General features: G+C 32.0%; 4 protein-coding genes across 6 annotated transcripts; 1 reads left to right on the plus strand and 3 right to left on the minus strand.

The window, feature by feature from the left end:
• Positions 1 to 18,968: 18,968 nt before the first annotated feature.
• On the plus strand, positions 18,969 to 20,479 carry LOC114168781. Its single transcript, XM_028053727.1, has 2 exons — positions 18,969 to 19,318; positions 19,458 to 20,479. Exons 1-2 carry the CDS (start codon positions 19,079 to 19,081, stop codon positions 19,959 to 19,961), a joined length of 744 nt encoding a protein of 247 aa, XP_027909528.1. The 5' UTR covers positions 18,969 to 19,078; the 3' UTR covers positions 19,962 to 20,479.
• Positions 20,480 to 32,255: 11,776 nt separating this feature from the next.
• LOC114169294 (G-type lectin S-receptor-like serine/threonine-protein kinase At2g19130) lies at positions 32,256 to 35,237 on the minus strand. Its single transcript, XM_028054379.1, has one exon. It carries the CDS (start codon positions 35,103 to 35,105, stop codon positions 32,613 to 32,615), a length of 2,493 nt encoding a protein of 830 aa, XP_027910180.1. The 5' UTR covers positions 35,106 to 35,237; the 3' UTR covers positions 32,256 to 32,612.
• Positions 35,238 to 40,547: 5,310 nt separating this feature from the next.
• On the minus strand, positions 40,548 to 42,865 carry LOC114170519 (5' exonuclease Apollo-like). Its single transcript, XM_028056013.1, is given in 5 exon segments — positions 40,548 to 41,437; positions 41,439 to 41,633; positions 42,073 to 42,180; positions 42,265 to 42,476; positions 42,557 to 42,865. Coding segments are annotated over 5 exon segments (1,311 nt in total). The 5' UTR covers positions 42,831 to 42,865; the 3' UTR covers positions 40,548 to 40,915.
• Positions 42,866 to 53,602: 10,737 nt separating this feature from the next.
• On the minus strand, positions 53,603 to 57,704 carry LOC114168625. 3 transcript variants are annotated; one of them, XM_028053512.1, is made up of 6 exons: positions 57,446 to 57,703; positions 56,859 to 56,953; positions 56,211 to 56,664; positions 54,882 to 56,118; positions 54,643 to 54,789; positions 53,603 to 54,531 (listed from the first exon to the last, which is right to left on the minus strand). In XM_028053512.1, the coding sequence occupies exons 3-6, from the start codon at positions 56,259 to 56,261 to the stop codon at positions 53,906 to 53,908; spliced, it is 2,061 nt and encodes a 686-aa protein (XP_027909313.1). In that variant the 5' UTR covers positions 56,262 to 56,664; positions 56,859 to 56,953; positions 57,446 to 57,703; the 3' UTR covers positions 53,603 to 53,905. The 3 variants fall into 3 exon arrangements, with proteins under 3 accessions (XP_027909313.1, XP_027909314.1, XP_027909312.1); XM_028053513.1 differs by lacking the exon at positions 56,859 to 56,953 and having other exon boundaries at positions 56,343 to 56,664; positions 57,446 to 57,704; XM_028053511.1 differs by lacking the exon at positions 56,859 to 56,953 and having other exon boundaries at positions 57,446 to 57,704.
• Positions 57,705 to 72,089: the final 14,385 nt, after the last annotated feature.

A 72,089-nucleotide genomic window follows, 5' to 3' on the forward strand; every position in this document is an offset into this window, starting at 1 on the left:
TAGTTATTATTTAGGTTGGTTGAGATTTAGGAAGATATTGATGATTATCTTTAAGATTATTATGTATATCTGTAATATTTGTAACTGATTCATCTACTATAAATAAGAATATTACTGGTCAAGGGATATATTGTTTTTGACCTAAGCAAGTCTTAAGCTATGGTTAAAAATATTTCTTTCTTTTTGTTTTTGGTTAAGAATTATCTGACACTTTCTTGACCAGAACAATAATATATATATATATATATATATATGTATATATAATATACATATATAATATATATGCATATTGAATATAATATCTATATATATATATATATATATATATTATTTTAATATTTAAAATTTATTGATGGGTTGGTGAGCCAACCCGGCTCATCACATGTTCAACCCGAATGAGCTGGGTTCTTAACGGGTTGGGTTCAATTTTAACTTGTACTGAAATTTGTAATTTTTTTCAACCCAACCCGACCCGAATGTGTGATGAGTCAGGTTGTCTCGCGGGTTATAACCCATTTTGACGGCTCTAGTTTGAACGTCAAAAAAATTTACAAAATATGATTGAAAGGACTAAATTTACATATATTTAAAGTTGGAGGACTATATTAGACTAAAATTTCAAAAATGGACTAATTTAAATTTTTAGTGAAAGTTAATGGATTAAAAATATATTTAACCCTAAAAATTGTAATGTAATTTAATAGAATGGTAGAATAGGAATATAAAGGAAGAAAAATTGGAAGGTGCAGAAAGAAACACCATTTTTACCGTGGCCATGTGTCTGTCTGGTTGATTTATAGTATAGGTTATGTGTATTCACTTTTTTAAATTTTAAAAATAAATATAAATAAGCTTTTAAATTTAATTGTAAATATTTTTTATTTATTTTGTAGATAAATTATTTTTATTAAAGATACTCATTTTAGTTAAAAATATTAATTTAAAAAAATAAATAAATTAAACAGTTAAATCTAACAAAACAGTTATTTAAAATATCAAATAATTATTTTAATTTAAAAATAATAATATATTAAAGTAAAAAATTAAAAATAGAAATGTGGACACTAAAATGGAATATACCTTGTAAGTATAGATTTGGGTAAAAAAAAAAGTTAACAAAACACAAATACTTTAGAAGTAAAAATCTAATGACCAAATAAAACAGTCGAAGAATTTTCAGGTTTGAGAAGTGTAAGGTCCACTTACTTTACTATCTTTATTTTAAAGGGCTGCCCCAAATAAGTTGGGCTTAGGACTGACCCATAAGGAACCAAAGCCCCTAAACCAGCTGAAACACTTTCATTCTTCTCACTTTCAAAAAAATAGCCTCCTTTCTCTTAGAACAATAACGTTCCTATGCTAGGGTTTGTAGTTCATCCAAGTTCAACTGAGTTCAACCTATTTCTTTCACTCACGTAAGTTACTTCCGATGCATACTCTTCCCTTTTAGTTAAATCTTCGTGCTTGCCGTTAGGGTTCCTTGGGTTCCTCATAATAATCTCGTGCTTCCTCTTTATTGAGATTTTCAGCTCTTAAATATGCTCTTGGAGTTGTCTTGCTCATTTGTTTAAGGGTCGGGGTCGTTTTGACTAGCTCTTTCCAGGTAAGGAAAGCTAGGGTTTATGTTTTTAAAGTTATTTTGCCGATTTTTGGTCTGTTGTATGGTTGTGATGCTTGAATGAGGTTGTTGGTCGAATAAAAATGTATGGTGTGCAAGTATGTTTGATTGATGTGACGCTACTCTTTTTTTACACTGCACACTTTTCGTAAAATGAAGATTTCTGCTATGTTAACCGTTGGATCGAGCTGAAATTTTAACAATTAATCCTTAACACATAATTCTTGACTTTGACCAATCAGATCTTTAATCTGAGCTCTTTAGTGAGAGCAACTTTTATCGCAAGGCCACTGAATTTGTGTTGTTGACAACACTGCACACTTTTCGTAAAATGAATGTTACTACTTCGTTAACCGTTGGATCGAGCTGATATTTTAACAGCTGATCCTTAACACATAGCTTTTGACTTTGACCAGTCCGATCTTAAATCAGAGCTCTGTAGTGAGAGCAGTTTTTATCACAAGATCGTTGTAGTTTGGTTGTTTCTCTGATCTTGAATGGTTATTACTGACTTGAATCTAATTCTTTATTAAAAGCATGTGATAAATGATTATGCATGAGTGATGTGATTCATGGATTGTGGATGATGGGTTTGGTATAAAATTGACATGTGATTTAAATGAGATGGTTGGTATCAAGGAGACATGGTATTGATATGAAATACAAATATATATTCACTGTTTGGGAATGATGAGTTGGTATGGATTCAACATTTGGTTATGAATGATAATGGGTTGTAAAGGTTGGCATGAGATATTGTGTATGGTAAACATTACTTGATTGATTGAACATGATTGGTCTATGGTCAGTGCGTAATTCCTTGAAATCTCTAGGTGGGATTTCAAGGTCGTGCTTCAGTGGTCGGGACGTAATTCCATGGCCTCTGTTAGTGGGTGTCCATGGTGGTGCCCCATCTATATAATTTGGTAAGGATTCAAGGTAAGGATTGCATCCTGACACTCTAAGGAGTCAGTTAGTCTCACTTAGAGCGGACTGACTCCTGTGGTGAGAGTAGCAGGAGGCTTGAAATTCATTAAGGGTTAACCTTGTGTGTAGGGAATTGATCCATTATAACACTTGTAACACTTGTAACACATAGCTCGGGGGTGAACAGAGATATCCACCACAAGTGCGAGCATCCGCTGAATCTGACCAGATTATATGTATCCGGATGAGTCAAGTCGAGTCTTAGTGTATTGATTGGGAGGTCATAACATGCTTGGATGATGTATGTATATTAGACTGTGAAAGTATATCTGATTGCATGATAAAATCTTTTTGGCTCTAGCTTACCCTTTTGCTTGTTTGATTGCCTTGTATGTTGTTCTTCTACCGTTGCGATGATCATCAATTTATTGATGGAAGCAGATGCGAGAGGTACTCGAGGTCAACAGAGAAGGGATGGTTCCGCTGCACAGTCTACCCGTGCTGGACTTCATGTCTCTTTGGGCTTTTCTTTATGGCGAAGGCCCATGTATTGTATTGCCCCTAAGGCTTTATTTCGAATACTGACTATCTCTTACTCCTTTTGGGTTGTTGGCATTGTAGTGAGCTTTAGTATTTCCTTTTAAGTACCTTGAATAACTGTAAGGAGTGACTTTATACTCCGCAACTTGCTCTCTATATTATCCGGTGTAAGATTTCATTTAATTATGTTATTATTTAAATGGGATTTTACATTAATGGTATCAGAGCAGTTCGTCCTTAGGATGACCTTAGGTTGTGGGTTTGTCATGCCTCACAGGCGTGAGTAGTCATGTCTAGTCAAGTGTGTCAGTAAAACCAAAAGTTTTAAGAACAGAAAAACGCCTTGATAAAGTAATGAGGGTGCACACTCATGACTAGATTAAAGGTTGTTTTTCCTTTCTTAATTCTACTGGCTGGGGAAAGAAGAGTGATAGACAAAAAGGTCTTGTTGTCTATAGATGATGGAGTGTTGCTTCGTATGTTCTAGTTTGTCTTGTTATGCCTCTATACTTTGTGTCTGGTGTCTATAGAAATGAGGGAATGCAGATCCAATGTCAACTTGGTCTGTCTTCCTTTACAAGTGCTGGATGAGGTCTTTGAGACAACTTTTCACCTCAAAGATAGGAAGTTGATGTGTGATGTATACCGTTGAGCAAGGAAAGCTAAGTTGGGTTAATAGTTTGAGAAAAGATGTTGGAGTTTAGCAACGATTGGACTAAGGGAGCTTCAAGGACAAGTTTGGGATCAAATACCGCAAGTTTTCCAATTGAGTTGAATCTAGAGGTTAGAACATATGGGAGAATATCAGTGCATGCAAGTGTAACAACGTTTGAGGAAATCAACCTGATTCTACATCCTGTCAATGTTGAAGTTCAGAGTCATGCAAATGCATACAGTGTTAGGAGAAGTGTCATTGAATATAGTCATATGGTCACATCTAGTGCTTCTTGGAGTGGTGGAAGAGGAACAATTGGCAGATTCTAAGTTGCAGAAAGTGGAGAGATTGCTTGGCAACGAGAAAGCTAAGAAAGGAGGAGACCGTGAAGTGCGAAAAGATGAAAAACCTCTAGTGAGAGACTGAATTGGATAAGGGTTTAGTGATCAATCAGGAAAGATGAGGTTCCTAAGTAGAGGAAAGAACAATTCATGGTTAGGGAAGGAGTGGCATAAAGGATTCATACTAGGATTAATAGTCAGCAGGTGAGGATGGATCTTTTCAAATTGTTGGTGGAATGTTTCCAATAAAAGTAGTTCCCATGAGCAGAGCATCTGACCTTGGGTATAAAGTGGAAGGTTTCACGTACCAGACGGAGGAGCACACCTTTAAAGGTCATTCTCGTATGGAAGGACGATCTAACTGATGTCGGAGCACAATGATGGGGAGAATGAAAAGAAAAGTTTTGAGTGGTTGACATGGTGTCTACGATGGTTGATGCTAAAGTGGTTAACACGAATAAATCTCATCCAGAGATACACCTTCCGAAGTGATGCTTGGATTAAGAGCCGATTTTCTGAGGATCGTGTACTCCTTGATGTTGCCAGTATGGTAAAAAAGTCATGATTGCCTTTAAAAAAAGGGATTGAGGTTGAGATGATGGTTTTGCTACAATTGCAACCAAGTGGAGACTCGCTCAGGTGTGTGGTGCCTTCGCGGTGATCAAAGTATTTAAATTCAAAGTCGATTTGAATTGTTTCCTTTACAAGGTTGGGACATAATCTCAAGGGTGAATTGGTTGTTCGCTTAATCTCATCCTTAGGAGATATGATCTCCAACGAAGTAGTATCCTTTGATTTAAAGAGATATGTCAATAGTGGTGTAACAAGTGTGGATCAAGCTGAAAGGTGAGGGCAGGATGTCATGTGAATCAGAGTTATACGACAAAGGTAAGCGAAAAATAGACGCAAGGAATCTCAGTGGTAGAAGAGTTATAAATTTGTTCTGAAGTAAATATTAAAATTTTCGCTTTAGAGTGGTAAAGTTCCCTTTTGTATTTGGGTCTGAAGTCGAACTTGTGCTGATAGTTTCTAATTGGAAGCTTTATGCTAGGATTGTGAGGTAAGAGGAACAAGTGAAAGATTTTTTGGAGACATAATGGTATAAACTCAGTATAATCACTAGGATGACTACAAGTTTGGTGAATCTTTGAAAAGAAGTCGTGATGTGTCAAGCCGTTTAAGAAGAGTATTGACTAAGGTTGGAGTGGCTAATAAGGAATATGGTTTTAAAAAGGATAGATACATGGTTGAGAAAATGGAGTGCTAAGGCTATCAAACAAGGAGCTTAAAGGGTTCTGCAAGTTTTACAGGGGTCTCGAGGAAGGTTTCTCAACGACGATTGCTTCCTTGTCATGGCGGACATGAAAGGATCATTATTTTGAGCAGGCAAACAAGTGAGCTTGTGTATGGATCAGAGAAGCGCAGCGAGATGGTGGTAGATGATGCTTAGAAATGATAAGAGGTGCGCGAGAAGAACTATCTTACTCCTGACCTAGAGATTTCTACAAAGACCAGTTCTTTAGAAACATCAAAGGTTTCGTTCTTGTGAGTATCGGGTAAAAGTGTGCAATGATCATTCCGAGGTGGAAGTATAGGGTTGCACAGAGGAAGTTGGACCAAGGAAATGAGAGGTGGTTGAATTATGTTTTCAAGTTAGGGTACCAACCTTGAAGTAAGGAAGCAAGGGTAGGTGTTTATTTCTAGAAGAGAATTCAAGATCTGGGCTTGACAGGGTAAGGGTAAGGGTTGTCGGAGAAGTAAGTGTCTAAGTTGAGAGGAGGAGATGTGAAGAGACTCCCTTGGTCTAGTTATTCGACTAGGACAAGTAAGTTTCTCAAAGAGGTTGGAAAAAGGCCAAATCGGGCAATCTTAGTTTGAGGTGTATCATAGAGTTGCTTGGTGCAAAATAGCCTAGAGATTTGGAGTCAATGGAAGTTATGGTTATGTGATTTGGTGGAATGATGGTTACAAGTTAAGGGATAAAAAAATTGAGGATAGGATGCCAAAACGATATGGCGATGGAATCAGTTGAAAGTTTTAAATTGGAAATGGAATAACTCGGTAGGGAACTTTGTTGCCTTGGATGAAGCCAACAAAGGAAGTAAGATGTTATGGGTGTCGTTATACGTAAAAGTGGGGAAGAGTGTTGATGGTGGAGCAGTGGGCAAGAACCCAAGAGTGATCAAGACAGTGAAGTGATGCATCAAGGAGTGAACAAGGAGATGGGAAGTGATAACGAACATGCTTCATTTTGAGACATAAAGTCATCTGAGACTTTGATACAACCTACAAGAGGTAATGGGGAGCATATGGGAGGTGAGTCAGTATATCAGATACAAGTTAGTTGGACAAGTATGAAGGAGCATTCAAGTTTTAAGGTTGCAAGTTGGAAGTCATTTCAAGTGTAGTGACTAAACCAATCTACATTGTTGAACATATATCGCTTAGCACAAAGGCAAAGTTTCCAGTGACTATAGGTGTTGGAGTCGTTATATCAGTCGTGTTTGAGTGGTGGTTCTCAGAGGAGATAAGGAGAACATAGCTCCTTCCTATCGCATCGATGAATTTTCGAGGACAAAAATTTTTGTTGTTGGGGAGAATGTAAGGCCCACTTACTTTACTACCTTTATTTTAAAGGACTGTCCCAAATAAGTTGGGCCTAGGACTGGCCCATAAGGAACCAAAGCCCCTAAACCAGCTGAAACACTTTCATTCTTCTCACTTTCAGAAAAATAGCCTCCTTTCTCTTAGAACAGTAACGTTCCTCTGCTAGGATTTGGGGTTCATCCAAGTTCAACCGAGTTCAACCCATTTCTTTCACTCACGTAAGTTACTTCCGATGTATACTCTTCCCTTTTAGTTAAATCTTCGTGCTTGCCGTTAGGGTTCCTCGAGTTCCTCATAATAATCTACGTTACCCGTTGGATCGAGCTGAAATTTTAACAGCTGATCCTTAACACATAATTCTTGACTTTGACCGGTCAGATCTTTAATCTGAGCTCTTTAGTGAGAACAGTTTTTATCGCAAGGCCACTGAATTTGTGTTGTTAACAACACTGCACACTTTTCGTAAAATGAACGTTACTACTTCGCTAACCGTTGGATCGAGCTGAAATTTTAACAGCTGATCCTTAACACATAATTCTTGACTTTGACCAGTCAGATCTTAAATCAGAGCTCTGTAGTGAGAGTAGTTTTTATCACAAGATCGTTGTAGTTTGGTTGTTTCTCTGATCTTGAATGGTTATTACTGACTTGAATCTAATTGTTATATTAAAAGCATGTGATAAATGATTATGCATGAGTGATGTGATTCATGGATTGTGGATGATGGGTTTGGTATGAACTTGGCATGTGATTTAAATGAGATGGTTGGTATCAAGGAGACATGGTATTGATATGAAATACAAATATATATTCACTATTTGGGAATGATGAGTTGGTATGGATTCAACATTTGGTTATGAATGATAATGGGTTGTAAAGGTTGGCATGAGATATTGTGTATGGTAAACATTACTTGATTGATTGAACATGATTGGTCTATGGTCAGTGCGTAATTCCTTGAAATCTCTAGGTGGAATTTCAAGGTCGTGCTTCAGTGGTCGGGACGTAATTCCATGGCCCCTGTTAGTGGGTGTCCATGGTGGTGCCCCATCTATATAATTTGGTAAGGATTCAAGGTAAGGATTGCATCCTGACACTTTAAGAAGTCAGTTAGTCTCATTTAGAGCGGACTGACTCCTGTGGTGAGAGTAGCAGGAGGCCTAAAATTCATTAAGGGTTAACCTTGTGTGTGAGGGAATTGATTCATTATAACACTTATAACACTTGTAACACATAGCTCGAGGATGAGTAGCTCGAGGGTGAGCAGAGGTATCCACCACAAGTGCGAGCATCCGCTGAATCCGACCAGATTATATGTATCCGAATGAGTCAAGTCGAGTCTTAGTGTATTGATTGGGAGGTCATAACATGCTTGGATGATGTATGTATATTGGACTGTGAAAGTATATCTGATTGCATGATAAAATCTTTTTGGCTCTAGCTTACCCTTTTGCTTGTTTGATTGCCTTGTATGTTGTTCTTCTACCGTTGCGATGATCATCAATTTATTGATGGAAGCAGATGCGAGAGGTACTCGAGGTCAACAGAGAAGGGATGGTTCTGCTGCACAGTCTACCCGTGCTGGACTTCATGTCTCTTTGGGCTTTTCTTTATGGCGAAGGCCCATGTATTGTATTGCCCCTAAGGCTTTATTTCGAATACTGACTATCTCTTACTCCTTTTGGGTTGTAGGCATTGTAGTGAGTTTTAGTATTTCCTTTTAAGTACCTTGGATATAAGGAGTGACTTTATACTCCGCAACTTGCTCTTTATATTATCCGGTGTAAGATTTCATTTAATTATGTTATTATTTAAATGGAATGTTACAAGAAGCTCTACAAATCTAATTTTACTTGAATTCTTGAATGCAATAGTTTTTCATTAATAGAAGAAGAAAATAAATAGTCACACAACTTTAGGTCATTCATTTATCAAAATGGTCGTATGTAACATTTGTAAACTTAAAGATTCTTGGTACAATGGATAAGAAAGGTAAAAGCATAAAAGAAGGATTATGTTTAATGAATAAAAGCATTTTTTTTTTATCTTACAGCATAATTGAGTGAAAAAAAAAATAATGCAATATGTTTTGTGTGAAATATAAAAAAAAAATTATTAATCTTAAAAAAGCATATATTTGTCTCTTATCGACATATTCATATGATATTCCACAAAAAGACATTAATCCTGGGAGTTCGTAATAAACTCCTCAACATTAGGATGACAAACTCCTAATTTATTGTATCTTTTTATCATGGGAAATCAATTTGAACTCGCCTTAATATTAGACAAAAGATTTACACATCAAATCATATCAATTTAAAACACACATCATTAAAAAAATAAACAAACTTTAGGGACAATATTAACCTCACCCTGCCACATTAAGAATGCTATGTGATCTGAATAACTAGTAAGGAGGTATCACATAGATAGGGATGTCAAAAAAATCTAGACTCGTGGGCATCTGCAGATAAGACCTTCAACGAGTACGAAATGAATATTGAAAATGGATACCCGCGGGTAACAGGTATGAATATTTTGTATACCCGCATGTCAACATGGCAGGTACGAGTATCATAGTATCTCTACCTGTGAATACATGTACATGCTATACTCTAATTTAATTTTTTTTAAAGAAAATGATTAAAATATTAACACATTGATTTGAGTTATTTTTTATCAATTGATTTTAAAAAATCTCCATTTATTTGTAAATTGTCATTCAACACTATTTAAATGGATTATTTGCACATTGTTTGAAATTTTTTAGAAATGTTATACATTGTATTTTTATTTGAATTTATAGTTAAATTTTGTTGTTAAATATTAAAATTTTCTTTTCGTAAATACCTATGGGTACTCATGGATATCTATGAATTTTAAAAAATATGCGGGTACCCGCATAACGGATACTTGCACAAATATGGATACAGGTACGAGGCAGATATTTATCCAGCAAGTAAAATACGGAAAACAATTATCCATACCTTACCCGCCCCGTTGACATCCCTATATATAGACCTCTAGGATATACAAATCCTTCTTGGTGCTCCTATTGCACTTCTCCATATTTTGTGGCTCATCAACAACGGTATCCTCAATGACGAGGTCGTTAGCAATGACATCGACCCTTGGTGCACACCAACATCATCTTCAGAGGCTCATCTGCGAACATACACAATAGGTCTTCTTCTCTCACACCTTGTTGAGAGCTCTCTCCGCGGATTGTATGAGCACTGCGAGTTCTTGCCATATCTAAAAGAAATGAATTCAAATATACCAACAAAGATAAACAAAAAAAAAAAACATAAACCGTTTTCGAAATTTGCATAACCAAACGACTTTCGAAAGCCGCTGAAACCACATATAAAAACCAGTAACACCAAACTGAATTACAGAAATCGGTAGTCCCACATTCTAAAAACCAACGAATACAAACCGACTTACAACAACTGATATTAACGCGTCCTACAAATTGATGAATACAATTCAATTTATGAAAGTCGATGTTACCGGTTTCTACAAGCCAAACCATATCGACTTACGAAAACCGGTGTTACCGGTTCTTAAAAACTAGTGAAAACGGATTTCAACTCCAAAAACACTAAAATATAGCAGCTCAAAAACCATATCTTACCATCACTTAATGCATCTCAAACCCCGAATAACCCCTTAACAAAGAAAAACTTGCCTTCCCCAAAATGGAACCACTGACAACGGTAACAATCATATAAGGTTTTTATCTTAATCAACAGTCAAACTTTCAGTCAAATTTTAAGATTAATATGAGAAATATGAAAAACTTGAAGGTACAGGAAGAAAAATCGGAGGTGCAGGAAGGAAAACCCTTGAAATAAGGCTCAGACTATCTATCAAATGAGGCTTTTTCTTCCAGCACCACCCCATTATTACTAACTGCACATATTTCTTTCTCAGTGCATCACTTGTCGTCGTTGTTACTGTAGTAATCACCGGTGCACCTCCATTTTTCACTACAGATCAATAAAACTGAGATAGAGCTTCTTCTGAAAAAGAAAGAAAGAAAGAAAAAACTAGTTTTCGGAAAGCTTATTTTTGAACGGTTGTTTTAGATATTTCACTTCAGAAAGCTTATTCCGAAAATTCCATTCCAAAAAACTCATTTCATAATGTATTATGTAAAGTTTGTTTTAAACATTATATTTTGAAAATCCTATTTTAAAATTCTCTTTCAGAAATTTGTTCTGAAAATTTTGAAAAATTTATTTGGAAATATGTTCAGAACAGTCCGAAAATCATTTTACAAAAAGATAAGATCATCTTTTTGAAAAAAAAAATGTGGTTAGAAATTAAGAAAATGCAGGAAGAAGAAAAGACGTCGATTGAATACTGGGACATTAATTTATCCAAATTGGTAATTCGACCAACTTACAAATATTTTCATAATGACATGCTCAGTTTTGCCATTAAAAAAATGGATTAAATATTTTTTTTCCTCATGTTCTAAGAAATTTTGGAATTAATTTTTTTTCGAATATATTAATTTGGTCCTTTATTTTAGAAATATATAAATTTAGTCATTTTTATCAAATTTTATTAAGTTTATTTAAAATTTTAAACGCATTTTATAATAATATTTGAGTTAACATTGAAGTGAAAATATGTTAAACGGTGTAAACAATTCAAATATTATCATGAAATACACTTGAAATATTAGATAAACTTAACAAAATTTGGTTAAAAGAACTAAATTTACACATTTTTAGAAATAAATGACTAAATTAGTCAAAAATTTTAAAAAATGACTAATTCTAAATTTTACTTAACTTGAAGACTAAAAATGTATTTTTATTTTAAAAAATGGGTAACCGAAGTCTTGTGATCGACGGAAGAACTGATTTTGCTCGGTTTTTGTTCTTACTTCAATTTTTACAATTTAAAAAGTTAATTTAATTGTACAACTAAATATTTATTTATTTTAAAACTCAGAGTACCCATATTTTAAATTTAAGAATTTCCTAATGTGATACTAATAAAAAATTTATAGTTACTAATAATAACGAAGATGTCTTAGCTCATAAGTTTCCTTTATACTAGTGAATTAAAAAATAAATAAAAGAAGTTACTAACACGGAAGTGGTTTCCATTGAACACATATTTTACTCATTAAACATGTGCCACACCATTTAACTTAAAGAAAAACAGTTTAAGGAACAGAAACACCCAGGTACAAATAATACCACTGTCAAATATTTTAAGAAGTCATTCCAAAAGCACTTTGAACATTTTTTGACAAAAAAAAATACAATACAGTGACAACTTGTGAATCATGTGGGGGAAAGAAGAAACAACGAAAGGAATAACAAAAACTTTAATTTGTGCCTTATATATGCCATTCATCACAATGCGAAACCAACAAAAGTTTCAGCATCTATATACTCAACAAATTCATTACATTAAACAAAAAACAATTTTAGACTTAACTATTTCTCGCAATTTTTTCATTTTAAATGCATAAAAAGAAAAAGTGAGACTTAACTATTGCTCTGCAGGAAGCAAAACATATAAAATACCATTGAATAAACTTCATACACTTAACAAATTATATAAACTAAAATTAGTTCATAGTTAACCTAAAATTTATTAAATATATAAACTAATATAAAAAGGTTTCTTTACTCCTAAAGTAATTTTAATTTTGGACTGCTATGTTTTTTTTTTCTAAACAGCAAGCGATTTTAGTTTTAATGTTAGATATTTTAAAAAAGTATTACTAAGAAGAAACTCACACATAAATAATTTATATCATCTTTAACACAAAATTTTAAAATAGTAAGTTTATGTGTATTTATTTTTATTTAACTTTTTTACTTTTAATTAATGCAAAATTTAGATTCGCACTTAAATTTTTAACATATTTACCAAATTCGTATTTTTGGATAAAAACATAGTTAATTCTTTAATTTATATTATGTTTATACCTTTTCAGAAAATATTTATCCTACCAAATCTAAGGAACGTGTAATTTTTCAGGACGCGTTTATTCTTTAAAACACCTTCTAGAAACATTATTCCTTCAACTCAAGCATAAAACACTTGTTGCACTTATATTAGCTGGTAAAAGTAGGGTAAGGAAATTTGTGTCATGTTTAAACCCTTTGTCTAGTTTTCTTTATTCCTTCTACATGTGTATTCAATCATTTTTTTTTCTAGAGTTAGTAATTATTAAATGTTTCTGTTAAAGAAACCTACGTGCATGCATAATAAAGTTGGAGCATGATTTTGATTTTGATTTTGAATATTTGCTTCAAATATTTGACTACTTTAAGTTGTTATATCTGTATTTGGGTATGTTTATATCATTTGGATGAGAATCTATAAAACAATTTACAAAAAAAAAAAAAAAACAAAATTAAATTAATTTATCAATAAGTTATTTTTTGAAAATGTTTTCATATATAATATATCTAAAATATTGATTTTAATCTATAGCGAGCGAAAGTTTGTTTTAGAAGTTCATCCATAAATAAATCGCTTAGCAATTAAATCTGGTGTATAATTAAAAGCTACTAATTAATGATAGAAAATACGCATTTTTTTAAAGAAGAAAATAAAATTATTCACTTTTACTCCTTCGTTCTTATCGGGTTTTCTAATAAAAAGGAAATACTTCTTATATTATTTTTTAAATTTCAAGTTAACATATTTAAATTATTTAATTTTAATTTTAATTTAATTAAAAACAATCTTAAATCGATAGATTAAACAACAGTAAAATGGATTAAAATAAAAATTAATATCTATAAAAAATATATATTTAATGTCTAGAAATATAATGGAATAAAATAAAATAAAAATGTCTATAAAGTTTAGAATATTTTTTAACTCAAATAAAGTATACATAACCTATAATAATTTTTTATTTTTTTAGAATTTATTGTCACATTTTTTTTTTGTGAAATAGTGGATTGGTTTTAAACTGCTATATAAAAAAAACTAAAAGGCATTTTCATAATCAAAGCTTTATGGAAAAAACATAAAAATGTTTCAGAATTTTTGTAAAGTTATTTCAAAATAAAAATATTTTAATAATTTTATTAAATAATAACAAAGCATGATGTATTGATTTAATGATGTCTTCAAATCATATATATATTACTCTATTACTCATTATTTATTATGACAATAATATATATATATATATATATATATATATATATATATATATATATATATATATATATGATAAAAATATATATAATGATGAATCAATATTTAAGATAATCTTGAATATTTTTATATTTAACAAAATATTTAATATATATAATAATTAATTATGTTAAGTTTATAATCAATTATCTTAGATTAAAATCTAGATGTTATCAATTTTGTAAATAAGTAATTATGTTTGTTAAATCTAAAAAGTGATTATTTTTGTAGATAATTGATTAGGTGTGTAGTGAATAATTGATTACTTGATTCATAATATTTTATGAATCGATCATGTTTAATTATAATATGTTATATGAATAAGTAATGATAAGACTTTCTTAAAACCAAATTTCTCTCTCATTTATCGTAATCATTTCATACTTCATAAAAAATAGTCTTGTTATTTTCTTAAAAAGATATTATGAGATACTTTACATTTTGTTTGAGGATAAGTGTATATTTATCAAGAAGGTGATCATGCTATAAGTGTTTCATTATAACTATGCCACGCTTTTCTTTTGCTTTTCTAATTGATATTTGTAAATATGTACACTTACACATTACATATTGAGTTTTGTTCATTACTTTTCTAAATTTTCACGAAGATATTCCAAAAAATATGTTCTTTTTCTTGTTTTAATTACATAGATATTTTTCTTATAATTAGATTATTTAAAATTTTAATGAAAATTTGAGTTCGAATTATCTAAATTAACTTAATGTAAATTTGAAAATAATCGAATCAAAATAAAACTTATTTTGTTTGAGTTCTTATTTTTGTTCATTATCTTAAATTAAAAACAATCTTATATCAATAGATTAAACCTTAGCTTCTACGATAAACTTTATTTATATATATATATATATATATATATATTAAATATATTAAATATATTAAATATATTATGATATAATTAATAATTAATAATTTAATATCTTCAAGATATTAAATATAATAATTTATTATCTAATATTTTTTACGATAAAATACTTTATTATTTTTAAGTAATCAAATTTGTTTAATATATTTGTTTATTTATAGTTTAGGGTGTAAGCCCCATTTTTAACTTATAAGTGTTTGGGCCTGACCTTTTTCTTAGGCTCAAAACCAACCCAGTAGGGGATCCCTAATATCTCCTTTCCAGCTCACTCACTCTCACTTGTCTCATTTTTAGAAACTGTTCCCCTCCCTCACACTTTCTTGTCTCCAGAAAAGGACTCTGCTAGGGCATAAGCTCTTCTCCTTACCAGCTAGCTAAATTGTTTCGTCCTCTCGGGTAAGTTGAACTCCAACTTTGTTCTTTCTCTTTTCCGGTTCAGAGGCTTTAGTTCTGTCTTGGATTCTCCCTGGTGTCTCATTTTTAACTTTGTATGTGTGTTTCAGCTACGTAGCTTGCTCTAGTGCTTATTGCTCTTTCTTGGGTTACCACTCTATTTGCTAGCATCTAAAAAGGTAAGGGAAGCTAGATCCTTTTCGTGTCTTGAAGTATGTGGTTGTTTATGCTTATGTTGTATGCTTAAAGTGATTTAAAAATGCTTGTGCCTATTTATGAATGAATTGTATGGATTGTACTTGGCTATTTTTGGGTGCTGAATGCGTGAAGCAGTGGGAGAGAACTGATATTCTCGCCCAAGCGAGCTCATCTCGCCTAGGCGAGAATAGTAGAAGCTTGCCCTGGTTCTGCTCGAGCGTCTCGCTCAAGCGGAAGGTTCTTGTTTTGAGCGACGTATTATCTCGCTCAGGTGAGAACGGCTCGCCCAAGTGAGCCCTCGAGGAAACCTGGTGTTCTCTGGTTGAGTCCTCGTCTAGGCGAGGGATTTTTGGTTTGGGCGAAGAGTGATCTCGCTCAGGCGAGGCGGTCTCGCCTAAGCGAGAGCTCGTAGAGTGCCACTGTAACGCACTTGCTCAGGCGAGATAGCCTAGCTTAAGCGAGGCAACCTAAGTCGCTTGGGCGAAGGCTTATAGCCTAAGCGAAGAGTAGGACAATTTTTTCTTTTATTGTTCTGATTTTTGTTGTGATTGGTGGTTTATCTTGGAAAGGATGAAGTAAGTGATACTGCAGATGCTGTTTAATTTGTATGAATTGAAATTGGTATGTTTGGATTGATTTATGGCATGATATTGTTGGTTGATGGTGTGGTAATGTGAGAATTGGATGTTTGGGATAAAAGTGGTGGTTATGGTATGAGGAACATGATTTCAGTGTGATAGACGTAATTCCATGAGTCTCGTGGGGAGATCTCATGGTGGTGTGTAGTTGTATATAATTAAGATAAGGATTCAAGTAAGGATTGCATCCGGAAACTCTAAAGGGTCAGTTAGTCTCATGTAGAGCAAACTGACCCAAGTGGTGAGAGTAGCGAAAGACCCTAGTCTTTGGTAGGATAATGGCCTTAGATGCTTGAAGGCTAACCTTGTGTGTGGTAGGGTGAAACCCATTGGCAATGGCTTTGCAGAGCAGTAGAGGCCACCACAAGTGCAAGCGTCCAGTGAATCCGATCTTATTATATGTATCCGAATAATTGAATCATAGTGTCCTACTTGTTGGCTATAACTTGATTTGTGCCTACTTTGTTGCATGCTTGAGAACTGTTTTAAGTACTTACTTGCGGTAATATGTTAAAATTATTTTATACTAGCTTACCCTTTCATTTTGTGTCTGTTCTTGTCCTGCTTTCTCTTTTGCGATGATCACCTTATTGCTTCCTCTTTAAGATTTTGTGTTAGTTATGACATTATGGTATGCCTAAGTGTCAGGTTTTACAGAGGGGGTTTCACTGGGGAGAACAACACCAATGAGATATGAGCCTAACCACATAAGATACTGACACCACTCTCAACCCAAAACCTTAAGGCAATGGGTTTATGGGCCTTGATCCTTATATGGTGCTCTACTTTCTCAATACTGGTCAATGTGGGACTTAGACTCACACTTGGATTCCTAACATTCTCCCCCTCAAGGGTGAGTCCCTTCAACCACATTGGTACACTCCCCCTCCAGCGGAAGCATTCCCAACCACGAGTACCCCTTCTCGTACCGCCGTTCATCTTAACGGGACACGCTTACCTGGAACTCTTTGCCAGGAAGACTTTCGATACAGGGACCTTACTGCACTCGTCTGAACCGATTTTAACCATCGGCTCTGATACCACTTTGTCAGGTTTTACAGAGGGGGTTTCACTGGGGAGAACAACACCAATGAGATATGAGCCTAACCACATAAGATACTGACACCACTCTCAACCCAAAACCTTAAGGCAATGGGTTTATGGGCCTTGATCCTTATATGGTGCTCTACTTTCTCAATACTGGTCAATGTGGGACTTAGACTCACACTTGGATTCCTAACACTAAGTTTTCTTTCAAAGTACTTTCATGGATAACTCTAATAGTGGATCCTCATCTGTATTATTGTTCATGTGATTGCTCCTTAAATGCTATAATTATACAATATTTTTATTTAGTAGATTTAATATATTTAAATGGAATGTCATATAAGGAGATTATAAATATATAGAATTATTATATATAGTTCTCTTATTCGATGTAAAAGAGTCTTTTGCATAGAATATTTATTTGTTTCTCTTCAAAATTTGAAATCCTGTTATCTGAAATCAATTTAGTTTTTGAAGATCTCATGATCCAACTCAAATACATATTGTCCAAATCTGATAAAAACTATAATAATTTTTAATTAATAATAAATAATAAAAATTTTAACTTTCAAAAGCACTCGTCCTTCCCCTTGCTTATTATTTAAAACTTTCTTTCTTTGGTCTCTCTCCCTCTCTCTTTCTATCTTTTTTTTTTTCAAATATAATTGATAGGGATTGTAATAAAATGGTGTAAGCTGAATTATGTTTAACTGATTAAAAAGGAGATATAAACTATGCACAATAATTTATCTGGCTTGAAGTAGTTCGATTTGTCAGTAAATTTTAAAATAACTTCACTTGATCAAACATGGGTCTAATCGGTATCAAACACGGGGTAATATATGTATTTATAATTTTAGTTTTTTAAAAGGAAATATTTATGAAAAATAGTTTAAAAACTAAGATTAAACATCGTATTATTATAGTAAAAAGGAAAAAAACAAAGGTGGGTTGTGTTGATTTAGATTCATCCAATTTGAAAGTATTCAATATCTCTAAATAGTTAAACAACTACAATAAAGTTACATTTGTATCTTTTGATTAATTAATTCAAAATCTTGAATCAATCCACATTTCTAAAATTAAAGGTTGATTATGTTTACATATGGATGCCCAATCCAACCATACATCTAAATTCATTTTATCTTAAATAAGTTCGATATTCATGATTTTTTTTTCTTTTGACAGAAGAAAAATCTTAGTGAGTCTAAACATTGTACAAATTTGTCTAGGCCAATCATATTTTGTAATCAATAGTTAAATAGTATTTTAATAAGATCTAAACCTAATATAAAGAAAGCTTAATGGCATGTCAAGCGATGAACTCCAAACTAGAAATTGGATAACACGAGGCTTCTAGTATCAATAAAGTGTGTTTAGAAATACATTAAATAGGCATGTTGTCCTTTCAAATCGCATCAAATAATGGAAATCATGAGAAAAGTTATATATAATTGCAAATCCTAAATGAAAAATTAACTGTTTCTGTGTCATGATCTCAATCCGAATCCAAATTAAACCATCTTAAATGAGGCAAAATCCTTCGTACCATAAAATTTAATGCACGACAAAGCAAAACCCTTCGTTTAGACGACACAGCAACAGTTCATATATTCTCCACGCTACCTGACTCACTATCCATAACCATTAAAGACGCTCTTTTTCTCTCTCACCTTTATGCTATTGCAAAATTAATATCTTTAAATTAAACTCTCTCTATCTCTCTTTCCCAAAAGAAAAATATATTTTTATATGTCACATCCTTCAACATCTTCCTCACACACACCCCAAAGTGCTTCTTCCTTTTCTTCCCCCACTTTCTACCCTTTCACTCAAACAAAATAAAAAAAACAATAAAAAAAACATAATAATGAACGGTAACCAAACCCATGTCCATGACCATACCAACGTTATATAATGTCCTCTAACCACAGCTTCGTCTTGCTGTAGAACCAACGAACCAAAGAAAATCACAAGTCATCTTCGTCTTCATCTTCCCTTTTGGAGTTTACACACAAATATCTTCATCCAGCAAAATCATGAGGAGCTTCTCAAAGAACAAGTTCCTATGTTTTCGCCCTGTCGTTGACATAGATTGCATGTTAAACTCCGAAGTTGCTCCTCATCGTTCTTCTCCCATTCATTTCTCACGCCACCCCACTTCAGAGAAACAACAAATGGTGAAGAATTCACAACCCAAATCTGTGTACTTCCACCACGTTTCACCTAAACGAACCATTTCTCGGGTGATCAAAGCTGTGTTCTACGAAACCATACTGGTTAGTCTTCGATTCATTCCTTCATTACAAAAAGTTCTTCATCGTTTTTTCAGTTTAATTTCTCCAATCACTCACACAAACCACGATCGCTTGATAATTTTTATTTTCCTATTTTAACTTAGATGTTTTTCTCTTGCAGAATAAAAGAGATCACCATAAAAACCGTTACATCCACGATTCCTTTGGGTACAAACACAAGAATTTGAAGTATGGGGAAACAAAAACCCTTCAATCGCCTCTGTCAACTTCATCTTCAGCTTCACACGCGTCATCAGAATCAACGACCGTTTCAACTCAGTACTCCACCATGGAAAAAGGGAAAGAGGGTGGTCATGGAAGCCCACTAGAGAAGCAAAAAAGATTCGAGTGCTATGGAATATACTTGGTTCTACTAAGCTTAGCGTTTACGGTATTTTGGGGAAAGCTTTTTGGTATTCTTTTGACTTCAACATTGCTCTACTTTTTCGCCGTTTGGGACTCGAGTTCTCCGTGCAAAAAAAGGTCACCTAAAATCCCAAGGCTCAGAGAAAATCCACAAGACAAAGATACCAGAAATTATCATGATATAGTTCAAGATTATCGAATGGCCATAGTCCCGTTTAGCTTTCACGATCGAGACTTACAGATTTTAAGAAAAAATTAATGAAAGTTGATCATGAGTCAGATGACAATTAACAATGACTGTACTAATCAAGAACTTTGCGATAGTTTCTGGTTCATCATCGGAAGCATTTTCGCAGGGAAGTATTAGAAAGTACCATTATGAGGCATTAATTTTTGACGTGAGAAGGGTCGTTTTGGTGGTTGGTGCATGGTTCTACATTCTCTGCTCTGCTATCTCTATGCTTAGTGTCGAAGGTTTCTTGGGCACAACACAACACAAAAGACAGTGACATGAGTGCTGTATTCCAGTGGCTAAGCTTGGAAAGGATTGTAGGGTGGGAGAGACAGAAGAAACAGTTCTACATTTATTTCCCTTTGCCATGCTTTTGTTTGGGTTTCTGACATGACAATACATATCTAACCGATGCAAACTAGGAAAAGTAGTTAATGAAATTTTATAGCGAAAGATGTTGGTTGTTGTATTGAAATTAAGTTTCATTTGTACAGAATTTACTTCTGAAATAATACGAGTGCATTCATGATTTGTAAATTATTAAATTATCTTGCCGATCAGATTCTATAATATGGTTTTGAAATAATTTGTACATATTTTCAGCAAGTGAAATTATAAATTTAGATTATTGTTTAAATGATGGATATTGTGTGTACTGCATAGTACATATATGTAATTTAAATTTGGTTATTTATCAACAATGACCACAGGACAGGTCTGTGAGACAAAGAAACATTAGAAAAAAAAAACGAATACAAAATGAGCATGCATAATTTTTTTTTTCATTTTTGGCCCTCAAATAGAAAAAAAAAATGACACAGTTCTACCAAAATATAACTTTAGATTATGACTTTAGATTGGAGGTGGCGTTTTTTTTTAATGTATATTTGGTTCAATTTTATTGTTGAATCTTCTTGATGAATTTCCTATTAATACTATCACAATTAATGGTTTGTTTTGGTGATAAGTTGGAAGTTTCACATCAAGTAAAAATAAGGTCAATTTATAATATATAAGTGGGTGTAATCCTCATTTTACAAGTCGGTTTTGTGAGGTTAAGTTAGGCTTAAGTCCACTTCTAACATGGTCTCAAAGCGAGATTATCCTAGTGAGATTTTTTTTGGATATTCTGTTCCATCCCTATCAGGTCGCTAAAGGACAACCCACTAATTTGTAGTCTCACTCTCACACACAAGATGAATATAGCTCGACGTGAGGGTATGTTGGAAGTCTCACATCAACTAGAAATAAAGTCAACTCACAATATATAATTGGATGCAATCCTCATTTTACAAGTCGATTTTGTGAGGTTTAGTTAAGTTTAAGTCCACTTCTAACTACTCATGAGTAAAATGTGCGTGAAAATGCTAAATGTAATTTTTTTTTTAAATGTAACAATATAAAAGAAACTCATCTTTGAAAAATGAATTGTTAGAAAATGTAAGTCTAAACCTTATGTGGATAAAGAAAAAAAAAGTTGAAGAGTTGCCTTGTAACAAGATGTATTATAAATAAAGTTACAAGCATGCTGAAAAATATAAAGGTGTGCAGAATGAAAGTTACGTATAACTCTCAAAGCATTAGTCTACACATGTGTTAACATTATTATGAGCAACAAAATGAAGCAAAAATGTGCTAACATTATTGTACTTGTGTACGCTAAATATATGCACCGAATCTTGAAGTTCTATGAAATCCAACTAAATTCCTATCACGTGACATATATTATCTTATCATGTATTATTTCTAACCCCAAAAATGTTAATCTAGTAATTAAATAAATATTTATATCTTATTTAAAAATTTATTTTTATTCATCCAAATTCTTGCACATGAAGATATCTGGAGGTCAATAATATGATTGATATAAAGTTGGCTTTCTATGGAACGCTTCTTAATTCTTTCCACGCTTCCACTCACCCATCGTGTCATTCAAATTATACAAGTTTTTCCCACAATAACTTAACAAATTGGGTTATCTAATTTCCTACCTCACTTAATTTATTTTGGAAAAAAAGTTACTCAACTTTTTTAGATAATTAACAAAAAGGAAAGAATTAATGTATCCTACATCCGAATACTGAATAATATATAACATATATAAACAAACAAAGGAGAAAACGAAATATCATATTAATTACTAGTAGTATGCTAAAAGAATCGTTATTTATTGATGGAAAATAATTGACAATATTTTATCAGATATTTTTTTTAAGAAATTAGATAAAAATTTATGCTAACATAAAATGAAAAAAATATATATATAAAAATCTGAAAGAAGTGCTTTAAGAAGCGAGTAAGGAAAGCATGGAATGGCTACTTTTCTTCACTAAAAAGAGGCAAACAATTCATCCAGGTGGATCATAAAGGAAACGGCTATAATTATTGCAAACTTTCTTTTTATAAGGTAATGCTTCAGTTGCTATAAAAGTATATATAATAGTAGTAATTAATTAGATTTTTTTTTTTTTACAATTGAAATATACAAAATTTACGATGGAAAATGTGTATATATATATATATATATATATATATATATATATATATATATATATGATTTTTACTTCAATAATTTTTTGGCTCCTCGGGAACTTTGAATTTCGTATATAATTTTTAATATTTTTTTCGTCTAGGTTTTAGATAAAATTTTACTTTTTGTTGTATTGTATCATTTATTGATGTTCGCTAAAGCATGACATTTGGCACGAAAATAATTAATAGTAGGACCAATGCATTTAACCTTTTTGTCTACACATAAATTTTACATTTTGTTTTTACCTATAACAGTTTCTTTTTCTATTTTGATATTCTACACAAATTTTATTTATATTTTAATAGTATTTGCAAATTTTTAGTGTAAAATTAAAAATTAAATAATTTCGAAAACAAATCTTATCCGAATGAATATAATGAAATGCAAAGTTTGAACTAGTCAGTTTGTAGAAAATGGAATTATTTCAGCTTGAGCCTACAACACGTTTGATGAGTTATAAGACAAAAAAGTGAACCAATTTTCATTTTAATTCATTCAAATCCATTAAGTGCTAAAAAAAAGGCCATTAGTTTCCTCATAACCGTAATATTTTTTATGTTAAATAAATTTTTTTATGCGATTCATCAAATTATGTCTAGCTCACAAAATCAACCTAGAAAACATGCCCTACTTTATGCTGTCTAAGACAAATTATTGAAGAGAAGTTTAGTTTAGTGAAAAGTGCATAAAGAAAGTAGATTGATGAAGGTAACCAAACACAATTGGTACATAATTAATCTAAGAAAAGGTACTTGAAATGCACGTGGCTAAGATTTCTTCAACCATGGGTTTGGCAATTTTATTTTAGAAACATTGTAGGCAATCATACTCCGCTTTAGATTGCTGCCCAAGGTTTCGTGTCTTAAACTATTGTGAATAAACTATTGCATCGTGTCAAATTTACATGTTAGAAAGATGGAGAAAAGTTTGGTTTTGGTAAAACATAATTAGTTTGTTGATCTTTTGAGAAAAAGAAAGAAAAACGAAAAGGAGAAAAGAAAGTGGGTGGCAATTGCAATCAGTAGAGTTTGTATCTTATGAAAAGGTGAATAGAAAGGCAAAGGCAGGTAAAGCAATGTGGAGGCATGCATGCTTTATACAACATCCATTTAATAATAATAATAATAATAATAATAATAATAATATAATAATAATAATAATAATGATTAAATATGTTTTTATCTCTCAACTTTAAGTAAAAATTGGAATTAGATTATTTTCAAAATTTTGGTCTAATTTAGTCTCTCAACTTTAGAATTGTATGAATTTAGTCATTTTAACCAAATTTTAGTAAGTTTATTTGACGTTTCAAACGCGTTTCATGATAGTTTCTTAGTTAACATTGAAGTAAAAATGTGTCAAATGGTGTAAACAACTAAATGCTATCATAAAATGTATTTGAAACGTTAAATACACTTAACAAAATTTGATTGAAATGACTAAATCTACGGAATTCTAAAGTTGGGGACTAAATTAGATCAAAATTTTAAAAATAAATTAATTTCAATTTTATTAAAAATTAAAAGACATAAAAATATTTAATCTTGACAATAAAAATTAAGATGGATATGAAACTATGGTCTTTTACTCTACTAATGGAATGTACTTTCCCTTTTTGCATAACGATTACAAGTGTTTGTGTCTTGTTAACTTGCCTCATTCTTTAGGACACATCAAGCGTAAGTAATGTCATAGTAAAAAGTGTACTTTTACTAATTTTGCAATTGAACTTTCTTCCTTTAGTGGTGTTTATGTGTCAGTGAAGATGTATAAGTAATAAATGTTGATAAATAAAATTATACCTATCTTTAAATTTATATTTATGTTGAAATAAAGTTATAGTTATCTTTAAATTTATCTTTATTTATGTATTTCTTATTGAGACAATCAAATATTAAAAATATAATAGTAAGTTGAAGATTCCTTATTAGGTAAATAAATAAATTGAAACAAAAACTTATAAATTTATTTTTTTAACATTTTTAGGTTGGATGTTGAAAATGCCTTATTATTGTTTATTAATTTTTCTTACAAGGGCTGATAACAAGTTGAAGTGAGTACAACTAGTAATGTTGAAATGTTGTTTGGTTATTTTGATTTGATTGATGTTATGAATTAGAAGACTATGAGTAATTGAGATTTGCTCTTCAATTTTGATTTATGAGATATTTGAATTGTTGTGTGAGTATAAATTATTGAAAAATATTGATGAATCAATTGGTTCTAATTAAGGTAAAATTATAAATTGAATGTATCCACTAAATACTGATACCCATTGAAATATCAACTAAAGATATTTATTTATAGATTTTAACAAAAAACATTTGTGGATACAAATTTTTTTAATCCCTATTTTTTATCAAAAAATTTATAAATAATAACATAATTGTTGATCTCTCTTGATAACTGTATCCTTGTTAAGTGTTTTCTTGTTATAGTCTTGGTGATGGCAGGTTATAAACTAATATTTCATCATGATTCAAATTGTGTTAATAAGTGTTTGACAATTCAACTAGAGTCTCATGACTTTCAAGAGTTACCTTAAGTTACGTTAAGACTTTTAAAAAGAATATTACATTTAAGAGGATCAGAACTTAATAGAAAAAATAAATTAATCTTTTGATTTAAGAATAAAGAAAAAAAATCGATAATATAAGAAAAATAAATTAATCTTCGGACACTACTTTTGGACCATCGGGTACTAGAAGTTAGTAGGTTTCAGGGGTTGTTTTTTCAAGTCTACGATCTCATGGTAAAATGAAGATTCTCGCTTCGTTAACCGTCGGATCAAGCTGAAATTTTGACAGCTGGTCCTAGACATGTGATTCTTCACTTTGACCGGTGGGATATTTGTTTTGAAGTTTGTGGTTAGAGTAATGATTTTTAGAGCTTTGATGTACTTTATGTATAGCACTATTTGCTCTGCTTTGCCTATTTCTCTTATTTGACTGTTTTAGGGTGTTTTGTGGTAGATGTGAAGTATGTTTATGGTTCTCATTATTATGAATTGAATATAATATGTTGTGATGAGCTGAGTTGCATAGCATAAATTGATGAAAATGTATATGATAAGACATGTTGATGTATGATTGTGGGTATGAGGATCTTGTAAAAACATTTTGTTACAATAATTGTAATTGGTTGATATTTAAGAATTGGTGATAATACTTAAATCTTTAGGGTGTGCACTGAGGATAGAATTGCAACATATTGGGGAGTTAATCCTAAAACTCCATTAGTCATTCATACTCATGTAAACAATGATGATTAGGTAGTAAGAGTGGTAGGAAGTCATGTCATGAGAATGGCCACAAGGTTCTATGACAGTAAAAAAGATTTACCTTGTGTGTGATAGTTTGGGTAGGCGAGTTGTTCCACCACCACAAGTGCATAATGTCTCTAGTTTTATTCATGTTTCACTTATCCGAACAAATCAAGTTCTAGAGAGTATGATAGAATACATGTTTGAGAAATGTTAAAATAACTATATTACCGTTAGGATTTATTAACATTATTGCTTAGAAGCAACAATCGTTTCCTATAGTTTCCCCCTTTCCCGTTTTTTTTCCCTTATTATTCCTCTGTGTATATACATACGTATATAAGAGAGGGTTCAGACTTTTCACTTTGTAACACAACAATATAACAGAATAATGGATAAAAGAGAAATGCACCTTTCGTTCATGGCTTCCGTTAGTCCAAACTCTTCCCTAGAGCTTGTGGCCATCATTCTCTGATTTTCTCTCTTTCTCCGTCGCATCCAAAGACTACTGCTAAAGTCTCTTTTCTTATTCTCTCTTCTCTTTTGGATAAAGAGCACGTGAGTGGGCTAGATATTGGGCCCAATATGGTATCAAGAGCCAATCCAGGCTATACGTTCCTCTACTGCTGATTTTATCTTTGATCATCCTGATTGCTTCTACCGGGTTTCTTGGATCTTGCAATCTTGTAACCATGGAAGGGAATGTTGTGCAGACGGTTGTCCAGATGAACCCCAACAATTGAGATCAATCCCTCAATCCTGCCAGTCCTTTTTACCTACATCCTAGAGAAAATCCATGTCTTACTTTTATCTCTCAAATCTTAAATGAGACTAATTACTCTTCTTAGAGCAGGAACATGAAAAGAGCCCTCCTCTCCAAGAACAAGGTCAAATTTATTGATGGAGGCACCAAGAAACCCCAAAAGAATGATTCTTTATATGATGCCTAGGAAAGGTGCAACACGATGGTGCTATCTTGGATCATCAAAACCCTTTCTCCTCAAATAGCAGAAAGTGTCATCTATATTGAAGAGGCAAAATAATTATGGGAAGAATTAAAAGAGAGATTCTCTAAAGGAGATTATTTCAGAATTTTAGATCTACTCCAAGAAATCCATTCCATTAAGCAAGGTGAAAGGAATGTAACCCAATTTTTTACTGATTTAAAAATTCTCTGGGAAGAATTAGAGTTTCTCATACCCATACCATCATGCACCTATGATATTCCATGCAATTATGATTTGTCTAGAACCTCTATTAAATACAAAGAAATAGAACATGTTATTTGCTTCCTAAAAGGGTTAAATGACACCTATAATACTGTGAGAACTCAAATTCTTTTGATGGAACCCCTTCCAAGCATCAACATGGTATTTTCTCTCATTATGCAACAAGAGAAACAAATTGTTGGAGTCATCAATCAGACTGTTGAAACAAAAATTCTAGCAAGCACTACTACTAGATAGAACCAGTGGAAACAAGATCAGAATTGGAAGAATCAAGGGCGCGGATCTGGACTGCGTGGTCAAGGCCAAGGAAGAGGAAGGGGAAGTAATCTCAATTACGGCAAACAGTTCCTACTACCATAAAATGAATCACACTGTAGATGAATGTTATTCAAAACATGGCTATCCATCATGGTACAACAAGATTGATAACCAAAACAGTCAAGAAAAAGGCAAACTGAATGGTTGGAGTCAGGCAAATGCTTGTAAAGAAGAACCTAACATTGCCACTGAAACCCAAACTAGAAAACAGAACAACCCTGACAAGCCTCTCAACCCCTTTACTCCTGAAAAAAATGCAAAGACTTCTGAAAATGCTGGAAAGCAATGATAGTACCTCACAGCCACACAATATTAACCAAGTTCAGAGGAACACACCAGGAGAAAAGCAAGTAATCTCTCCGGGATTATAGACACGAGAGCCACTAATCATATTACACATGAGAAAAACCATTTTATTACATTCTATAAAATCAAACCTATATCTGTTAGACTGTCAAACAATTCACTAGTCACTGTAGAACATGCTGGAACCATCCAATTTTCTAAGGAATTTGTCATTTTAAAGGTTTTATACATTTCTGGCTTTACTTTTAATCTCATATTTGTTCAAAGATTGACAAAGGATTTAAATTGCATCCTAACTTTTCTCCCCGAGTTTTGTCAGATTCAGGACAGTTCTACATTGAGGATGATTGGGCATGCTAATGTTTACAAAGGGCTATACTTTCTCCAATGTTCTCCTATTTTTAATCAAGATTTTGTACCTAGTACTGTTCTTTCTTATAAACATGTATATGTTGATTTGTGGCACTATAGATTAGGCCATCCAAGACAGAAAACTATTGAACAACTATGTAGAAATTTTCCTTACATTCAAGTACACTCTAAAACTATTTGTGATATTTGTCATTATGCCAAACAACATAAACTTTCTTATACTCATAGTACTTCGCATTCTGATAATTGCTTTGATCTAATATATTGTGATATATAGGGATCTGTTTCTATACCTTCTGTTCATGGGCATAAATATTTCCTTATATTGTTGATGATCACAGTAGACACACTTGGGCTTTTCTAATGAATGCTAAAAGTCAAACTAGGGAATTGTTGCAGAATTTTGTTGTAAAAATTAAAACCCAATTTGGTAAAACAATTAAAACCATTAGATCTGACAATGGGCCAGAATTTGATTTCACTACTTTATACAATGAGCATGGTATTGATCATCAAAGAAGTTGTGTTGAGACTCCCCAACAGAACTCTGTTGTGGAGCGCAAACATCAGCACATTTTAAATAAAACTCATAGCCTCCTTTTTCAATCTAATATCCCTAAGGCCTATTGGTCCTATGTTGTTTCTCATGTTGTATATTTGATAAATAGGCTACCCTCTACTGTTCTTAAAGGAAAAATCCCTCATGACTTACTGTATAATATTCCTCCCACATATCTAGATTTAAAAAGTTTTGAGTGTTTGTGCTTTGCCTCCACTTTTGAAGGCAATAAAAATAAATTTTCTCCTAGAGCTAAAAAGTGTGTTTTCCTAGGATATAAAAGTGGTGTAAAAGGTTACATTGTTCTTGACAGTCATACCAGAGAAATCTTTGTAAGCAGAAACGTTATCTTTTATGAAAATGTTTTCCCTTACAAAAATCACAACAATGTTTCTGGAGATTCACAAGATAATTTCCATTATGATGATTTCTTAAATGAGCATGTTATTATCGACATGCAAGACCAAATACCCTACGAATGCAATAACAATGATGATCAAACTGAATCATCTGCACCCACTGAAGATGAAGAAGTCTCAAATAACGGTGAATCAGGACAGTAAAATCAGAACAGTGAGTTTGCTCCCATTCAGAATCAGGACAGCAGAAGATCCACCAGGATCAGAAGGACTCCTGAATACCTAAATGACTACACCAGGTAAATCACTCTTCCTTTAGAACTCTATGTGAGAAAAATAATTTAAAAACTGCTTATCCCATCTTTGATGTGTTGTCTTATGATTCTTTATTTGCCAAACACTTGAGATACACACTGGCCATATCAACCAACAATGAACCAAGCACTTATGCAGAGGCTAAAACCAATCCCGAGTGGACAAAAGCTATGGAAAAAGAAATCAAAGCTCTACAAGACAACCACACATGGTTCTTGACTCAACTGCCTCTAAGAAAAACCCCATTGGCTACAAATGGCTGTATAAAATTAAACATAAGGCAGATGGAAGTATAAAGAGATATAAAGCTCGCCTAGTAGCAAAAGGATACACACAACAAGAAGGAATTGATTATTTGGACACATTTTCTCTAGTGGCCAAACTGACCACAGTTAGGCTCTTACTCTCTCTAGCTGCCACACAAAACTGCTTTCTACACCAGTTTGACGTTGACAATGCTTTTCTCCATGGAGACCTAAATAAAGAAGTATACATGGAGCCACCACTAGGTTTAAATCTCCCTAAAAAAGGTCAAGTTTGTAGATTGTAGATTAACAAAATCTCTCTATGGTCTGAAGCAGGCCAGCAAATAGTGGTTTGATAAACTCTCATCCTTTCTTATCTCTGCCAATTATACTCAATCTAATTCAGATCATTCTCTATTCATAAAGAAAACTCCTACAAATTTTACAGCTTTACTTGTCTATGTAGATGATATAATTTTGGCAGAAAATTCTATGGAAGATATTGAACATATAAAAGGCCTCCTACACAGCAAGTTCAGAATCAAAAACTTGGGAGAGCTAAAATATTTTTTGGGGATTGAAGTGGCTAGATCAAAGAAAAGAATACATTTGTGCCAACGAAAATATGCCCTAGACATTTTAGAAGAAACAAGAATGCTGGGAAGCAAGCCCTACTCTACCCCTTTCTTGAGTGACACAAAGTCTCTGTATAAAACAGAAAACTACCTATCCAACCCAAGTTCATACCGAAGGCTAATAGGGGAGTTGCTTTACCTTACTAACATTATACCTGATTTATGTTTCTCTGTCAATTTGCTAAGTCAATTTATGCAATCACCCACTGACTACTATTATTGGGCTTTGTAGCATATCCTTCGATACATAAAATCCAGTCCGTCCCAAGGACTCTTCTTTGTTGCTGATTCACCCCTCCAAATCAAAGCTTTTAGTGATTCAGATTGGGCTACTTGCCCAATTACTAGAAGATCAACAACATGATTCTGTATTTTCCTAGGTTCTGCTCTTATATCCTGGAAGTCTAAGAAACAACAAATTGTTTCTCGATCTTCAACAGAAGTAGAATATCATGCTATAGTTTGTGAGATGCAATGGCTCAACTATCTCCTTCAAGATTTCCACATTCAACCCTCAGCCACAGCCACGCTATATTGTGACAACAAATCTGCCAAACACATCGCACACAACCAAAGCTTTCACGAAAGAACGAAACACATTGATCTCGACTGCCACGTTGTCCGCGAAAAGATCCAAGCTAACCTTCTTCATCTCCTCCCCATTCGCTTTGAAGAATAGCTCGCAGACATCTTCACCAAATTTCCTCACCGGGTTTAGTTTAGATCCATAGTTTCCAAGTTGGGACTGGTGAATATACACCATCCAGCTTAAGGGGAGAGTGTTAAAATAGCTATATTACCGTTAGGATTTATTAACATTATTGCTTAGAAGCAACAATCGTTTCCTATAGTTTTCCCCTTTCCCGTTTTTCCCCCTTATTATTCCTCTGTGTATATACATAGGTATATAAGAGAGGGTTCAGACTTATCACTTTGTAACACAACAATATAACAAAATAATGGATAAAAGGGAAACGCACCTTTCATTCATGGCTTCTGTTAGTCCAAACTTTTCCCTAGAGCTTGTGGCCATTATTCTATGATTTTCTCTCTTTCTCCGTCACGTCCAAAGACTACTACTAAAGTCTCTTTTCTTATTCTCTCTTCTTTTTTGGATAGAGAGCGCGTGAGTGGGCTGGATATTGGGCCCAATAGTGATTTTGATCGCTTATGGTAATTGTAATAAAATTGGTTATTTGTGAGGTATGATTGTTCTTGTATAGCTAGCTTATCCTTGCACTTTGTGGTCTTTTGTTGTTTTATTCTTTTGTGATGATCACCATTTTGGTGGGAGTAGATGGAGTTTTAAGTTTAGAGACACTTTTGGAAGATGAAGAACTATCAGTTAGAGTAGGTAAAGGTTTCGAGGAGCTTTAGTAGTGACTAGTTCATGTATTGAGCTTGTTAGTTTAGTTGGTTTGTATAAATGATATATTTTTATAATCTTGTTATTTGTAATATTGTATTAATATACTTTATACACTAAATTATCTGGTTTTGAATATTATAATGAAATATTTTATTTCATTAATTTTAAGTTGCTAAAATAGATGATAGATAACTCTGGTAAGAATTAATTCAAGACCTTAATTACCATAAAACAATAAGTCATATAATGTTTAAATCAAGTTTCAACCTAAACTAGTCCTAAGGAATTTATAACTTGTAAAATCTACAATTGAGAAAATCCATCACGGCACTTCTTGTATCATCAAAGGAGGTAAAAAAAGAAGAAGCATATAAATATATATATATATATATATATAAATATATATATTCAATGAATTAAAAAAATTATAATACTCATGCTTATATCCCTCCCTTTGGTGAAAAGACTTTATACAAAAACAATTTCTCAACACATTATCCAAATAATTACCCACCAAGTACCAGGACTAAAGCAACTTTCATTGTCAGAGTAATCGAAATCTTGATAGGCATGCAAATTCAATATTTATTTTGTTCCAGATTTTAAGAAAACCGGTATCCTAAGTAACAGCAAGTCAAGTTTATCAGAGAACCAATATTATTGTTTTGATGCCTTTCTTTTATCATATGCTTTTGTGAAGTGTCAATCACTTTCTAGGAAACTGTATCTTCCAACAAGCTTGAATAATGAACATGACACTTGTCCAGTTCTACAAGTCTATGAACATAAAGTCTAAAACATTTGGGAGAGTTTGTTGTCTGTAAACATAAAAAATCATTGAGAATATCTTACTGTAGAAAAGTAAAACAAAATCTGCAACTACTATATTACAAAAGTGTTCCAGAGAATCTCGCACATTTATTAATTTATTACTTAATGCACCTAACTTAGATGCACCATGTTTCCTTCACAATTCTCCTCTAATGATCCCCCAAGTCCAAGCGTACAAATAAAAACAGGAATAGCTATATATCAGACTCAGATGACACTGTTTTTGATTGAACACAAAAGCATCTTAGCAGAAATCCTTCTTTGGCAAACCATAACATTACGATTAAATGCCTCAAAATCAAAGTATTTTGAGTGACTAAGAGAAGCCATGTTCTCTGAATTTTGTCATGAGGACTGAGAATTTTTGGATGAGGTATTGCTCTTGGCTTGAGAGGAAGCAGTTGAGGTGTTACTCTTTACCTGTGAACTCTGTGTGGAGCTGGAGTCAGTGAAGAAAACTATGTTCTCATGGTTGTCAACAAAGGCTTGGAGGGTCCTTGGAATTGGAGGCAAAGTCACATCCAAGAACCCTTCAAGGATTTGAACCACCTGACCCATGGAAGGCCTGTGAGATTCATCATCTTGGACACACCATGAAGCAATTTTGATGACTCTAATGACCTCTTCAATGTCAGCATTTCCCTCCAACCTAGGGTCCAACAAGCCAAGCACATTCCCCTCTTGGTGGACAGTGTTTGCAGCAAAAGTAGGGAAGAACCTCACTTGGCCATCTTCCGAGGCCTCAGAGTTCCTCCTACCTGACACAAACTCAAAAAGCATCATTCCATAGCTGTAAACATCAGCTTTGGCAGTGATAGCCACACCTGAAATCCACTCTGGGGCAAGATAACCTCTTGTCCCTCTCATGGTTGTGAGGACTCTGCTGAAGTCCCTTCCAACCAGCTTTGCAAGGCCAAAATCTGCCACCTTTGGAACAAAATCAGCATCAAGGAGAATGTTTTCTGGCTTCACATCACAGTGTATGATGCAGTCTCTACACTTCTCGTGAAGATAATTCAACCCCCTTGCTGTTCCAAGAGCAATTTGGTACCTCATTTTCCACTCCAACACCTTTGATCTATCTTCCTGAAACATTTTGGAATCCAAGGAACCATTTGGCATGTAATCATAAACCAGAAGTTTCTTAGTACCTTCCGAACAGAACCCGCGAAGCCTTACAAGATTCACATGTTGGACTGTCCCAATTGTGCTCACTTCCGTTCTGAACTGCTTCTCACCTTGGCTAATGCTTTCAAGCTTCTTCACTGCAATGACACTGGAATCAGGCAATGTTCCTTTGAAGACAGAGCCAAAACCCCCTCCTCCCAGTTTCTCTGAGAAATTCTTAGTAGCATTTTGTAAATCCCTGTACCCAAATGCCACCAATGAGCCCTCCACAGATGTTCCTATCCCAACATGCCTCTTTCTGCGCCGCAGAATCACAAACACCAAAACAATCAGAAGAACCACCACACCACCAACAGCTCCAGCAACCGCACCAATGAGTGTCCCTTTATTGCTTTTAGAATCATGAAACTCAGACGCTGCAAGTTTGAGAAACAAAGTCTGGCCACTGCTGTCATCTTGAGTAAGCTGCTGCAGATTCAAGAGATCACCATACCAAATTGAACAACCATTGTTGTCATAAGCATATGCAGTACAAGAACAGTTACTCAAGCATGTTGATTCACATTCCCCAACATTCCCGGCTCCTATGGATTGTGAATGATTAGGCAATTTCATGTTGAGAATTGAAAGGAACCTGTCACTGCCCTTGTTAGAGGAGTCTGGTGAGGCACATTGCAGCTCCGTCTTTCTCACACACCCCCCTGAGTAATCCGAAAGATTCCAATCCGATTGTGACTTTGGCTCATACCCAGTTAAACAACTACAATATGGCATGGAATTCTCAGTGCATTTCCCAAATCCACCACAGAAAGCATACACTTCACACTGTTGCCTTGGCTGAGACCAGAACAAATTCCACTGCTGAGCATTGTCCAGCCACGTCAGTTGCTTAATCTGCCCCGAGACATCCATGAAAAAGCGAGATATAATGGACTCGTTATACAAGGAGTAGGTGAAGTAGCTCTCGTTCTCGTTGGACTCAAAGGTGAAATTGTAGATGTAGTTTAGTCTCATCTCAGGAACCAAGCTGAAAATTTGTCCATTCCAAGAACCACTTGTCCAATACTGCTCAGTTCTATTCCAACGAATCAAATATGCATTGCTTCCTTCAGGGTCTAGTTCAAGAGAGAACATTCCCGTTGCAGGATCATCAAGATTCTTCCATGAAGTCAGATACTGCGGCTTCTTTGTTTTGTTGTTCAAACTTATCTTGCCTCCGGGAAGCCACGTGTCGGTGGGGTGATCGAAACTCTGCCACATAGCATCAGTTGCTGTTGCATTAGCCCTATCGCTTAATATAAGATTCCCAGAATCTAGAAGCAGGGCTAGCACAGAACCCGAGCTAGGAGAACTCAAATTCGTTGACCAAACTATATTTTGGGACTGGTCTAAGACCACTAAATTACCATCCAATATTGTTAATTTAGCAGAATTCTTATCAGAAACTGGGTCTTCTCTATTTGCAACCCAAACATAAGTTCTTTGAGGTATTTTTCTGTACCACATGCCTATATAGTATTTAGAGGTGTTACCTGTGGTGAAGAAACCCAGTTCAAAGGTTCCATTTTGGGAGACAAGAGTTTGATCCCCGGAGAGAGATTGATTTTCTGAGATGGTGGTCAAAGCTGCGAGTGATGTAGAACTGTGGAAAGAGAAGAAGCATGTGATGAGGAGAGAAAGCCATAACAAAGGTGGTGTCTTGTTCCACATGGTGTCAGTGGTTTAATGGTTCCACCGTGCAATTTGCAGAGAAGGTAATGAAGGTAGATAGATATTATGAGCTTGGTGGGGTTGTGTTGTGTGTGAGAGGAAGAAACGTGGAATGGGTCCAATCAATGACCCGGTCGTGTCTGAACGAACAAAGTTAATAGCTGCTACTCTTCTGTTTTGTCTTGTTCAAGCAAAGTCAACAAATGCTTCTGGAATTCACTGTTCCAACTTTTTGATCTCAAAATTTATGGAGGGTTATATCACAGGTCTTCAAAATATTTTGATTTAAAAAATTCAAAACATTTATATCATTCCTAAAAATACTTTTAAAAGAAATAAAAATTCAGATTTATAATGCAAAAATGATATTATAAAATAGTATATATATATATATAAGTAGAAGAGTAATTTCATCCCATGAAAGTCCTATTCTTTAACCCAATTTTGGTTAACACGGTTCTATCTACCGTTTGTCGTGACAATTATATTTGACCCTAAGTACACGTATATTAAAAATAGTTTCTTTTCTTTGTCATTAGTATGTGAATTTCTCGTGGCAACAAAGACGCGACTGAAGTTGGAAATTATCCACCATATAAGTTATATATTTTGTGGAAAGTTTGTCTTAAATTTTGGTGAATTAAATATTTTTTGGTCATTTGCTAAGGTGCCACAAAAACAGCTACAAGCTATCCAATAAGTTGAAAAAGTCAAAAATGCATATATTCATTTATTTATTTGTGGGGAGTGAATCATCATTATCCCACTTCATATAATTGATTTAATACTTTATTTAAATTCTTCCTTCCTGACGAAACTTATTATATTCTTGTTTTGTCTTTTCCCTGGTTTCTTAGTTGACATTTTAGACTTTTACATGCCATGCTAATCGTAAGCATGACACGCACATTACGAAACCCAATTTCCAAACCTTATATTAGGTCAACAGTGACAACATCATTAACATTTTCATACCTATGTTTGTATTTTTTACCTATATTCCTGCTTTAATAGTTTTTCTTTGTGTGAAATATTTTTCCTCTTTCTTTTTAATTTTTGCCTGTTTTTCATATGGACATCAAATTATTTTTCCCTCCGACGCAGGAATTAAGTGATTACAATGAAGGCATGAAATTTGGCCTGCCATGTTGGTTTTCTTCTTAGGTCTATGCAGTTTCAATTTTCAAAGTCATGAAAGTGAAAATGGAGCCATTCTATCAGAACGGTCGTTGTTGTCCACTACATTAACAATGGGTCTAAGGTTTTCTCCTTCTTTGGAGAATGACCCATGAAAAGAATTTTATATTCAGGATACATAGTAACATTGATTACTTGGTCAAACAAAAGAAAACCTTATTCCGGTCATTCTAAATGTAGTTATATATATATATATATATATATATATATATATATATATATATATATATATATATATATATATATTTGTGAGGAGAAAATGTCTAAAAGTTAAAAAACATACTTGATATCTCACTTAATCTAATGGAGTGATTGTAAAAAGAGACAGAAAAGAAAAAATCATAATTCACTTAGGGTTTGTTTGGATTGGAGAGTGAATGGATGAATTTGAAAGAATTGAAAGAGGATTGTGTTATTGTTTGGATTAAGGGATAGATCGTGTGATTGAAGTAGATTTGAAATAAAAGTATGTATATGATATGATAAGTATGATAAATTAAAAAAAAATGTTTTAATATATAAATTTATATGATTACTATTTTACCCTTGAGGATAAAGATGATATAAATTTAAATATAAATTAAAAAAATGAAATTAAAATTACAATTTATTATTATTATTACAACTTTTTGTTCTCCATGAAATTAAAGAGACATATTAGTTTTTGAAATGTACAAAACTAAAAATATATTTCATGTCTATGGTTTCTTCCAATGGGTTTTCTCCTCATTGATGCATGCAATTACTAGAGGGTATGTTAGTCAAATATTCAAAGTGAGAGTACATCCACTCATATCTCTTCAAAATATGTTAAGATGAATCCTTGCGTGCATCCCTCCACATACATTCTCACATATCCTTCTAAATCACCTGAAACAAACATCCTCAATGAATAGATATCCGTCATCACCAATAGTTCAAGTCTTGTAACAAACACTACCTTAAAGTACTAACACATTAAAAGAGAAGAAAAGAAAAAACTATTCACGTTTTTAAAAGAGATGTGACTGTAAAATCAATATTACAAATTCATTCCATTGAATTGGGACATCATGTTCTTCATTTTGATCGGTTAGATCATTGATACGAGATCTGAGTTGAGAGATATTCAACTCACTCTACAATTGTGTATTTAGTATTTTTATCTTCCTTCTTCTCCATTTGCAAGATTTTTTACTTTGTTGTTTGGTAGAGTGTTACCACTATTTTGTGCAATTGTTTAAGACTTATTTGTACTCTATGCTGATCATAGTAGAGTCATTTCTTTGGTTTGGATAACTCGTGATTTTTACACTTGTTTTAATGAGTTTTTCAATTTAAAAATCTTGGTGTATTTGCTTTTTGATTTTGGTGATTTACTGTTGTTATTCATTAGTTATCACTCTTTATAGATTTTTGCAAGTTATAGGAATTATATCTACTACATTCTTTGGTATTTTGGTTGTGTTGTTGTTTTTTCCATCTGATGAGCTCTTAACCCCTACCAAAGATGGAAGAAGGAGTCCAACAAAAGTAAACATGTTTATGAGTGAAGTTTATTCACCTTCCCCCCTTTTACTTGGTTTTGTTTTGTTTTAAATAAAATCTAGAACTCATAAAGTACTTTGGAGTTGATGTGAAAGATGAGCTAGAGGAGTCTAGTAGTATTTTGAATCAAGTCTCATGTCTCAACATGCATAAGATGAGATTTCTAAGGTTGGAAATGTCTGGAATGCAAGAGGAATTGGTGGAGCAACAATTGGTGGAAACAGATGAACCTAGTGCTAAACCAATGGAGATTAGTCCATACAATCCTCTAGAAGATAGAGGTCCTACATATTCCCACTTTGAAAGGTTGGTTCTTCATCAATTACGTGAACTCAACATGTCTCAAGAAGCACACCACAGTTTTTGCAATGAAAAGTTCCATGATTTGGATGACCAAATCCATGACATTCATGGTTTGTTAACCTCAAACCACAATAGAGACAACAATTAGGATGACTGATTAGGTTGACTTTAGGGTCATGCATTGCATCATTGGTGTTGCATTTATGTTTTTATGAGTTCTGCTAGTATTTCAATTAGTTGTTTTTAAATATCAACATGTTGATTGTATCAAATTTTTTTTTCTTTTTTGTACTTAGTTTTGTATCATGAATCGTATTAATGAAATTAGGTTAGTATTCTAGTCTTTTCTTGCTTTAATTCTATTTGATGAATCCTAAGGAGGAAAAAGTAAGAAATTAATAAGCTAACATAAGTTAAATTAAGGAATTAGAAGAGAAAATTAATGAATCAAATTATGATATGACAAACCATACTAATGATAGAGGGAGTATGTGTATATGTGTATGTTTGTTCTCTTGTATACATTATTTTGTCATATATTTCAATTTCACATGCTTGATAAATAATGAAAAACCTTTTCAACAAAAATGGATGTTGCTTCATCTATTCAATAGATATTGTCTTCATCAGATCTGTGAAAGATTGTTAGCACACAAATATAAAGACATGCACGAAATAAATATTTATTCAACATATAGGATATCCATATCATACCCACTTTGTTGACAAATTTGGATTCTTTGCTGATTTTTTTGTACTATTCCTCTATAGTGCCTTCATAATACACTGATTACCACTAATTTTGACGATTTAAAATATATTAAAAAGATATTTAAAATACCAACACAATGTATTTTTAATGCTCAGCAGAAGACTACCAAAAAAGTCAGTAGAAAATCTGGACTCCTTTGTTGACATATGTAAGAATTACATTTTTTTCACACTAAGATATGATATTCTCTTTTCTCTCTTACTTTTGTCATTTTCAAAACAAAACTTTACTTTGACAAATATTTTGCTAACAAAACTACTAAATGAATTAATTTCTTATTTTTGTATGAAAGATACTAAAATAAAGTAATAAAGTTTTTTTACCAAAAATAGTTGTTTATCAAAGTTCTGTCGATCCAAACTTTATCAAAGAATCATTTTATTTCCAAAACTTGTCTAAGTATCTCACGTTCCTACAACATGATATACCATAAAAACTAATAGAACTGCCCCATAGTCTAACATCTAATAATTTTGATAATAATAATTCCGTATATTGCATTGAATTTGATTTATATATATATAGAAATATTTCTCTGTATTTTTCCGTGTTTTTAATTCGTAGAATTTTGAATTCTGTTATGATGTAATTTGAAATCCGCTCTCTGAAAATACTGAAATGTAAGAGAATAAGGGGAGAGCTAGAAAAACATCCCTCCTTCCTATGTTCTGCGGTTATGCTGTACTTTCTCCAATGAATTTGAATACAGCTTATGATCATTATAAGTTTTATTTTTTACTTCCTTCGTTTCTACTTATCTCATCACGATTATTGTGTTAATCAATTAAAATTCATGCTTTTTTAATTATATCTGTTGCTGCTCTCGTAAGGAGAATGTAATAAAAACTGCTGAAAAGATATGGAACAAAACGAGAGGAGAAACCGCTAATGTTATTCCCCCTTTGGAAGAAATTAAATTTCCTAACATAGAAAATAAAAAGTAATAGCTTCCCCTTAAGATGATCAATGAAAAGAGAGAAATAAATATAAAAGATAAAAAATTCATTCCCGGTATATATATATATATATATATATATATATATATATATATATATGTATGTATATATAATAAACATGATTTCAAACAGAATTTTGATAAGAGAAAAAGGGATTAACGAAATTCAAGATAGAAAATACAATATATTTTTCATTTTAAAATCATGTCTTTAAACAAAATTTACTCAATTACATAGTTTTTTAAAATTTATCCATTTTCATAAAAGTCATCATATACTGTACCATTTTAGTAAAAATACCATTACTATATTCACATATTTAAAGTCACACAAGATATAGCTTCTAAAATAGTTATTGGAAAAAATAAGTCTTACCATACATAATCTATAATTAGACAACACAGTAAAAATGTCAACCTACCTAAACTAAAATCATATAATAAATTAAAAGAAAAATGTGTAAAAGCACATTTAAAATAAAAAACAAATGCATAGAAAACTATTTTTTTTAAATTTACAAATTAATTGGAAATTTAAAAAATAACTAACATTTATATTCTCAACAGAAGTATAAGCTAAATGATTAAATCACTTTTAAAATGACATTATAATTTAATTGATAAAGAATAATTATTGAAATTAAAGAGGAAAAATTAACATAAAAAGAAATGTAAAGGATAGGTTTTTATGAAATATTTACAGTATTGAGAAGGTGAGCTAAAGTGGTTGCAAGTTAGAGATTTCTGTGAACACATCTACAGCTTTTCACTAGCAATGTCATTAGACATTCTTTTAAAAAACAGTTATAGACAAATATCCACACAATAATTTCAAGTTACAAAATATGTGTTACTAGCCAACCAACCTTTTAACGTTTCAAATGAGTATTGGTTACACGGGGAATATAAAACCACATGAAATTGCAATTTGATGATCATCTAACCTTTCTATTAGAGATATATTAACAAACAAAACACCTAAAGCTGAATTAAGAGTTATGAGGATTACCTTGCTCCATAGACTGAGAAAGGAGTGCATAAAATCTTGCGCATGCATCATTCTTCATCAGAACTGTTCCTCCGAAGTTTTGTACCACGGTGCGTTCTTCTTAATATACTAAACCTGCTCACACGAACACCAGAAAACCTGCGCTTCAAAGCCTTGCTTCTCTCTTTACCTGTCTGAACATTATCACCTCTAAATGAAGCTTTGGAGCTGACTGCTTCTTCTCTTTCTCTTTTACAACTTTCTTTCCTTTTCTGCTCCCCATCCAACGGTTGTGTCTGTTGGTCCACACAACAAAGTCGACCAAAATAGTACATAGGTTCAATATAGCATGACGAGGAAGCCACAATGCCCTTGAGTCTGGTTGGTTGAACAAACTTTATAAACTCTTCAATCTCCTTATAGTTGGAGTGATCAGAGTAGGGAACTGTGTACATGTACTCGTGAATTTTCTCCGGCGATCCTATGTTTCCAACTTGGTCACCAATCTCGGCCTCACTATTTGCACCCCATTTGCCTCTCTTATAACGAGATGTCAAAAAGGAACCAGAAAGAAACTCTAATCTTTTGAAGTGATTTCTTCATCCATGGAAGACCCGATGGCAAGATTCCTATTGTTGGGCACATTGTATTCAATGCCTCCAGAGTTTCAATGCTAAAGCTATATTGAGGAACAGCTCTAACTCTAGTAAGAGACGTGTTCGTTGTAAAAATATCAGGGTAACCAAGAAGATACATAGTCCGCAACCGCTCTGGCCACACACAAATCTTCAATTGAAAAACAGAAAAACCTCAGTGAAAAAGCAAACCATCGTTCAGAATACTAACTCCAACAATGACAACCATAAAAGAAAGCAAAATCCACGAGATTAACATGGTGACGTGGACAAAACACGACAACTAAAACAAAAATGATATGAAAATATGCTCCAATTCTAACAAGACATTCATAGCTATGTCCATTAAGGTATAAATCAAATAATGCCCGCAAAAAACAGGAGCAGCAAGTGGAGTACACTACTTTTTGCCTAAGTTAACAACCAAGGTTTCAAAAACTAGTAGACAATTGCAAATATAACTACATCAGATTTTTTTTAGGATTAAATCAAAACAACTTCAAAATAATCTTTTCACTCTCGCACTGTACATCGTAGAGACAAGAAAGACTGGCTTCAATTTTATTCTAAAAGAGCGGTTAGAAAGATGCCTTGATTCGTAGCGCACGCGAAATTTCAACCAGCAGATCTTCCTTCCCCAAAGTGTTCATCCCGATAATGACTTCATGATCGGGATGCGAAGAAATTATATCAATAACCTGAAATCCAATACCAATTGAATCAAGCAAAACACAATAACAAGAATAATCCACAAGAACCGCAAATTAGACAATTTGAATAACCTTCTGAGCCGCTGCATGGCGAGGCGAAAAATCATAGATAGGATTGGAGTAAGTGTTGTCGAGGTAAAGGATGTCAACGACGGGAAGGTTCTGGAGAGCGTGGCCAAGCATGTGACGGGCGTCGGTTGCTCTCTGGCACGTGGCTTCCCACCTGAAGTCGCCGGTGTGGAGGACGCAGCCGAAGTCGCCGCGGAAGAGGAGCATGATGGAACCTGTTGGTGGGAAGAATGGGAAACGAGTGAAAATGAGAAATGAAAAGTGCGTGAAGAGAAGGTGTGATAGGATTACATACCGGGGACGTGACAGGCGTCTATGACGGTGACGTGGAGGACGGTGGATGAGAGGGTGAGAATGTGGGAGGTGCCGGGGTGGAGGATGCGGAGGAGGGAGAGATCGAAGCCGGGGATCTTGAAGGGGAGGAGTTTGGCGGTGACGGAGGAGCAGAAGAGGGGTCCGTGGGACCAGGTGGAGGTGAGGCCGTTGGTGTGGTCGGAGTGGAGGTGGGTGAGGAAGTAAGCTTCGCTTCCTTCCGCCCAACGGTCTACGGAGATTAACCCCTTCTCCATTTTTTTGTTACACGCGATTGAGAGAGATGATTCAGAGTTTTGTGTTTCTATTTAGGTACGGGCTTTTTGCGCGGGAATTTTGGTTTTTTGGCGGAGTTTGAAAATAGAGAAACGTGCTCTTGATTTTGAATTAGGTGTAGATTTCATCATTCAAGCTTTCATGTACATGCATCAGCTTTTGAGTATTATCAGATATTTTTGTTTTTGTTTAGATAATTTGTTTTCCCTTTAATGGTGGAAATTTTTCATGTTCAATGAGAGGTCATTGTATATGGGTGGTAAGACTATCAAATGTAATATTTTCGATTCGAACGATCGAAGTTTTCTCCTTGATATTTATTTATCGCAACAATTTTGTTTTTCATAATATATTAGGATTAACTCTTTTGTCTCCTTAAAGAGTAACTTGTCTCAAAAATATTGATAAAAAATTATGAGAATATGTTTATAAGACGTAGGAAGGGGTGACATAATTATTGTTAGTAAAGATATTCAGTACCGACTTAGTTTACAATTTTTTTTAATGGTTAAAAATTTGAATATATATTGTAAGAGATAATGGACTTAAATAGTCATCAATATCGGTATTGGTTTAAGAGTTTGTGAGTTTAACAATCAAATCTTTATATATTAAAAAAAAAAATTGTTAAAATGTATCGTATTTCTATTCAAAATTTATTTTTAAGTTTTTTTATATCAAAATATTCATGAAATTATCGTAATTAGTATTATTTTTTTTTCAATAAATAATAAAATTAATTTGTTTAATTTTTATTTAAATATTGTCAATCTTAAATAAGATTTTGTTATTTTAGTTTTGAAAAACTCATTTCAAAAGCTACTATACTAAAATTATTAATATAATTTTATGTTATATATAAACCCTAAACGAAAATAATTTATTATTTTTATATGATTAAGAATATTAATTGGTTTTTCAATTTTTAATTTTATAATTTCTTTTATCATATTTAATATAAAAATAAGTTTAATCCATTCATATTTATCAAATTATTATTAAATTATTATGTTTTAAAGATTTTTCAGGTTTTAAGTATTTTTCTTTCAAAGTATACAATTTAGTAACTTTAATTTCTTAACACTAAATAAAAAAAAATCAAAAATTTCTTCACATATTTTAAATTGTTCAAATCTACTTTGAATGGTGGTAACTGCTTTGTCTACAATGTACAAAAAGTAATCAATTCTAAAATATTCTTGGAGAAATTTAACAATTTCATTTTCAATATTTTTATCAAATTGTTTCTTTTTGCGATTAATACATTTGTTGCAAAACTTAGGGTCTATATCCATTCCAAAAGCAATTTTCTTAACATAAATTAATGCATTTTCAAATTCATTTTCTCTATACTTTTGAAATCCTTGGCACAGCAACATGAGACTCGAGGAATGAAATTTGTCAAAACCCTCAAAAGAAAAACTCATTAAGATAATATTCAAGAAGAAAATAAGGAGTCCAATAGTAGACGAGAAGTCACTCTTAGATAAGAGAAGAAGATAGAAATCAAAATTGATCATTACGAAAATTAAGATAACTAACCACTCTTTTCTTCCTAAACAAAATTATGATTTATTGAAAAATGTTGTTAACTCATTAAATATCACTTTTAATACCAATGAAAATTAACTATCACTCATAATAATCTAATTAAATTTTATTATCAAACATAATTTTACAATTAATTTAATAGGGGTATATTAGTACTAAAAAAATGTTGGAGGCCTTTTTTCTTAGAGGCCTAAAGCAAGGGTTTTACCTGCTTGGACCTTAAGTCAACCCTTAAGCCAACATAATTTATAAAACAACACAATGTAAAGGATAATTGGTGCACGAAATAAAAAGAGTTTCTCTATTAAAATTCTTCTTCTTTCAATTTTGTAGAGTTTTTACATGGTATCAAAGTATTTTATGGTTTAATTCATCGTGAACTTTTGTTTCTTTGCATCTTCATCATCGTTTCCTTCTGTGCAGATCCTCCTATAATAGTTCTTGAATAAAGATATTGATTACCGACTTAGTTTACAACTTTCTTTTAATGGTTAAAGATTTGAATATATATTGTAAGAGATAATGGACTTATTAAATCGTCATCAATATCGGCATTAGTTTAAGAGTTAGTGAGGTTAAAGAAAATTTAAGAATGAAATCTTTATATATTAACAAAAAATCATTTATGTTAAAATGTATCATATTTTTATTCAAAATTTATTTTTACATTTTTTTTATGTTAAAATATCTATTAAATTATCGCAATTAGTATTAGTTTTTTTCGATAAATAATAAGGTTAATTTATTTAATCTTTATTTAGATATTGTTGATTCTATATAAGATTTTGTTATCTTTAGTTTTGAACGACTCATTTTAAATTAAATTAAGCTACTGATGCTAAAATCATTAATATAATTTTATAAGTTATATATGAATTAGGAAAACAATTTATTATTTTTATATCTATAACTATATATAAAGGGGATTCCCTCTTTTGTGTCCACATTTCATAATTCCAACTTTACCCTTTATAATTTAATTATTTATTAAATTTTTAAAAATTAACGGTTACTTTTATAAGTTTTTATTAAATTATTTACTTATCTTCTTTTTCTTTTTTTCTCTTACTATTCATCAACAGTTATTTTTCTCTTATTTTCTCCGTACATTTTATTTTATTTTTTATAAATATACTTTTATTTTGTTTATTAAATTAATAGCATTACAATATCATCAATTATTAATATAATTCAAAAAATGCGTACAGGCGCGATAGCGCCTGTGTTTACACTAGTAATTAAGAATATTAATTGATTTTTCATTTTTTAATTCTATAATTTCCTTTATCATATTTAATATAAAAATAAGTTTAATCAATCAATATCCATCAAATTATTATGTTTTAAAGATTTTTCAAGTTTTAAGTATTTTTCTTTCAAAAGTATACAATTTAATAACTTTAATTTCTTAACACTAAATAAAAAAATCAAAATTTTTTTCACATATTTTAAAGTGTTCAAATCTACTTTGAATGGTGGTAACTGCTTTATCTACAATGTACAAAAAGTAATCAATTCTAAAATATTTTTGGAGAAGTTTTATAATTTCATTCTCAATATTTTCATTAAATTGTTTCTTTTTGCGATTAATACATTTTTTGCAAAACTTAGGATCTATATCCATTCCAAAAGCAATTTTCTTAACATAAATCAATGCATTTTCAAATTCATTTTCTCTATACTTTTGAAATCCTTGGCACAACAACATGAGACTCGAGGAATGGAATTTGTCAAAACCCTCAAAAGAAAAACTCATTGAGGTAATATTCAAGGAAGAAAATAAGGAGTCCAATAGTAGAATCAGTAGATGAAAAGTCACTCTTAGATAAGAGAAGAAGATAGAAATCAAAATTGATCATTACAAAAATAAAGATAACTAACCACTCCTTTCATCCTAAACAAAATTATGATTTATTGAAAAAAGTTATTAACTCATTAAATATCATTTTTAATACCAATGAAAATTAATTGTCACTCATAATAATTTAATTAAATTTTATTATCAAACATAATTTTATAATTAATTTAATAGGGGTATATTAGTACTAAAAAAATGTTGGAGGCTTTTTTGTCTTGGAGGCCTAAGGCAAGGGTTTTACCTACTTGGACCTTAAGTCAACCCTTAAGCCAACATAATTTATAAAACACAATGTAAAGGATAATCAATGCATGAAATAAAAAGAGTAAAATTCTTCTTTTTTCAATTATGTAGACTTTTTACATGGTATCAAAGTATTTTATGGTTTAATTCATCGTGATCTTTTATTTATTTGCATCTTCATTACCGCTTCCTTCCGTACGGATCCTCCCTCCTAGAGTAATTCTTGATTTTTTTTCCAACCCCTAATTCACTATTAGTGATGATAGCCTTGAATTCATCTTGTTCCAATCAAATTGGATGGATCCAATTATCATTCTTGGTTCCACGATATTTATACCGCTTTTCGGTCGAAGAAAAAATTTCAATTCATTAATGGTACTCTTCTTCGCCCACCACTTGGCTTTGCCCTGTTTGAACATTGGGATCAATGTAACTTCATTGTCGTGTCATGGCTCATTCTTCATTTTATTGATGTAACTATTGCTCCATGTGTTCATTGGATGGACACTACAATTGGAATTTGAAATCCTTTGCTAAAAAGATACTATCATGGAGACATTTTTCGCATCTCATATATTAAAGAAGAAACCTACGTTTTCTATCAAGGTCATCTCAATAAAACTACATATTTCACTCAATCGAATAATCTTTGGCAAGATGACGAGTGAGGCGGGTTGGGCTGCATAGGTCACATTGTGTAGATTTCTCGCAAAATGTGTTTATTGCTTATGATGCATCGAATTATACCAGTATTGCATGAATTTGTAATTAATTAAGTTTGCTTTCAAAATGGTCTTTAGTTTTCCTTATTATTTTAGTTATATACATATGTTATGAAAATTTTAACAAGCTTGTAGAAATTATAAAATTGTGAATATTACTTATTTTAAAAACATAGGCTTATAAAATTTATTACTTCTATTAATTTAATTAACTAAAAATAAAGTTATTAAAATCTTGCACTCTGATATTTTGCATGCTATAACTGAGGGAGAAAATTACAAAACAAAATTTTTTACAATGGTCAGCTCGCAATCCCGTGGGCCATATCTTATGTAGGGTAGGTTAGAGAAATTAGCCTGTATTTCTTGTACTGAACGAGCCAAAACGAGGTGGGGCAGTCCGCGTTTCCATCTTTAGCCTTCATTTCTTGCGAGATTAAGTGTTCCTACAATCTTTTTCCTATTGTACATTCTTATTATGATGGTCATTGTGTTCTTCGATTTCTAAAAGGGCTTAATGAATAATACTTTGTTGTTCATTCCAAAATTATGATGATACAGCCTTTACCAGATCTTGATCATACTTTCTCTCTTCTCATTCAAGAAAAATGTAAATCGGTGTCTAGATTGATGATCATCAAACTATGACTTCATTTTTTTCCTTCACACGAGGATGTGATGGTTCTAGTCTTTACTCTTAGTCTTCCTCCACTTCCAGCATTGGTCGCAATTGTGGCCATGATCGTGGCTACCCTGGAGATACTATTGAAACTTTTTATTAGAAACATGGATTCTCTCCTTACTTGCAAAATTTTATTTTGCTCATAGTGTTCAAACACTTGAAAATATTGATGAAGGTGATGATCCAAATATTGCTCCTTCTTCGACAGGTGTATCTTTTGTTCTAACTTCGGCTCTAACTCTTGAGCAACATTAAACCTTAATGACTCTTTTGCAACAATCAAATTTGAATTATTGTAAACAAAACCTCGGGTATTGTTGCACTTTGGCCAGCTTATTTTTTAAGGATATTTAGATCATTAGGTGCTTCAACTCATGTTTGTAAAAACTTGCCCCTGTTTCAAACTCAAAAAACACATCACTCCCATTCATGTTAGACTACCTAATGGTGTTGAAATTCAAACCAATATTTTTGGCACAATTCTTTTCTCTATATCTCTTTTTATTAGTAATGTGTTTTTAACTTTGAATCTTATTTAAGTTTCTCAACTAATTTGTGTCTTACCTTATAAGTTTTCTTTTTCTCTTCATGATTGTCATATTTGGGATCCAAGCTCCATGAAGATGATTAGCATAGTTGAAGCTCAACATGGTCATTATACAATGAGATATTGGCCCAAAATCATTTTACATAATGTAAATGATTTTTTCTCTTACACAAGTCACCTTTTCGTATTTTAGCTTTGGCCACCCTTCCCATGATAATCTTTGTATTTTGAAACAATTGTAGCCATTCATTGAATGTAATGAAACTAATTTGTCCTGTGATTTTTGTCATTTCTCTAAATAAAAAATTTATTGTTTCCTTATGAATTATTTGACCTTGTACATCTTGACATTTGGGATTCTATTGTTATACCTTATGAATTCCTTACTTGGATTTATCCTATAAAATAAAATAAAAACATTGGTTTGTTAGTGTAGTCTTTTGTCACTTTTATTCAAACACAGTTTCATAAAACCATTAAAATTCTTCACACGGACAATGGTCCTTAATATAACCTCTCCAATTTCTACAATGAAAAAGAGATCATCATCAAATTCCTCAACAAATTGGCCTAGCCAAACGCAAATATCAACATGTTTTAAATGTTACTAGGTCATTATTGTTTCATTTTGGTTTACCACACTATGTTTGGAGTTATGTTGTCGCTACAATTGTTCGCTTGATTAACTGAATACCTTCAACCATCGACTATAAGTCATCTTGTTTTGTGTTATACAAAAAATTCTTAATTTTTTTTTTACATTTAAGTGTATTTGGTTATCTCGTTTTTGCTTCGTCTATTACTTCTCACAAAAAATAAAAATATTCCAAAGCACCTAAATGCATTTTTTGGGGCTATTGGAGAGGTGTTAAAGGTTTTGTTTTATATGATTTACAAAATATAGTTTTTTTTCAAGACATGTACAATTTTGTGAAAATATTTTTTCTCATAAACAATCATATGGCCCTCCTTTACCCTTCACCTTCTCTAAGCCACATCCTATTCAACCTACTCGGTTTAATGACATTTTTTCTCTATCACCTATTGACATTATCCTTTCTTTTGAACCTGAATCTGTTTCTAACTTTGCCTTACATACTATTCCTACCCAATCAATAACTTCTCTTTAACAAATAAAATCTCAATGACCCACCAAGCTTCCTAGTTATTTGAAAGATTATCATTGAGCATTGGCTAGCGCTTGATCTACATCATCTCCTTCTATGGTTAGGTATCCTATCTCTAATTATTTATTGTATGATAATCTTTCCCTTCTTGCAAACACTTACGTCTATTTATTTTTTGTGTTTCTTAACTCTCAACATACCAAGAGGCTATTAAATTTGATTGTTGGAAAGAAGCTCTCCAGATTAAATTGCTTGCTTTACACATGAATCACATTTGGACTTTGACACGTTTGCCTAAAGGAAAGTGATAGGTGTTAAGACTAAGTAAATTTTCCATTTGAAATTGACATTTATCATGTATCAAATGATGCTAGTTGTGTATAAAACAAACCTCCTTAGCTTAAGATACAAAATGATGTAGTGAGAATTAGAGTTTTATGAATTGTAATGATATTTTGTTGTTTTGCAATGAATATAAGAGAAAAAAACAAGTATGCATCTGAGCCACAGTCACTAGTGCTAAGCCATGGAAGTAGAAAAGATAGGATAACATATTTTGACTTTTTGGCTGAGCACAAGAAATGATCTAAGCTTATAAGGAAACATTCTTTGCAAGGAAATCTGGAGCATAAATTCGTGAGGCTGAGTAGCCAAGAAAACTCTCCCAAGAGGGAAAGGTCAAGTGCTAAGCACTTGCACAAGGGCATAAACTGAGAAGGAAATCCACTTGTGAAGAAATCCTTGTGGTTGAGCACCAAAAGTTAGGTTGAGCACTGCCCAAAAATTTTTATAAATAAATACCTCATGTCTTCATTCTAGGCATTGAGTATAGTGTAGAAATGTAGTAGTAGAAGAGAATAGGGTCTAAGGCTTAAGGAAATGCTCTTAGTGTAAATCTTATGTGTAGATGTTGTTGAAATTGCATTGTAATATTCTATGAGTAGTTGAACTCCCTTGTGTCCAAGTTTGATGTTATCAATTCTAATTCTATACATTTCTAATTTTTGGGTATTTATCTTTGCTTTCATTTAATTGTTTGTGGTTTGATTTATGTTTAATCATGACTTGATCACTCATCTTATTTCACCGGTTTGGATTAAGTAGGAAGACTAGTCTCAACTTGTGTGGATGAATTGACAACTCATCATATTTCATTGGTTTGGATGGAGTGAAACACTGATCTCAAACTGAGGTCCAATCAAACCTCTATACATGTACTAAATGCTTCATTGGATACTAGAGGGGATGCTAGATGAAAGAGTCTTGCACATTAAAGTAATGATTCATTCAACTGGAGTTGAGGAATCACATTGGGTTTGAAGTCCTTAGGTTCTAGTGATTCAAGGATGAACCTAGATCTACATAGAAAGAGTACTCCCAAGACATTGAATGATTTACATAGTAAGTAAACAAGATGGTAGTGATGTAGTAGAAGAAGACGAGATGAAATCAAATCATAGGTCGTACTCCACTCAATCTAATTATTACTATCTGTTTTTGCATGCACTCTCTATCCAAATCAAAAAAACCAAAAACTCACTATCAACATAATTGCTAAATCCTTGTGGATACAACACTTGTTGATGCTACTAGGTACTAGTGCACTTGTCAGGAAATGGTTGTTGAGAAACAATCATCAGAAAGAAAACCACATACTGCAAATGGAATTTTAAAATCAAACACATGGCAAATGGGTTAAAAGAAAGGTACAAGGCTCTTTTAGTTGCACATGGTTTCACTCAAATGGAAGATATTGTTTTCCATGATACCTTTAGCCTTGTTGTTAAAATGACTACCATAAGATTGTTTTTGCTATTGTTGTTGTTCAACATTACACTTAGAATAACTAGACGTTAACACAACATTTTTACACGGTGATCTGAATAAGACAATTTATATGAAACCTCCTACTATGTTTAAGCTTTCATATCCTAATTTGCTTTGCAAGCTCACCAAATCGTTATATGGTCTTCGCTAAGCTGGTAGATAGTTGAATTTTAAGCTTTATAATACTCTTGTTGCATTGTAATTATTGCTTATTCACCAAGTAGACCCACATTGGTTTCACAATTGCACTCACTTATGTGGATGATTTGATTCTTGCAAGGTCTGACATATATGAAATAAACTAGATCAAACCTTTGTTAAATAAAAAAATTGGCATTAAGGATCTTGGATCTTTAAGAGTTTTCCTAGGATTTGAAATTTCTCAATCTTCTATATATTTTTCTCTTAATTAGAGAAAATATGCTTTTGATCTCTTGCAAGATGTTGGATTATTAGCATCCAAACCGTTTTGAACTCCTATGGCATTCCCTCAAACTTTCTAATATTGTTGGATTATCTCTTCCTAATGCTTCCATCTATCGTAGACTCATTGAGCAAATGATTTATCTCACTAATTCTGGACTAAGCATTAGCTTCATAGTCAACGAGCTTAGTCATTTTCTCAGCACACCTACTTCCCAACATATGCAAGTTGCTTTTTGTGTTCTTTGATATATCAAAGGCGTTGCACAAGACCTTTTATTTCCTACTCAGACTCCTTTTCAACTTATCGATTTTTCTGATTCAGACTAAGGAGCATGTCGTGATACACAAAAATATGTAATTGACTTTTGCTTCTCTCTTTATTTAGTTTTGATTTCATGGAAATTCAAAAAGCAAAACACTATCTCAAGATCTTCTCCTCTGGAGCTTAATATAAAGCGTAGTGGTAAGTGTACCTTCTTCAAGATTTTGGCATTCATATCACTTGTTGAGTTGAACGAACTAAGCACATTGAACTTGATTGTCACTTGGTGTGTGTGAGAAAATTCAATCTAACTTACTACGTCTAATTCACATTCCTTCTAAGGATAAACTAACCTTCTTGCTCCAAGACCTTTTGAATACCTTGTGTCCAAGCTTGGAATAATTAACTTCTATTCCAGCTTGTCTAGACATGTTGTTAGGTATATTTCCTGGCTAGTTAGTTTACTACCATTTTTGGTTAGCGGTTAAAAATATGTGTATGTTGTAAGAGGTAGTAGACTTAGTTGTCATATATATATATAACAACACAATGAAATAAATAATCAGTGTAAAAATAAATAAATAAAAACTGTTAAAATTCACTTCATTCAATTTTGTTGTAGAGTTTTCACAATTATTTTATAAACATTGTTTTGATAGCCAACAATAATGTATGTGTAAAGACACTTCAATAATAATACAAAATTCATATTAATTTAATTTAATGAGTTATATCTGCTTTTCACAAGTTAATAAGGATTGAATGTTCAAAAAACCAATTTCCTAGCTTGATCAATTTTTTTGTTTAATCTGACCTGTATTAGTTGTATGAATATATTTAGCGGACAGAACCAGAATCACACTGGCATAAGGAAATGCTTGAAATACCACGAGCTGCTATTGGTCTTCTTGAACTTTCTTATTTGAACAACACACATTGTTATAATTTTATAGGTTCTACTTCCTCTTGTTGTGGTCTTTTTCATACTGAAAAGGAAAGTTTTTTTCTTAATAAAAGAGATAATATACATACTTGACTGGAATATGAAAATTCCCAAACACAAGTTTCAGATATTCTTCTGCGGGTGTAGGTTCCCTTCATGGCTGGTCAAAAATTTTGGTTGGTTAGTTGCCATTTGTACGTCTAGTAAAATTGTTTCGTTATCGTTTCAATATTTGGGCTGTGCTATGTAATGGTGATCAATTTTAGATTGAATTACAAATCTAAACCAAAACACAGTCCTAGTACAAGTTGAGTTAAATTAACCAACCAAATTCTTTTAAAAGGTTGAAAAAAAATGGATGACACATAAGTTGATATGTCAGAAATAAAAACTACAAATAATGTAAATGTTCTATAGATAAGTATTCAAATTGATAATCTGCACTAAATAAGTGGGGTCAAGGCCAAGTAACTTGGTTTAATTACACTGGTCCAGCTAAGATACAGTTGTTTAATCCTAATATCAGTAAGGAGCACATCAACCCCACAAAACAAAATCATGGAAGTGACAAACTATCCTTCCAAAGAGGAAATTTATTGCAATTGCACCAAACTTGTTCTCTAGACAAATTGAAAATGATGTTCTGAATGAACAAAACACAACACATAATGGAATAGAAATACTGTGACAGAAAGCGGCAGCTTATTGGGCATTACAACCCACAAATCAACGTATCAATATCCAGTGCACCAAAACAGAAGGGATAAACTGTGAAAACAGAAAGCATGACAAGAATACAACATACCAAGGCAATAGATGCATACTGAAACAATGAAGTAAAGGAATGAACTTTGTACTTAACAGCCTCTCACAGAGCTCCAAAATTCCCCTCGCTACGACTCTTGCGCATGGAGAGCTCTGGGGTCGCGTTCGATACTTTGGTGGGAGCTTCAAAATGCTGGCGAGTGTGGGTTGGTGTTGGTGCTTTGGTTCTAGATGGTGGCAGGTGAGCTTGCTTGCCTCTGGATACTTTTGGTGAATCCACAGTTCTGCGAACATGAGTGGAAGTGGCCACTGATCTCCGTGAGCCAACACCACCTTGGCTGGTTTTCCTTGTGGTCTTGCGATCCGACCTAAGGCCGCGATCAAACTGATGGGAATTCATTCCTAGCCGAACCGACCGTTCTGCTCCATCCTTCAAAGTGCTCACTTTGATAGGCTGCCGATTGTAGTAGACGAGATGGGGTAGAAGGCCCTGCAGATACTTCTTCATCTGTTCATCTCCAACGTTTTTCTGGGCAGGGTTCCCATCCAAGTTGATAGCTTGCAAAGAATTATAGTTGGCTGCAAGTTGGCCTAGACATTTGGCTGTTGAAATCTTGTTGAAACGGAGATCCAGGATGCTTAGTTTCAAGAGACGGTGCAGACCCTCCACTTCGCTGATCTTGTTTCCAGCCAGGTAGAGCTCTTTCAGAGATGGACAGGATGCAAGGCCTTTGCAGATGAGGAAAAGATTGGATGTTAATAATAATGGCATCAACATGTTATTTCTATAAGAAGTTCTATGAATAAGAAACTTGAGATGTAATCCAGAATTTGTTTTACCATGTCCAATTCTTAATATACGGTTGTAACTGAGGTCTAGGACACGAAGCCTTGTAAGTTCGCGTAATCCTTCAATAGTGGAGATCTTGTTTCTGGACAAATTCAGTGCGTGAAGTCCACGGGGAAGAGCACCCGCAGTTATCCTCACTGAAAAGGAGAATTCAGAACATGATAACTGGATTAAGTACTGCCAGTTTGAAGGAAACCGATAATGAAAATAAAGAAATTATACTACTAACCGATGGCATTTCCAGACAAATTGAGCACTTTCAAACTCACAAATGCACTCAAAAAGGGGATCACAACCAACCCATGATTAGCCAGTTGAGCAGTAGTGGCATTAGGACCCAGAGAAGATATATATCTTTTAGCAGCATCCATTCCTGGAGAGGCCTTGTGATCTACAATGGCAGCAGTCACACCATTTACTGCGTTAACATCATCTAAAGGCTCAACAACTTCAGGCAATTCTTCATTTGTTTCCTCTCCAGGTGGTCCACAATGCTGCAGACCAATAACCCAATCTTCAATGCGCTTAATCTTGAAATCCTTGTTAGGAAATTCAACCGAGGAATCTCCTTGAAGGGTTTTGGAATCAATTGTATCATATGTCAATGGCATTACCCAGTCTTTTGCTGAACCAGTAATCAGATAAGAATCGAAACCATCATCAAAGAGGTTGTCCATATGACCATCTTCAGTTTTTCCCATGTCATTCTCTCTTTCTTGATCTCCCCTTATTTGATCATCAAAGTCGTTGATGAATTCCTCTTTCTGCCTCATGCTTAAAGCATGAAGATCATCACAGGATCTTGACAATGCACGTCTAAAAGCATCTTTTTCAGCAGAAAGTATAGAAGCTCTGATATTGGGTGAAGAATGCGACTTCCTTAGTGATACGCTACCAGGAACAGAAGTTTGGTCAGGAATGTCACCAACATACTCACAAGATAAAGGAGTGTCAGAAATTTCACGGGCATCTTTATCTGAAGGTGTTGGGTCTCCAATTGAAAAAAGCGAGGCATCATTTGCAAAACCTGAACTGGCAACGTTTGGGTTACTTCCACACTGATCAATAGGGTTTCCATTATGATACTTTTTGGAAGTTGACATCGTTGACTCCATTGGGCTTTTGCCATCATCACACGACAGCCCCAGATCTTCATCACCATCCCTTATGCCTTGATCAAGCACACTTTGAAGAGACTGACTCTTCTTCATAAGAGGCCTAGTTTGGTTAACTTGACTGTCATTTTCAAAGGAAAACTTGCTACTCATATCCTCTGACCTACAACTGCGCTCAACTGAATCCCAATTGCTAATATGACTCCCAGTCACATCTATTTTCTGGTCAACTTGTTCTTTCAAAAGGGGTGAATATGCGCTTGGAGAATTAGATGAATCTTTACGGCGTTGACTTTGGGCAACATCTTGATAAGTCTTCAACATTACTTCAGTAGAAGGTTGAACTGTTTTCTGGTTGAAGAGGAAAGCACAAAATCAACACAGGCCATGATATATATCATATCAACAAATAATACCAAGCAATTCATACATCTTATACTTACCTTTGTTTTATTGCCGTGTACATTAGCATGGAAACAAGAAAATCTAAACATTGCTGCAATGACGTTGACAGCTACATCTAAACACAAAACTTTCTCTAAGGCAGAAAAACAAATACCAATTACAATCTATACCGTGCATCAATTTTCCAGAAGCCTAATCAAGGACTAAATTTGCTCTCAGATTCAGTGGCAAACTAGAAAGAGCTTCTGGCAAAACCGCAAAAAGCCACCCTTAGCCATAATCAAGCGACAAGCCCACTGAAACACGGCACAATCTCCATATATCCGAAGACTTTGATCTTCGCAAAACACAAAGCCAAATCACTCCCTCTTCGTCACCCCACACCCTCCTAGAGGTGCGAGAATAGTTTGGCTTTGTTATAGCGGCCAGAGTGAAAGAAATTCCTTTCCAACCAGCAGAATCCAGTAACAGATATGCATAAGAGATGCAGTCCTGGTAAACAAAAAGGACCCCAGAATAAAGGTCAATCTGATATGTAATTATAGTAAAAGTAGAACATGATCAACAACTAGAAAAATAAACCAAAAAAGCATTTTTTTTTCTCAATTCAAAAACATAACCTGAAGATAAAACCTATAGAAATCATTCACATAATCTGCAATATAGTTTATTATTCTATTCTTTACCTAAGTCACAAGAACAAACACAATAGACCCCAACCACAGAGCTCGTGGATCAACCGGCGCGAAGGCAGCTTAATTAATGATCTCAAGTTCGAGTTCTGCGTATGCAATGAAAGACATGGAAGGAGAGTTTAGCTGTTCATAATAATCCTACCAGTTCAACCATAATTGTCTCAATGTACATGTGGTCTCTACAAAAGAAATACAATAGACCCCATCTTTACGTCGATGCTTCAAAACGGTTTCTTCATTCTTTCCTAAACTCTAAATTCCAAGACTGCCTTAACCATGTTGGACTTCTTAAAAAATTCCAAACAAAACAAATCCGACAAACCAAATATATGAAAAATGAAAACCCCCCAAATAGAAATAATCCAAAGAGCAATCAAGGAAAAACTTTGACCATGCCCATTGATTTATTCGAAAAAGGGCAGCAATGGGGTCAAACAAAATCGCATCTTTGAATCGAATATACAACAACAATTATTCATAAATCATGGGATTTTGCAATAGCAGAGGTTCCATGAGAAAACAAAGAACACAGCATATGGCATATAGAGGGTGGAGAGAGAAAGAGAGAGAAAGGAAACCTCTTTGAAAGAACGAAGGAAAGGGCACTGTTGTATAGAGAAAGAGATTCTTCTTCCTCCGTTTTCTCCCCTGACCTGCTAGGCTACGCCACCAAAGCACCAAGAATCACCTTCCATTCATTTTTTCTATATATAGTCGTTAATAAATAATAATAATAAATAATAATCCGAATAAACCGTGTTCAGTGGGAACCAACAACTACGTCCTATCTATTGCTAACCCTAGCCTGCTAACAAATCAGATCTGAATTAAATAAAATTTTCTCCAGAGTCTGCACCAGTTAATGTCAATGATTAGAGGCATTCAATTCACCGTTAACCAAAAAGTATATTTGTATTATAAGTTTTAATATGAATTTATCTTTATATATTAATATGTTTTAATTTGGTTCCTAATATGTAAATCATGGAGATTTTAAGGTTATTCAAAAAATTAAAATATCTTTTTTTATTATTGTTTGTTTATTTTATGAATTTATCTATTTCTTCTAATAAAAATTAATATTAACATAGTTTAGATTCTGCACCTAAATTTATTCATTTAAATTAAATTTTAAAGAGATTATACGGAGTTAATCCATTACCACAACTTAAACTAATAGTTTCATGGCATCTAGGGTGTGTAAATTTGATTTTAGAAAACTGTAACTAAACAAATAAAATTAAACTAATTTTAACGTTATTGTCATATATTTATCATCATTAATAAAAAAATAGATATAAAAATAACTAATTAAGCCATTACTTATTTATAGGTCAACAGTCTAAATTGTTAGTTTCATTTGGGAACAACAATATACAAAATTAAGTGAAAATAATATGGAGTACAATAACATGGTAAGTGTAATTCTTAAAAATATTTAAAATATATAACTATTTTAAAATAATAACTATTTATTAAATGGAATACAATTAGATGTTATATATAATTAATTGTTTACTTTTTAGATATTTTAAATATTATATATAACCAGTTATTATATTTTTATATTCAATTTATTAATATATTTTGTTATTATTTAAAAAAAATATATTATATATAATAACAAACTAACTATAAAAAGAAGCATAACAATTAATTATGTATAATATCTATAATAACTAAAAATTAAAATATATAGTTATAAAAGTAATAATTGTATTGATACATATATCTTATTTTTGGTTTGGCCCTGATACTTTTCAATGGTTTCGTGTCTTATGCTTAAAGTCGGCAGATATAAGTTGGATAAAAAAGTGAAAGATATTTGATTTGATTTGTGAAAAATATGTGATAATTAATAATTGATAATTTATGCAAATACAAAGAAACGAATTTTGGTGATTGGATGAAGGCATGTGGTTGTAATAAAAGGATTTAGGACACGGTGACGTTTAGTGAGCAATGCGAAAGCTATGTTGTCATCATCACCAGAGATACTGTTTTGTCATAAACTGTACGAGACTACACTTGTAAATAAATTCATATTTAATTTGCAACCAATGTTAACTAAGATAATTAAATAGTGATTTAATTAATCCTCACATTTGATTTATAATCTAAATCCACGTTACGTTAATCTAGATATCAGCTTCAAATATATATATATATATATCAAATTTTTATTTGAATTGAGTAGACATGTCAAAGTGAGCCAACCCGGCTCACACGGGTTGGCTCACCACGAGCCGGGTTCAAAATGAGTGAACCCAACCCGGCTCACTTTCTGGTGAACTAGAAATTTTGTAATCCGGCTCAACCCACCACGGGTTGGTAGGTTAAGTGGGTTGGCTCACCAACCCACCTAAAAAAATTATTTATTTATTTTTATTATTATTCAAATATTTAAATAAATTTTTAAGTAACCCATGAGATGACAATCATAATAAAATCAAGAACCAATGTTTTGATCAGGCTCACCACCAATATATGAAGAATTATTTCCAAGAAAGTATCCATTAGTCTAAGAAAGCATGACTAATATTACAAATTTTCTGTCATGCTATTCAATAAAATATAAATAAAAAAACTATACATTTTTTCATGCTAATTTAGAAAAAATTGTTTATAAGACGGTTACTTGAGTAATTTACTATAAAGATTATAGTTAAAGATTAAAGTATCAACATATATATATAACTTGACAATCAAATTAATTAAACATTCAAATAATTCAAATATAATTAAGCAACATTCTAACATTTAAAAATATGAAATTGTGAAAAAATATAATTGGAGTAGTAAATAATTAAAAAAAATTAAAAGAAAAATTAAAAAAAATAAAAAAAAATTGTAAAAAAATGTTGGTGGGTTAAGTGGGCCAACCCACCTTCAATCCGGTTCGAACCCGTTTAACCCGTGGGTTAAGTGAGCCGGGTTGAGTTCAACCCACTTTTGAAAAAGTTGAATTTTTCTCAACCCAACCCGGCTCGAACCCGTGGTGAGCCGGGTTGGCTCACGGGTTAAAATCCATTTTGACATCTCTAAGATTGAGCAATTAGGAGGTAAGAAGTGGCATGAGGTGATTGGAGGGTATCATTAGCAAGCCCAAATAATTTGGTGGGACTTTATTTTCTAGAGGTGTGTCTATCAATAACGATGCTTCACAGTATAAACCTAGATTCTTTCTCCAAAATACCTTCATTTAATTTAATTTTAATTTAAAAAGAAAAAAATATTTTTACTTCAATTTCTTTTTAGTCGTGCAACAAAACATATAAATATGTATAAATCTTATTTTATAAATTAGTTTCTTTATATTGAATTAGATTTAAAATTTATTTAGAATTTCAAATTGTAAATTAAAGTATAATCTTGCAAATTTTTTGTTATGTTTTTTTTTTTTAAAATTTGAAAAGAAAAGGAGAGAAAGAAAACATAGTACTATTTTTCATAAGAATGTGATAAATGAGTTTAATTTGAAAATTAAAGTAGGAATGAATTTATTTAAATATTTTATATAATGGATATTTTTGAGAAAAATAACTAAAATCTTGTTAAGAATTATATTTTTTTAAGAATATAGATAATTTGTTATGTTATTTTAATAAAATTGTCAAAAATATATATTCATTGAGAATAAGAAAATAAAACTTTAGTAATGATCGTTGAGAATAAAAAAACAATATTAAGAACTATATTTTAAGTACAATTCGGATTATGAAAAAAAAATCATTTTAATAATTGAACTAAATTTTTAAATTTTAAAAATATGAATTGCAAATAAAAAAATTATAAATTTGAGTTTTTACTAGACATGCAACAAAACTTGTAAAAAACGAGTTATTTAAAAGTGGTGTGATATAATGAAGGCAATCTAGAATAATATTAAACACTCTTATAAAAGAATTTATAAAGCTTTTTGCATAGTAAAAGTTGTTAAAAACTTGAATATCCATTAAAAGAGTGAAAGATGAACGAATATTGTTAGAGTGGGACTTTTATTTTAGTTTGTAAATGTCCAAAAGGTTGAGAACTATTATAACAAAAAAGGTTAAATATGTTTTTTGTCCTTCAACTTTTAGTGAAAATTGAAATTGGTCTTTTTTGAAAATCTTGAACCAATTTGATCCATCAACTTGGTAAATGTGTGGATTTAGTCATTTTAACCAAATTTTATTAAGTTTATTTGACATTTTAAATACATTTCATTATAATATTTTAGTTTGTTTATATTTGACATATGTTCGCTTCAATGTTAGCTGAGAAATGCGTTTGAAACATCAAATAAACTTAAAAAAATTGGTTTAAAGGATTAAATCCATGTATTTATAAAGATAAGAGACTAAATTTGTTCAAGGTTTTCAAAAGTGACTAATTCCAAAATTCAATAAAAATTGAAGGACAAAAATATACTTAACCATAACAAAAAATACCGAAAATAAGCTACAATTAGCATGAATTTCAATGACAAAAGAGACTTGATAATGTTAATGAACAAGCTATAAGGACTAAGGAGGGCCATGGCCCTCCAATTTTTTTATATTTATATTTGTTAATATATAATTTTAAATATATTTTTCAAAAAATTAATATTTGTAATATATTTCATATATTTGATATTCTAATAAATTTGTATACATCTATATTTATATATAAAGAAAAGTTTTTTTTGGGTTGTCCACATTTATTTTTTAATTTTATATTTTAAATATTTTTTAAATAAAAATAATTATTTTGTTAATATTATCTTTTAAATGATTATTTGTGGAATTAATTATTTTTTAATTTAATTATTTTTTAAAATTTAATCATTATAAATGAAAATTAGTTATAGTAAGATTATAAAAATAATTTATATTTAATTTTATAATTATAATAATAACAATAATTATAATTTTATTATTTTTTATTATCATGAAAAAAGTGAATACTATGTTTTTACTAGTTTATATAAAATATTTGAGATTATTCTTTTGATTTCTATTTTCGTTCAAAAATATCAAGTTGGTCTTTTAATTTTTTTTGTCTCAATTTTGTTTCGATTTTTGAAAAAATGATGCAATTTTGTCATTTTTATTAAATTTCTTGAATTAGATTTTTCATTAAAATTGAAGTTTTGAATAAGGATGATTATTTGATTTGTTGGTGTAATTGACATAATCCTAGTGTCAATTTTTGATGAAAGATCTTTCTTCCGCTTTAAAAAATTTAACGAAAAATATCAAAGTACATCAATTTTCAAAAAATCACGAACAAATTGAGACTTAAAAAAATTAAAGAAACAACTTGACATTTTTGAACGAAGAGATTGACCAAAATAGTAATTCAGCCAAAATTTTGGCTGAAGATCCGTCATTGGACATGGTGATGTTGAAGATAAAAATAAGACTTGCAGGATACAAAGTATTTCCAAAATGCACGATTTTCCTTTGTTTTAACATAGGCTAGTGATTGATTTCCATTTGTGTTGATACAACGGAAATTGCTACCAAATGAGAGAAACAAAATAAAAGCGAGTAAAAATACCTAATTTTTTTACATGGTATAACAAAATTAGCATGAAAATAATTAGAAAAAATAAATCAACTATTTTTTAAGTTAAATATGTTTTTAGTTTCTTTACTTTTTGTGAAAATTAAAATTAGTATTTCTTCAAAACTTTGATCCAATTTAATTCCGTAACTTTCAAAATATGTAAATTTAGTTATTTTAACTAAATTTTGTTAAATTTATTTGACATTTTAAATGAATTTATGAAACGAATTTGAATAAACTCATTTGAAACGTCAAATAAACATAATAAAATTTAGTTAAAATAACTAAATTTATACAATTTTAAAGTTAAGAGATTAAATTGAACCAAGATTTCAAAAAAGAAAACTAATTATAATTTTCACTAAATGTTAAAAATCAAAAACATATTTTACCATTTTTTTTTATTTCTCACCTGTGAAAAGAAAAAAATAGTGATATTCTTGCACCCCTCGAGATATAGCTAAACAAAGAGTTCACTGCATTTTAAAATATGAACAAATATTGTTCAAGTGGGACTTTAGATATATTTGCATTTTAAAATAAATAAAACAGTACTTTAATTAATAAAGTAAAATGTTTCCTATCCAATAAAAAAAAACTACACGAAATTTGTTTCACTGCATTCTTAACTTTATTTCACTTAAAAAACAATCAAAAGGTAGCCATAATTACATTTAAAAATTCCACACATATATATATATATATATATATATATATATATATATATATATATATATATATATATATGTATATAATTTAGAAAAAATTATACTTTAAAATCATAGTTAACTATACATCCAATAATTGAAACTTTTTAAATCCAATGTCTGAAACTAAATCTTCTCACAATAAAACTATATTTGCGTTCTTTTAATGATGTTAAATATCTACCGCGATTTTATTCTAATCAATTATCGTTAGAGATTTTAAATCTCTAGCAAATACCTTCTTTTAATTGAAGTGTCGTCCACAATTTTTTTTAACACTTTAATAGTAACATCTCATTTAATAGTTTTTACGCTACTAAATAAAACATTATATCATCATCAAACAAAGCAAGTGGTAGAAATAAGCCAATATAATGTATTAATATAGTCATCCAAAATAACCATATAAGTACCAACTATATTTACAGCCTATGCTAGAAAGGAGTTAGCGAAACATCCGACTCTTAAGCAAAACATGAAATAGAATCTACTGCTGGATATCCATGCCACGGGTTCAACTCCTATCCAAGAGGGGAGTGTCTTCGCCTGTATCTTCCACTGCTCACACCAATTACTAGGTGGTCATTGCAAAGGAGAAAACACACTAAAAGAAACAAACACAAGCAAAAAGGGTAAGCTAACTTAATTAAGAGAAAACATTCAGTTCAATTATGATTACTAGGCAATTGTTCTCATTTTTACCGGAATTACTTAAACCACCACATCACAACATAGATACATGACTCTAGACTCAATATCCGGATTATGTAAGTGACATTGGACCTCTTGGTGGCGTGCACCTGTGACTGTTCCCAAACTCTGCAGAGTTTAGCCTTAAGGGATTATCACCCAACTACTTATAGGGTAATTCCCCTTCGCGTCTAAGACTTGATAAAGTCCAAAGACTAAGACCTCTTACTACTCCTCTGGACATAATCCATTATGCTCTATCTGAGTGTGAATGTTTATTGGAGTTTCAGGATACCCCAATAGTGAGTCCTTATGTTCGTACATACACTAAAACATACTCTTTGGAATTTCCCTTGAAATTCTAGTTCAACCACATCTTCTCACAATCCAAATTCATGCAAATCCACCATACATGTTACCAGTCACAACAATCCAAGCATATTATAGGCTAATTTCACATTTATACATTCATACATATAGCTTCATCCATTAAAACAAAGAATTAAACACTCAGCTGTAGTGGTTCTCGCTCAAGCTAGAAGATCTCGCCCAGACGAGAGGGCTATCTCGCTTAGGCGGATCATTCTCGCCTGAGCGAGGCTCCAAGCAGAGGGCAACTCAAAATCAGAGCGAATTCTCGCTCAGGCTAAATTGTCTCGCTTAGATGAGAATGTCTCTCGCTCAAGCGAAACCAGCTTGCCTAGGCGACAATTTGCACATAAACAGCAATGAGTTTCTAGTATTTTTGCTCAGGCGAGAGCTGCTCACTTGGGCAAAAACATCAGATTCTCAATCTGTTTTCACATGTAGAGCCCAAAAATTCACACCAAAAATCCCAATTCAGCACAAACAAGTGATCCAAGCATCAAACAAGCACAAATTCATGCAATCAAAGTCATCAGAGATGATTTCTATACGAAATTTAAGCAAAGCAGATAGCTTCCCTTACCTTTAACAATCACCAACTAGCAAGGATATCTTTCAACAGGGAGGCACCTCAATTGCACAACCTAGGAACTGGAGTATAGATTCACAGAGTGAGAATAGGACCCTAATTCGATTTAGCAAGAATGGAACTCCAGAATTTGAAATTTGAAGAGAATTGGGGAAATTGAAATTGACTTACGTGGATGGGAGGGAGACTTAGCTGGGGGGGAGAGGTTATCAACTGATCTCAGGTTCGCTTGCTGCAACAGGAAGAGAGGAATGGATCAGAATGGAGCTCAAGTTCTAGTTAGAGAGAAAGTGAAAACAAGAAGATGAAGGCAAATTGTGAATAGTTTAGGAAGAGTGTGGGTTCTATGAATAGGCAGAGGAGTGAAAGAATGAGTAATAAAAAAGGTCTCCCAAACATTAGATTTGTTTTTTTTTTCAAATAAATTAATGATATATTTGGTTTTAAAATTGATTTTAAACTAAAAAATTTACATCCAAGTAAAAATTAATATTATTATTATTAGTTTATGTGTCTATATAATCGATTCTTCCAAAATTAATTTTTTAATACTCTCCCAAACACACTCTAATAAAAATATTGAAAATATTGAATTACACAATTTCATTTAGAGGCACAACTTTGTTTAAAACATTGAATTCGAGTTTCAGTTGGAGAATAATTCATTTGATTTGGAGCATTTTATGTTTTTAACAATTTTGAAAGTTTTGATTAATTTGATTTTAACAAATTAAAATTTGGAGTCATCGTTAAATAGTTTCCTCCAAATTTTTTAAAAGAAGAATAAAATTTTAAATGTGAAACAAAATAAACTCGAAGTTATTTTCACTTTAACCAATGGAATTTTTATGGAGAAAGATAGTGGCACTATAGAACTATTTATGCCGTGACTAGTAATAATGCATGGAAGATAATTGAGATATGTATGAAAATATGAAGATAGATATAAAATTAATTGGCAGTAGGTGTTCCATCAATAGCACCCCAGTCATTGAAATGGAATTTAATGCCGTTTTCAAAAATTAAAAAAAAAAAAAAAGGTATTTCTTTCTTACACGTTTTTTGAAAGCTTTTGTCCTTCATGTCACTGCGAAGCACCGCCATCTCCGTCGCACTTGCCTCCAGCTAATCACGTGCCCACCTTCTACCAGTGATCTATCTGCCGTCGACTAGCACACCACAGCCGTTCAGCAGCCCCGCGCCGACGAACACACGTCCTCGCTATCTTAATTTGACCCTGCAAGACTCATTCGTAAGTTAATTCTTTTTTCAAATTTGAATTTAACTTTTAATATTATTACCATAAATACATAATGGGTATTTGATTTAATGAAAGAAATTTAAAATATATTAAATTTTCCCTATAGAAAATATAAGTTAAGCATTTTATACATGTTAACATATATATAATATACATATATTAGACATTTAAGCGAAATTTTATTTTAAGTTAGATTTAAGAAAACATTATTTAATAAATATGGTGCCTTTCAGATTAATTATTTGATTAGTGCATTCCTGAGTTTATATGTTGTAAATGTTCATATTTGTATTACGTAGGCCTAATACATATCGCGGTATTTTTGATATATTTAGAGTAATATGGGTTTAGACTAATATGGGTTTGATATATCTTGATCAGATAATTTGGTAAGTTTGAGATGAAGGGTTGCATACATCTCGGTCATATATTAAGATGAAAACATATCAAACAAGGACATGCTAATATCAGACAAGGCAATAATTTGCTTTTTTAATGTTGTGATAGTTACAATAGAGTATTCATTAGTATTTATAAAGGGTTTTAAATGTCTCTAAAGGTAATTAATGAAGACCAGGTATATAAAGGTGACTGATATCCAAATAGAAGGTATCTTAATTCTACTATCATCACTATGTTGGCTTGGTACGTCTCAACTTATGTCTTGATATAGCTCAGTCTATGTTGGCCTAACACACATCTCAACCTATATGTTTGTTAGGTACATCTCGGCCTATGTTGGCCTGATACATCTCAGCTTATGTTGGCATCATACATCTCAACCTATGTTGGTCTACCTATGTTAGCTTTATACATTCAACCTATGTTGGTCTGACACACATCTCAACCTATGTTGGCCTAATACATCTCAGCCTATGTTGGCCTGATACATCTCAGCCTATGTTGACCTGGTGCATCTTAGCCTATGTTGGCTTAACACACATCTCAACTTATGATGGTCAGGTACATCTAGACCTATGACAACCTAGAAGATCTCAACCTATGATGGCTTAGATTTTCTCAATCTAAGATGGCTCTGATAATTTCTTTTAATTGGAATTATGACTTAGGGTTAAGGAAGATTACACATGTCATTCATCAAGGTTAACTAAGATAAATATTCGTAGGTTCAAGCCTAACTAGGCACACCATCTCTCGGTCTAGAACAGACGTGGACCTAAGACATCTCAACTTCAAGGCACAAAGTTTGAAGAACACCACACCTCTCAGTCTGAAAAGTAAGGAGTCTTTGCTAAAAGTTTGAAGGGTCCTCACAGGGTGATTTTGGACTTGTAAGAACATTGGCATGCAAAAAACCTGTAGAAACTCTTGACGAGATAAGAACAAGAGCAACCGATTTCATGCAGATAGAGGACTTAAGAGAGTTTTGCAATATTAATAAAATAATAATTATATATTATTTTTTAGAATCTTTTGCATTACACTATACAAATGGAAATAACACACTGATAGGGTATTGATATATGAAAATATTTAATGTGTTCAAAATTTAAAAACACTCATATATATATATATATATATAAGGTCCACTTTTATTTCATATGTATGGGCCATTTAAATTACAAAGGCCCAGCCAACCCATTTATTTTTTTCAGGAACCTTTTCAGTTTTCCACTTTACTTATCTTTTTGTCTTCTCAACCCAAACAACTCATTCTTTCTCTCCTTTGAAAATGAAGTTGAACTAAGGCCTTTGCGAAATCCTCATTCGAGCTAACCAAATGTTCTTTCCCTCCGTGTAAGTTGAACTTAAAACCTCTATTTCTTTTCCTTTTCTTTTCAGTTATGAAGTTCTTGGTCTGATTCAGATTTGTGGTCATGAACCTCATTATCTTCTCCCTTTGTTCTTGTTTGTTAGCTTCTTAAGCTGCAATTGTGTTGTGGTACTCTTTTGTTGGGGCTCGGTTTTGCTGGGTTAGCATCTGTCAAGGTAAGGGAAACTAGGGTTTATAAGTTTTTGAAATGGTTTGTTAGTTTTAGCCCTTGTATGTGTTTTCTGTTGCTGGATTGATGTTTGCATTGAACTGTGTAGTGTTTATGCTCTGGTTTTTGGCTTTGCATGTGTGAGCGTGTGGATATGTTGTTCTCACATAAGCAAGAAGCTCTCGCCTAAGCGGGAATAGCTGAAACTTGTCCCTGCTCTTTGTCTCGAGTTGTCGCTTGAGCGAGAGTAATCTCGCTTGAGCAAGATGGTCTAGCTAAAGCGAGAACTCGTAGATGTTCTAGTACTCTTTGTTTGCAATCTTGCCTAGACGAAAGTTTCTAGCTTGAGCGAGAGACTCTTGTTGCTTGAGCGAGAGCTCTTTAGATTAAGCGAGATTGATAGCATAATTGTTTTAATTACTTGATTGCTTCCATGATTCATTGATTTACCCCTTAAATCATGCTTCCATGTATGTCTTGTGTGATGTAATGAGACTGAAATTGTTGTACTTGGTATGTGATGACAATGAATGTGTGAGAATATATACATAATATGTGCTTGACGTAATTTCATGAGTCTCATAGGAAGATTTAATGGTGGTGTTATTGTAGTGTGTGTAATGAAATAAGGAATCAAGTAAGGTTACATCCTGACACTAATGGATTAGTCAAACTCATATAAAGTGAACTAGTTCATGTGGTGAAAGTAACAAGAGGTTCTAGTCTAAGGCATGATAATGACCTTAGATGATTATGGATTCACCTTGTGTGTGGTAGGGTGAAACTCATTGATAATGGCTCTGCAAAGCAGTAGAGGCCACCACAAGGGCATGTTTCCAATGGGTCCGATTTCATTACATGTATCTGGATACTTGAGTTAAAGGGTCTGGTATTCTTTTTATCACATGTTGTTGTGTTCATAATTGCTCAATTATTTGTTAAATTGTTTTCACTATCTTACCCTACTCTTTGTGTTTGTTTCTTGTTTGACTTTTCTCTGTGTGATGATCATCAATATTTATGGGAGCAGAAGAAGAAGTGCATGTTAAGGTGGAGTAGGTAGATGAAGATGCTACATACAGTCTAGAGTAGATTGCCTTAGTTATTCCTCACTCTTTATTTTCTTTTGAAAAACTTTGTATTGTTATGCTTTCAACTTGCTCTTTGGGCTTTTTTTGCCATTAGTTTCTATTTTACTATTAATGTGATGTTTTATTTATTATAAATTTCTATTAAATGGGATGTCACAATATATATTTATTACACATTTTATATTTTTTTTATTTCTTTTAATTGTTTGGTTTGTCATCAAATTCATTCATATCTCCAAGTTATTTTTTCTGTTATCGCAACCTTTGTGCAATTATGTTCAAATATTGTATGTCAAATAAATATTTTTTATTTATCACAATTGAATATTTCTACTTTTTTTTAATATCTTTATTTATTGTATAGTTTAACAATGTCAATTTAATTGTTCAATAGCCTAAACACTTCATTTACTAGGTAATATAAAAAACTTATCTTATTTATTCTATTATTATTAACTTTTGTTCATTTGAAGAAATTCCTTTTTTTTTCTAAGACAATTTTTGTTATTTCTCAACCATTCAACTAGGTTAATATTTGAAAATTTTTACTGGATCTCCAAGGTCTTTTTCATATTACCATACCCTTAACCTTATATTTGTTTTCTCCTTTGTGCGATTTTTTTCAACGATCTATTAAATTATTTTCGTATGACCATTTTTTTAATATTTTTATTTGTTGTTTATTTTTATCATGTAGAATACTGTTTTGATATTTTTTGTATAATAATTTTTATTTTCTGACTCATTATCATACATGTAACTATAACACTATAATTGTCTAAATAAATTTTATTTATTATAATTTAGTAATTTAATGTAATCGTCATGGTCAATACTCAATTTCGTCTGCGTAAATAAATTTATTTTTGAAAAAATATAAAATAAAATTAATATTTTTAGTTAATGGTAAATAAAAAAAAGGTGAAATAAAATTTTCTTCTAAAATTTTCAAACTTTAATTTTAGCAAAAAAGAAAAAGAAAAAAGAGATGAAAAAAAGAGAAAAAAGGAAACAAAAAAAATAAGGAAGAATCTCATTTGTTTTTAATTATCGCACCCCTCCTCATGAGCCCAACAACCAAATGTATTTTTATCCCGACTCTTTGCTTTTCTAGCCTTTGTTCCTCATAAGAGAAAATAGTGATATGATTCTAATAATTAGAAGCAATATCTTTTCTAATGATTAAAGTCAATACAAGTGATGATGATTGAGATTGTATTGATATTATGCTCTAATTTGATGTGATTTGATTACGTAAGGTGATATTATCTTGGTCAATTTCTTCCTTATCGTGTTCATCATAATTAAGGTTATTATTACATTATAATGGGATGTGTGATATGAATACACAATCTGTTATACGAAAAGGAACCGAGAAAAAAAATAATTTATACACTTCTCTCTTCCTTTCTTTCTCATTATCACTCACATAAACACACTTTATTCTTACCTCTCTTAGGAAAAAAAATCTTAGGGAATAAGGTAGAAATAAATAAAAAAAAGTAGAAAAAAGATAATTAACAACAAAGATTAATGGAGAAGAAGAAAAATTGAAAAGTTTATAAAGTATATCAAAGTTATTATTTTTCTATTGATTTATGCATTTTCAATTTTTATTATATTTTTTTAATATAATAAAAATTAGGAATGCATGTCTCCAAGAAAAAATTTCTTTACAGTGAAAAATCCTGTATCTTCAAGAAAAATGACATTAAAAACTTAGAAATAATATCTTAATTAAGAATTTATAGTTTCTTTTATCATTTGTATTTTCTCTTTTGATAATTTCTTTCATTTGCATTTCTTGTCATTTATTTTCATTGCCTTTAGAGTTATTCATTTTACGTCATTTCTCTTTGTTCAAATTGATTTACTCGCTTCTTTATTTCATCATGTTAACATTTTATTATTTTATTCTTTATTCACTTTTCAAGTTTTACAACATGCATTTTAACTTTTACATTTACAATCATGAATGAAATTATTGTTCAATATTTATAAAAGTTCAACATATTCAAACAGAAATGTTTATGATATTCCTACCCTGAGTAAAAGAATAATAATAAGAATTTATTTATTTAGAAATTTAAATCAATCCACACAATTTATTTTCATAAAAATTAAAGTAAAACAACCTTTTTAAACGATCCATCAACCAAAGCAAAAAAAAAATACAAAGTATGTTTTAAATGTTTCGTCAATGTAATTATTTTACATTTTTTTGGTCTTTTTAAATGAATCCCACCAGCTTATAAATCATATAACATAAATAAATAAATTGTAATTGACATTTGAAAATTACCAAAATTAATAGTATTAAGTAATAATATTTTTATTAACTATATTTAAATAGTTACCGAAAAAATGTTTCAACATCATTATCTGATTTTTTTTTTAAATGAAGAAATGTTTGACATTTCCAATTTTATGTGTCAAGCAGAATATCATACATAACATGTGATTGAGCCATGGTGAATTCCAAACATTTGACAATATTGCTATTTACAATCACTATTATATCCGATATGCATTACTCACTATCAATTATTTTACTTATGAAATATAAACAAATAAAACTAATATTTTGTTATTTATAATTAGTTAAATTATTTTTTTTGTCTTTGTATTTGTCAGGTAGTGTCAATTTGGTCTTCAAGTTTTGTTCGGTCTCAATATGATCCTTTTTTTTTTAAATGATTCAATTTCTGGTTTTTTTTTGAATTTTTTTGAATTTTTTTACACTGTCATTTCACAATTGTGTTAAAATGATTCAATTTGGTTTCTATATTTATTTTTATTTTCAATTTAGTCCCATTTTTTGTAAAAATGGAATAATATTGTCTCTCCTTAAATTGAGACTCAATTTATTTTTTATATAAATCTTATGGTGATATTCTTACTAAAATTAAGTTTTTATTAAATATTTCTAAAAATATTTTTAAATTAACTTTAAATTCTATATAAAATTTTAAACTTTGATTTTGTTTTGAACTTGAAATTTAGTTCTTAAACCGATTTGTGACAAGCTATTTAATTCTTA

The sequence above is a fragment of the Vigna unguiculata genome, chromosome 11, assembly GCF_004118075.2.
Source record: "Vigna unguiculata cultivar IT97K-499-35 chromosome 11, ASM411807v1, whole genome shotgun sequence".
In the NCBI taxonomy this organism is placed as follows: domain Eukaryota; kingdom Viridiplantae; phylum Streptophyta; class Magnoliopsida; order Fabales; family Fabaceae; genus Vigna; species Vigna unguiculata.

What these genes read in the sequence shown, in the direction of transcription:
- LOC114168781 (XM_028053727.1), top strand. Translation starts at nt 19,079, where the DNA reads ATGAGGAGCTTCTCAAAGAACAAGTTCCTATGTTTTCGCCCTGTCGTT. An exon ending in TGTTCTACGAAACCATACTG is followed by an intron (nt 19,319 to 19,457) that starts GTTAGTCTTCGA and finishes TTTCTCTTGCAG; the next exon opens with AATAAAAGAGATCACCATAA.
- LOC114169294 (XM_028054379.1), bottom strand. Translation starts at nt 35,105, where the DNA reads ATGTGGAACAAGACACCACCTTTGTTATGGCTTTCTCTCCTCATCACA.
- LOC114168625 (XM_028053511.1), bottom strand. Translation starts at nt 56,261, where the DNA reads ATGTTTAGATTTTCTTGTTTCCATGCTAATGTACACGGCAATAAAACA. An exon ending in TTTGTCTGGAAATGCCATCG is followed by an intron (nt 54,790 to 54,881) that starts GTTAGTAGTATA and finishes TCTCCTTTTCAG; the next exon opens with TGAGGATAACTGCGGGTGCT. An exon ending in TATATTAAGAATTGGACATG is followed by an intron (nt 54,532 to 54,642) that starts GTAAAACAAATT and finishes TCATCTGCAAAG; the next exon opens with GCCTTGCATCCTGTCCATCT.